At 45.6% G+C, this 72,089-nt stretch overlaps 4 protein-coding genes and 2 long non-coding RNA genes across 6 annotated transcripts; 5 read left to right on the forward strand and 1 right to left on the reverse strand.

The window, feature by feature from the left end:
• The first annotated feature begins 14,743 nt into the window (after positions 1 to 14,743).
• Positions 14,744 to 17,408, forward strand: LOC123451845 (probable flavin-containing monooxygenase 1). The gene is made up of 5 exons (XM_045128388.1): positions 14,744 to 15,394; positions 15,856 to 16,093; positions 16,208 to 16,383; positions 16,484 to 16,842; positions 16,932 to 17,408. Exons 1-5 carry the CDS (start codon positions 14,945 to 14,947, stop codon positions 17,284 to 17,286), a joined length of 1,578 nt encoding a protein of 525 aa, XP_044984323.1. The 5' UTR covers positions 14,744 to 14,944; the 3' UTR covers positions 17,287 to 17,408.
• Positions 17,409 to 18,757: 1,349 nt separating this feature from the next.
• LOC123451846 lies at positions 18,758 to 20,074 on the forward strand. Its single transcript, XR_006632504.1, has 3 exons — positions 18,758 to 19,040; positions 19,113 to 19,262; positions 19,567 to 20,074. It is a non-coding gene; the product is annotated as an uncharacterized LOC123451846 (long non-coding RNA).
• Positions 20,075 to 22,350: 2,276 nt separating this feature from the next.
• On the forward strand, positions 22,351 to 23,011 carry LOC123399354. The gene is made up of 2 exons (XR_006610360.1): positions 22,351 to 22,393; positions 22,748 to 23,011. It is a non-coding gene; the product is annotated as an uncharacterized LOC123399354 (long non-coding RNA).
• Positions 23,012 to 27,707: 4,696 nt separating this feature from the next.
• LOC123397073 lies at positions 27,708 to 28,481 on the forward strand. Its single transcript, XM_045091761.1, has 2 exons — positions 27,708 to 28,039; positions 28,134 to 28,481. Exons 1-2 carry the CDS (start codon positions 27,770 to 27,772, stop codon positions 28,479 to 28,481), a joined length of 618 nt encoding a protein of 205 aa, XP_044947696.1. The 5' UTR covers positions 27,708 to 27,769.
• Positions 28,482 to 33,150: 4,669 nt separating this feature from the next.
• On the reverse strand, positions 33,151 to 33,674 carry LOC123451847 (histone H4). Its single transcript, XM_045128389.1, has one exon. The coding sequence runs from the start codon at positions 33,591 to 33,593 to the stop codon at positions 33,282 to 33,284; it is 312 nt and encodes a 103-aa protein (XP_044984324.1). The 5' UTR covers positions 33,594 to 33,674; the 3' UTR covers positions 33,151 to 33,281.
• Positions 33,675 to 54,200: 20,526 nt separating this feature from the next.
• LOC123451850 (BURP domain-containing protein 9-like) lies at positions 54,201 to 58,230 on the forward strand. The gene is made up of 4 exons (XM_045128393.1): positions 54,201 to 54,360; positions 54,515 to 54,665; positions 56,116 to 57,126; positions 57,226 to 58,230. Exons 1-4 carry the CDS (start codon positions 54,325 to 54,327, stop codon positions 57,990 to 57,992), a joined length of 1,965 nt encoding a protein of 654 aa, XP_044984328.1. The 5' UTR covers positions 54,201 to 54,324; the 3' UTR covers positions 57,993 to 58,230.
• The last annotated feature ends 13,859 nt before the right edge of the window (positions 58,231 to 72,089 follow it).

Below are 72,089 nucleotides of genomic sequence, written 5' to 3' on the forward strand. Positions count from 1 at the left end.
ATGGAGGTGGAGGACACAACTGTCACAAAAAAGTGCCGTGGGACGGGGGCTGTGGAGCAGGGATCAGAGCATACCATAGTGGCAGGGGGTATTACTTCGGGGAGTGAACATTCGCTGTCTATATCGGCCGGGTTGCAAGAGCAACCCCGCCGAGCACAATGAAACTCATAAGTTGGAACTGCCGGGGTTTGGGGAATGGCCCGGCAGTTCAATCTTGTTGGGGAACGTCGCATGGGAAACAAAAAATTTCCAACGCGCACGAAGACCTATCATGGTAATGTCCATCTACGAGAGGGGATGAGTGATCCACGTACCCTCGTAGACCGTACAACAGAAGCGTTAGAGAACGCGGTTGATGTAGTGGAACGTCCTCACGTCCCTCGATCCGCCCCGCGAACAATCCCGCGATCAGTCCCACGATCTAGTATCGAATGGACGGCACCTCCGCGTTCAGCACACGTACAGCTCGACGATGATCTCGGCCTTCTTGATCCAGCAAGAGAGACGGAGAGGTAGAAGTGTTCTCCGGCAGCGTGACGGCGCTCCGGAGGTTGGTGATGACCTTGTCTCAGCAGGGCTCCGCCCGAGCTCCGCAGAAACGCGATCTAGAGGAAAAACCGTGGAGGTATGTGGTCGGGCTGCCGTGAAAAAGTCGTCTCAAATCAGCCCTAAAACCTCCGTATATATAGGTGGGAGGGAGGGGCCTTGCCTTGGGGCTCAAGGAGCCCCAAGGGGGTCGGCCGAGTCCAAGGGGGAGGACTCTCCCCCCCCCAAACCGAGTTGGACTAGGTTTGGTGGGAGGGAGTCCCCCTTCCTTCCCACCTCCTCTTTTTTTTTCTTTCTCTCTTGATTTTCTTCTCCTTGGCGCATAGGGCACTTGTGGGCTGTCCCACCAGCCCACTAAGGGCTGGTGTGTCTCCCACAAGGCCTATGGGCTTCCCCGGGGCGGGTTGCCCCCCCCGGTGAACTCCCGGAACCCATTCGTCATTCCCGGTACATTCCCGGTAACTCCGAAAACCTTCCGGTAATCAAATGAGGTCATCCTATATATCAATCTTCGTTTTCGGACCATTCCGGAAACCCTCGTGACGTCCGTGATCTCATCCGGGACTCCGAACAACATTCGGTAACCAACCATATAACTCAAATACGCATAAAACAACGTCGAACCTTAAGTGTGTAGACCCTGCGGGTTCGAAAACTATGTAGACATGACCCGAGAGACTCCTCGGTCAATATCCAATAGCAGGACCTGGATGCCCATATTGGATCCTACATATTCTACGAAGATCTTATCGTTTGAACCTCAGTGCCAAGGATTCGTATAATCCCGTATGTCATTCCCTTTGTCCTTCGGTATGTTACTTGCCCGAGATTCGATCGTCAGTATCCGCATACCTATTTCAATCTCGTTTACCGGCAAGTCTCTTTACTCGTTCCGTAATACAAGATCCCGCAACTTACACTAAGTTACATTGCTTGCAAGGCTTGTGTGTGATGTTGTATTACCGAGTGGGCCCCGAGATACCTCTCCGTCACACGGAGTGACAAATCCCAGTCTTGATCCATACTAACTCAACCAACACCTTCGGAGATACCTGTAGAGCATCTTTATAGTCACCCAGTTACGTTGCGACGTTTGATACACACAAAGCATTCCTCCGGTGTCAGTGAGTTATATGATCTCATGGTCATAGGAATAAATACTTGACACGCAGAAAACAGTAGCAACAAAATGACACGATCAACATGCTACGTCTATTAGTTTGGGTCTAGTCCATCACGTGATTCTCCCAATGACGTGATCCAGTTATCAAGCAACAACACCTTGTTCATAATCAGAAGACACTGACTATCATCGATCAACTGGCTAGCCAACTAGAGGCATGCTAGGGACGGTGTTTTGTCTATGTATCCACACATGTAAATGAGTCTTCATTCAATACAATTATAGCATGGATAATAAACTATTATCTTGATACAGGAATTATAATAATAACTATATTTATTATTGCCTCTAGGGCATAATTCCAACAGTCTCCCACTTGCACTAGAGTCAATAATCTAGCCCTCACATCACCATCCGAATTACATTGTAATAAATCTAACACCCATACAGTTCTGGTGTCGATCATGTTTTGGCCGTGGAAGAGGTTTAGTCAGCGGGTCTGCTACATTCAGATCCGTGTGCACTTTGCATATATTTACGTCCTCTTCCTCGACGTAGTCGCGGATGAGGTTGAAGCGTCGTTTGATGTGTCTGGTCTTCTTGTGAAACCGTGGTTCCTTTGCTAAGGCAATGGCACCCGTGTTGTCACAGAACAAGCTTATTGGATCCAATGCACTTGGCACCACTCCAAGATCCGTCATGAACTGCTTCATCCAGACACCCTGCTTAGCCGCCTCCGAGGCAGCCATGTACTCTGCTTCACATGTAGAATCTGCTACGACGCTTTGCTTGGAACTGCACCAGCTTACTGCACCCCCATTAAGAATAAATACGTATCCGGTTTGCGACTTAGAGTCGTCCGGATCTGTGTCAAAGCTTGCATCGACGTAACCTTTTACGGCGAGCTCTTCGTCACCTCCATATACGAGAAACATCTCCTTAGTCCTTTTCAGGTATTTCAGGATATTCTTGACCGCTGTCCAGTGATCCACTCCTGGATTACTCTGGAACCTACCTGCCATACTTATGGCCAGGCTAACATCCGGTCTAGTGCACAGCATCGCATACATGATAGAACCTATGGCTGAAGCATAGGGGACGGAGCGCATATGCTCTCTATCTTCATCAGTTGCTGGGCACTGAGTCTTACTCAATCTTGTACCTTGTAAAACTGGCAAGAACCCTTTCTTGGACTGTTCCATTTTGAACCTCTTCAAAACTTTATCAAGGAGGAACCATAGCCGGAAAGCCTCTTCATACATCTGTGAGAGACTCGATCGCGCCATTGCAAACAACGACTGGTGTGAGGCGTTTCCACATGCGTTGGTGCGGCATGGGGACCCAGGACACTCGGATCACCGCCCCATCATAGTCTCCCTGGAGGGGGCGGATCGTGAATGGAGGAGGAGCGACCATAACTTCTGCTTTGAAGCACGGTGGCTGCAGGAGGATGGATGTGAGGAGGTTATCCGGAAAGCCTGGGATCGGGGATTCCATGAGGAGAAACGGGGTGTTGCCCGGGCCCTAATGAGTGTGGCGGGAGACATGACCAATTGGAGTAGAGAAGTTGTAGGGGAGAATCAAGGAGACCCGGGCAAGATTAGACAGATGCATGAAATCTACTACAACTGAAGCGAAGGTGCAGGAGGAAACCCGTCTGCGTATTGCTCTGGCGTCCCTGAAGGAGAAGAAATACATCAAACTGAAACAGCGTGCCCACATGTGGTGGTTGAGAGGAGGGAACAAGAACATAAAATACTTGCAATCAGTAGCATCTGCGAGGAAGAGAGCAAACAAACTGAAGGAGATTTGTCGGGAGGATGGCTCGGTGGTGGAGGAGGGACCAGCCTTAACTAACTATGTCTGCTCGTTTTTCCAGGGACTATTCACTACAGCCAACCCACATCGTCTAACCGAGCTGTTACAGAGGGTGAAACCGCGAGTCTCTCCTGCTATGAATGATGTGCTTACGGCTGAGTACACCAGGGAGGAGGTGAAAGCCGCACTGGACCATATCGGTGACCTAAAATCACCGGGCCCGGATGGTATGTCGGCGATTGTTTTCAAACGACACTGGCATTTCATGGGTGATCATGTGGTACAGGAAGTTCTTAAGGTCCTGAATGGAGATACCTTCCCGGAAGGCTGGAATAACACCACTATTGTGCTCATCCCTAAAGTCAAGAACACGAGGAGGATCAAGGATCTCCGACCAATCAGTCTCTGTAATGTTGTGTATAAACTGGTATCCAAGGTCATTGCTAATAGGCTTAAGATTGTACTCCCAGAGGTGATCTCCGAGAACCAAAGTGCATTCATTCCTGGGAGGCTGATCACTGATAATGTGCAGATAGCCTATGAGGTTTCCCACTATCTGATGAACAAGAGGAACGGGACAAGTGGGGTGGCGGCCGTGAAAGCAGATATGAGCAAGGCGTATGACCGAGTGGAGTGGAGTTTTTTGGAGGCCATGCTTGCCAAGCTGGGTTTCAGCAACGATTGGATCGCACTTGTCATGAAATGTGTCACCACTGTGAGCTATCAGATTAAGGTCAATGGCAACTTCACACAACAATTTTGCCCATCGCCCGGCCTCAGACAGGGGGACCCCCTCTCCCCCTACCTCTTTGTCATCTGTGGGGAAGGGCTATCGGCATTACTCCACCATGCGGAGGAAAGAGGCGTTCTCCATGGCGTGAAAATCTGTCCTAGGGCCCCTTGCGTCTCACACATGTTATTCACCGACGACTCCATGCTCCTGATCCGGGCACAGCAGTAGGAAGCAACAGCCCTCCACAACATCCTGCAGCTATATGAGGCATGTTCGGGATAGTGCATCAACACAGAAAAGTCGGCTATTATGTTTAGCCCCAATACCCAAGACCAGGACAGAATCGCTGTGAAGGATGCGCTGGCGATACAGAGCGAGGACTGGAATGACAAATACCTGGGCCTGCCTGTCCATGTTGGGCGATCACGGAAGCAAGAATTCAGATATCTTAAACGGAACATGTGTGGACGAATCTACGGGTGGCAGGAGAAACTACTTGCCAAGGAAAGTAAGGAAGTCCTGGTGAAAGCGGTTGGACAGGCTATCCCCACATACGCAATGTCATGTTTTGACCTGACTAAATCCTTCTGTACGGAGTTGAATGCCTTGCTTGGGAAATTCTGGTGGAGTCAACAGGACAAGAACAACTCGCTGCATTGGCTGAGCTGGGAGAAACTCACTCTCCCCAAAGCTATGGGGGGTCTTGGATTCAGAGATATGTATACCTTCAACTTGGCGATGCTATCCCGGCAGGGGTGGAGAATCATTCAAAACCCGGACAGCCTGTGTGCCAGAATACTAAAAGCCCGGTATTTCCCTTACTGCTCAGCACTAGAGGCAGTGGCTCACGACGGCATATCATACTCCTGGCGCAGCATTCTCCGAGGAACCGACGTGGTGAAACAAGGCTATATATGGCGGGTTGGGGATGGCACAAGCATAAACATCTGGCGCGACCCATGGATTCCTCGACCATGGTCGAGGCGCATTATAACGCCGAGGGGCGCGAGCCTCCTAACGCAGGTGCAGAAACTGCTATGCCCTATCACAGGAGGCTGGGATGAGCAACTGGTACGGGAGACGTTCTATGCGGATGATGCCTGATACATACTGCAAATACCACTATGGGAGGGCGTGGCAGATTTTATTGCGTGGCACTTTAACTCAAAAGGGGTACACTCCGTCAAGAGCGCATACAAATTACTGGCTCAGCTAAACAATAATCAGCGTGGTGGGTCGCCAGGTTCAAGCGCAACGGGAGCTGGTCGTCTCGATGCATGCCCAGACCAATCGTGGAAGCGAATTTGGAAAATACCATGCCCCGCAAAGCTTCAGATGTTTGTGTGGCGCCTTCGACATGAGTCCCTAGCCCTATGTACTAACCTGGCGCGACGAGGCATGGCGCTGGAAGCTATGCCTTGCTTCGTTTGTGGCAGAGGAGTTGAGGACGGCGACCATCTATTCATCAAATGCAAGGCAGCCAAAAAAGTCTGGAGATTGCTTGGTCTGGAGCAGGAACGGTGTGGGCTCGAACCAATCGAGGGCGTGCATGCAATGTTAGACTCTCTATGGGGGCTAGAAGAGAAGAAACGGGTTCTGATCATCACCTTCTGGTGGCACTGGTGGAACCACAGAAACAGAATCCGTGAAGGGGAACCTTCCGTGCCGGCGGACGAGATTGCGAGGCGGACCCGGAGTGATGCCCTCGAGTATGAGCAGATCCTAGTCACTGGGATGAGTAAGCGTGCATCAAACCGATGGGAGCCACCCCAGGAGGAGTTCATCAAATTCAATATAGATGGAGCCTTCACGCCGGGCAACCTGTTCAGTGGATGGGGAATCGTGGCTCGCGACTGCTCCGGCCGGCTGCTACTCGCGCGGGCTGGGAGACAAGAGCATGTTTCCTGCGTCTTCGGTGCCGAGCTACATGCACTGTCGGCAGCTGTTACGACTGCAACTGAGATGGGCGCGACCAGAGTGGTGTTTGAGACAGATTCACAGCTGCTCGTGGAGGCCATGGACACTTCCCGCGCCGACGCATCACCCTACACAGCAATCATCGAGGACCTCAAGTACCAGCTAAAGCTATGGTTCACCCATTGGAGTGTCAGAACATGTAATCGTAGCTCAAACATGGTAGCTCATGTACTAGCACAAATTGGTAGCACCTGTGCCGCTGAGAGTTGTGTCGAATGGGACTCGGTTGTACCGCCCGATGTGGCGAATCACGTGTTAGGCGAGATGCCTGTACGTAGTTGATTTATAAAGCTATGCTTTCCCTCAAAAAAAATAACACGTGTGCATGGAGACTATAACATGCACACGCACGATCGTAGACTGGGCCGTTGCCCACCCCTCCTCGACGCCTTGATTCTCTCCCGGTGGACTCGGTGCTGTGACCCGTGGCCGTGGGATGGCGCGGTCATCTCGGATCAGAGCATGCCGCCGGGAGTTAGTTAGAGACGACTGTAAAACCGTGGCTTAAGAGGTGGATCGAATAACAGAAAGAAGGTAGAGTTTGAGCTGCTGAAAATACATTCACTATCTAACTACCTCTCACGGAAATCCTCTCGAGTTCTTCATCCTCCTATCATTAGATTAGCAACGACATTTGGCATCAGAGCCTGGGGTGTCTTGATCCTCGGGGCGGCGGCGGCGTGTGATCCATCGAGGTCATGTCTGGTAACAATTCTGACGGGAAGAGCAAGAGCACCGCGGAGCTGACGTCGCAGACGCCCTCGTCCAAGGCGCCACTCGCGCGTATTAGCGGCGGCGGCAGTGGGGTGTACCGCGTGGTGGAACGAGTCGTTCGACAAGAGTCGGGGGCGTCCATGATGCTCACGCGCACGAACTACTAGGAGTGGGCTCTCGTGATGCAAGTCAAGCTGCAGGTTGCGCGTGTCTGGTCCGCGGTGACAGACGATGCCACTGACGACAATGAAGACAGGCGAGTGCTGCAGATCATTCTCACCGGCGTTCCGCCGGAGATACTGCGGGTGCTAGCTGCGAAGGATACGACGAAGACGGTGTGGGAAACCATCCGGACCATGCGGATGGGCAGCGAGCGTGGCCGCGAGGCCAATGCGCAGGTGCGCCGGCGGGAGTTCGAGGATCTCCGTTTAAAGGACGGGGAGTCCATCGAGGACTTCGGGCTGCGCCTCTCTGCCCTCGTCGCTGATCTGGAGCTGTACGGCGACCCCGTCACCGAGCACAAGGCGGTCCAGAAGTTCCTCCGCGTGGTGCCGCGGCGGTACCGCCCGATGGCCATGGCGATCGAGTCTTTGATCGATCTGAAAACCATGTCTATTGAGGAGCTCGTCGGACGTCTCTCGGCCTTTGAGGATCACTATGATCTTGACGACGGCTCACAACTAACCGGCCGCCTACTACTCACCCACGAGGAGTGTTTGGCCCGGGAAAGATTGGACGGAGGCGGGGGATTGTCCGCCGGCAGCGTCGGCAATGGCGGCAAGAACAAGTCTCCAGCGAAGCCCAAACCACAAGGCGGTGGAAAGGGCGCGACCAGGAACGCCGGGGCAGGAGGCTCCGGTGGGTCAGGAGGCAAGAAGAAGAAAGGGAAGTGCCATCACTGCGGCATCTCAGGGCACTGGAAGAAGGAGTGCCGCACGTGGCTCCGCGAGCAGGAGCAGAAGGGCAAACCGGAGCAGGGAAACTTGGCCGTCGCTGACGCAGAGCATGACCATGCCCTCTACATGGTCGTCGCCGCGCAGACGATGCTACACAGCTCGTCGCACCCCAGGAAGTACACCTCAATGAAGAGAAAGTCATGCCCGTCCCCTCGCCGGACGGAGTGTGGTTCTTCGACACCGGGGCGAGCAGTCATATGACTGGCGACCGACGCATGTTCTCGGCGATGGACGAGAGCGTGCGAGGCATGGTGCGATTCGGCGATGGATCTATGGTGGAAATACGCGGGCGCGGCTCTGTGGTATTCTGGTGTCAGGCCAGATCCCAGCGTGTGCTCACGGGGGTGTTTTTCATCCCGAGTCTACGCACAAACATTGTCTCCGTGGGGCAGTTGGATGAGGCGGGTTGCATCATCGACATCAAGGATGGGGTCACGGCGATCCACGACCCGTCGCGTCGCGTTCTGGCGCGTATCAGGCGGTCCACGAACAGGCTGTACATCGGCGCCCTCACTGTGGACGCGCCCGCGTGTCTGATGGTGGTCGAAGACGATGAGGCATGGCGGTGGCACACACGCATGGGCCACCTCCACTTTCGGGCGATGCGTACCATGGCAAGCAAGGAGCTGGTACGGGGCATGCCGGTGATCGATCGCGTAGAAGAGTACTGTGATGGGTGTACCCTGGGGAAGCAGCATCGATCGCCATTCCCACAGGCCTCGGCGCACCGCGCAGTGCATGGGCTGGAGCTCGTCCACACTGACCTCTGCGGCCCCATCGAGCCCACGACACCCGGAGGCAACAAGTACTTCCTGCTGGTCGTCGATGATTTCAGCCGGTACATGTGGGTGGAGCTGCTCAGAACCAAGGACGAGGCATACTGTCGCTTCAAGAAGATACAAGCCATGGCGAAGGCGAACGGGCAGTGCAAGCTGTTAGCTTTCAGATCGGACCGCAGCAGGGAGTTCAGCTCAGCGGAGTTCAGAAGCTACTGCGAGCAGCGCGGCATTCAACACTACACCACCATGCCGTACTCCCCAGAAGGTGGTAGCCATCAGCTCATGTGAAGCAGAATATGTCGCAGCGACGGCAGCAACCTGTCAAGGCCTCTGGTTGAGCAGGCTTCTGAATGAGATGAAGGGAGTGGAGCCAACGAGATTCAAGCTTCTGATTGACAACAAGTCAGCAATTGCATTGGCAAAGAACCCAGTCCACCATGACCGCAGCAAGCATATAGATGTTAAATTCCATTTCATCAGTGAGTGCATTGAGGTGGGTCAGGTGGAGGTGGATCATGTTAGAACGGACTACCATCTTGCAGATGTGATGACCAAGGCGCTCGGGCGTGTGCGATTCGTGGAGATGCGACAACAGCTTGGGGTCAGAGAGATTCACAACGAGAGCTGAGCTTAAGGGGGAGAAGTGTTGGTATAAGCTCGGCAGCTGGTTAGGATAGTCTGAAGGTTTAGTAGCTCATTTATCTTTTCTGTTGATTGTAATAACACGTGTGCATGGAGACTATAACATGCACACGCACGATCGTAGACTGGGCCGTTGCCCACCCCTCCTCGACGCCTTGATTCTCTCCCGGTGGACTCGGTGCCGTGACCCGTGGCCGTGGGATGGCGCGGTCATCTCGGATCAGACAATGCCGCCGGGAGTTAGTTAGAGACGACTGTAAAATCGTGGCTTAAGAGGTGGATCGAATAACAGAAAGAAGGTAGAGTTTGAGCTGCCGAAAATACATCCACTGTCTAACTACCTCTCGCGCAAATCCTCTCGAGTTCTTCCTCCTCCTATCGTTAGATCAGCAACGACAGCCCGATCACTTTCGAATTTTTCTAGTTCCCTCTCCAATCCCTTTATCTCTTTAGGAACAGATCCAAAGTTGTACGTTCCCGAAAGAGACACCAACTTATGTCTCATATCCTTCACTCTTATACATGGTTGGTTTGAGCCCCATGCCTCCACAATAGTCTCTTTCAAATTCTCATAAGATTCCACGTGGTTTCATACTTGAACATAGGAGGTGGTCTAGTAGATCCCGCTGCACCATTAAATTATAGTTGAATTGGCCAATGATCTGAAGTGGCAGAAGTAAGGCGATTCAGACTCGCCAAAGAAAATTTTGCATTCTATTACACTGATCCCAAATCTGTGTCGAGCCTCACTCTATTGTAAGTGTTAGTAAGTACTCACTCCATAAATTAATATAAGAGTGTTTAGATTATTATTTTGGTTATCTAAGCACTCTTATATTAGTTTACAGAGAAAATACCTTCTTCTCAAAAGTCGAGAAACTTTCCTTGAAGCCAATATCTATCAACATGCAAGTGTCTACCATATCTAGGAATCCCTGGATTGGCGCATTGCTCCGTTGACTAATCCCAGCATGTCCTCCTCATGTCATGTGGACGTAAAACTTCATTGAAATCTCCGATGCAGAGCCAAGGGAGATCACTCGAGCCACTTATATCTTTTGAGTATGTTGCATGTGTGATGTCGAAGGTGTGTTTGGACCCTAACATAGACTACTATTATACGCCATGGTTGACTACTCATTTCAGTTACCCTGCAATCCAAATGATACATAGAATAACACAAAATGGGAAGTGCATGGATGAACCCGGGTACATATGAACCCACTTGAAAAAAAACATTTATAAATGCTATTTGTTTTTTGAAAAGTTGTACAAGTACGTCTTCATGTTTTATGTGCGTGCATAAAGTTTCGTGGAAAAATAACATTCTTATGGCCTGTACAATAAAGACAAAAAAATATGTCATAAAACGCTATTTAGAAGCACTGAAATTTGTCTTTTTTGCGGAGACAAAACAAATAGACATTTTTTCACAAAACTTTGTGCCCCACATACACATTTGCAAACATGTATGAGTGGATTTTTCTTTTGAATCTTTTGACATTTAAAACATGCTTAAAGTGCTTTTTTTTTGAAAAGTGGGTGCATATGTCCATGGGTTTAGGGGTGCCATCTAAACGCAAAATGAAAATGTTTATTGCATTATTTCAAAAGTTACCAATATCTTCACTTCTACCATTACTATTTATTGCATAAGCTTTATCATAGCCTATCGAACTAGCCAAACTCTCTAGCCTTCCCTTGCTAATCAAAGTCTCCATGATACAAAGCATGGTAGGGGTAAATTTCTTCCCCATGTCGTGAAGCTCGCGAACTGTCGAGACTTTACCCGCAACCCGACAGTTCTAACATGTAGTATTCATTGTGCCCAACGGGACTCCTTTGGTGAGGCCACCGATAACGTACCTGTAGTATCCTGAACCTCATTGTTGTCTCCCTTCTCCTTCCCAGCTTGTATCCTCCTGAGCCTTTTGTTATCTTTCCTTGCTGACACATAGATAGGAGGCAAGGGAGGGATCCCCGTAGGTAAAACATGTGCCACCACAATAGTACCACTGCTCGCAATCTCAGATGGTCAATCGGCCAGCGTAACACGTACCAGAAGAAGTGGAGTATACAGCAAAAAAACTATCACATTACAGGCGTCGACCACAAGAAACTGCCATTTTTTAATTATTTAAAATGCTACCACAAAATTGATTCGCTGTTCCAAAAAAACCAAATGACGATGTGATTTAGAATTAATCCAGTTTATGACAGGTCAGGCCGGCTTCAAAACAAACCGTGTGTTTGACCGTTAACTTACATGTGGGTCCGACATGTAAGTGTGCTCTCTCTCTCCCCCTTATCTTTCTTCTCTCCCCTCCTTCCCTGCTCTCTCTCTCTCTCTCTCTCTACCAGGGCCGGTGACCACGACGCCCGACGCAGCCAAGGCCAATGCCGCCGGGGCCGGCCACCACGACGCCCGGTGCATCCATCATCGCCTCCATCACGGCCGGCCACCACGAAGATCGATGCAGCCACATCCGTTGACGCCAGAGCCGGACACCACGACGACTGGTGCGGCCACGGTCGCCGATGCCGGGGCCGACCACCACCACGCCCGGCGCAACCACGGTCGTTGTCCTTGGGGCCGGCCACCACCACGCTCAGCGCAGCCACTACCCACAATCGCCCCGACTAGGCACCACCACGCTCAGCGCAGCCACTGCTCGCGGCCGCCGAGGCTGGCCACCACCACGCCCTACACAGCCAGAGCTCGCAACCACGGTCGGGGCCGGCCACCACCATGCCCGACGCAGCCACTGCTCGCGGACGTCGGGGTCAGCCACCACCACGCCCCGCGCAGCCATTGCCGTCTCTGTCGGAGCCGGCCACCACCACGCCTTGCCGCCGGCTTCGGGGACTAGCTCGTCGGCGAGGACCCGACTGCTTTTTATTTTTATTTTTGAGGAACCCAATTGCTTTTTATATTTTTTCAGACGCCAGATTGTATTTCAAAAAATATTTGGACCCACCTGTCATAACCTGTCAATGGTCGACATAACGGTCAACCTGGCGAGTGGACCGAAGTTATCGTAATAAAGATTAAAGTTAATTAACATAGTCATCAATGCAACATGATAGTTTTTGGGAACAGCAAATCAATTTTGTGGTATCATTTTAAAATTTTAAAAAAGTGATAGTTTTTTGTGGTGAACGTCTGTAATGTGGTAGGTTGTTGCTATATACTCGGCAGCCTATCCTATTTGACGCCACAGATGTCCGTTACAGTACAATTGTGCTAACGGGCGCGTGCAGCGACCTGCGCTGGGCCGGCCCATCTAAGCATAGAAAAAAAAACTAGGCACCGCGGGTATTCAAACTCTAAATCTCTAGCTCGTGTTAGCAGGCCGTAACCACTGCGCCATCACATCCGATCTGATTACTGATTTTATTTTGATGTTTTCTTATTTCCTTGTCTAGTTTTCGTTTTTTCCTTCTGTTTTTCTTTTTCTTTTTTTCCTTCTGTTTTTTTTTTTGCTTCTATTTTTTCGTTTCTGTTATTCCTTGTTTTTTCATGACTCGGTGATATTTTTATAGTTCGTCAACTTTTTCTGAAATCTATGAATTTTTTTCAAATACACCAAACTTTTTGACAAAATTGATGAACTTTTTTCAATAAAGAACGTTTTGTAAAAATTTGATTGACGTTTTTCTCAAATTCAATGATTTTTTTATTAATTTGATGAACTTTTTTTAAAATTTGAAAAAAAAAATTCAAATTGGATAATTTTGTTTTTCAAAATTAAAGTTTTTTTTAATTCGGTGAACTTTTTTACAAAATTTATGAACTCTTTTTTAATTCGCTGAACTTTTTAAAAAAAATTATGAACATTTTTTTCAAATTCGATGAACTTTTTATATATTTCGGTGAACTTTTTTCAAATTCATTGAACTTTTTTTGAACACCGATTAACTTTTTTTCAAATTTGATGAATTTTTTTCAAAAACATTGAACTTTTTATAAAAATTAATGAACCTTTTTTTAAACTTGATAAACATTTTCCAATTTTAATTATTATTATATTTAAAATCTATCAACGTTTTTCCCATTTGAAGAACTTTATTTTACAAAATCGGTGTACTTTATTTTCCAAAAAATAATGAACTTTTTCTGGGCCTTCAGGGATGCCGAGCTCTTTGATGGGCCGGCCCAAGGTGGGGCGCTGCAGGCGCCAGTGGGCAAACGGGCGCCTGCAGCGCCGTATAGGAGGTCCCATACTCGGCAGCAGTGCGTTGTCATGCGATGTCCCCTTCATCAGCCCAAGAGTTAAATGTCTTTGTAAGCACCGGTACCTGACCCGTTTATACGGCCCGCTTGTGGGCGCTACGATTCGTTGCTTCCGCGCGCCAGAAAACAAAATAAGTAGTACTCCCAAGATAAAACTGAAGTGGAGTACTAATACGTATCACGCACGTCTGGTTGGTTTGCTATTAAAAAGAAGGTACGTAGTCTGGTAGGTTTGCTATAAAAAACGTACATCTGATAGGCTGCAGATAGTGCTTTATCGCCTCGTAGGCAGCTCGATTCAATCGCCTGGCAAGCGAAGCTTATTTACTTACGACCACAAGTGGCCCCGTTTGATGAATCCTACTAGTAACTAGGAAGAGATGCAATTGTGGAGATGCAACTACGACATGAAGACGGCGGAGGAAGAGGAAGCAGGCGACCTGTGCATGGGCTTGATCTTCGTTTGGTTTGTGGTGGCCTACCTCGGTTTCTTTGTCTTCTCCGCCGTGATTTCCTACACGCACGTGTTCACCCGCGCTACCAGGTTCGACAAGATCTTCTGGGGGGTCGTGGGAGTGCCATGTCTGCTTATTGCCGCCGGTTTCATCTACGCGCTTCTGCGGGAAGACTCGCCCCTCCGCTGCCGGAGAAACAAGCATGCCACCGCCCGAGTCGCCGACCTGCCGCCGTCCGACGTGTGCTAGCCATCTGTGTGTGTTTCTAGTGCACGAATTGATCGCTAATGTTTTATATTCAACTGAGTTTATTTCCACTTTCAGCAATTGATCGATGATCGATATCAGTTCTCAATTGTAATTACGTGTTGCTTAGTCGGTGCCGGGTACAATAGATCTGATGTTGAATCCTTGAAACCTGGTCGCTAGTTGAAGGACCTCGCTCGTGTATGTAAGGAACTTTGATTGCCCTTTATTTAAAAAAAAATACATGTCCTCAATCGTATTGTTTTTCCGTGCCCTGTGAAACCGCTGGCACGTTGGAAGCTTAGATTCACCACGTGTCGATCGAGGCTTTTCTTCCCTCGACGATGCACAATTTTTGTGATCGGCGGCCGTCGCTATCATCTTTTACACATTTCTCCTACATCTTTCTCACAAAGAGATATGATAAGCTAACTAAGCGTGGATTTGATGACCCTGCTCCGTAATCTGCACGAAAATTAGTAGCGCAAAAGGAAGACCAGCTGTAAGCACTCTCCAGATGTTTCTTGCACATCTGACTCGAGTCGAGTGGCAGTGGCACGTACACTGGCAAGCATGTGACCTTCAATGTCCTAGTCCAGCTGAACCCACGCAACCACGCTTCCCTACATCACGCCTCCCCCACTCCTCACAAGCAAGCACCAGCCGATATCACACACTAGCCAAGCCAAGCCAAGCCAGTCGACACGTAGCGCGTCCCATCATGGATGAGAAACAGAAGAGGGTGGCCATTGTGGGCGCCGGCGCGAGCGGCCTGGCGGCGTGCAAGCACGCCCTGGAGCGCGGCCTCCAGCCGGTCGTCTTCGAGTCCTCCGGCGCCATCGGCGGCGTGTGGGCGCGCGCGCTGGCGTCCACGCGGCTGCAGACGCCGCGCACGCTCTACGAATTCTCCGACTTCCCCTGGCCGCCGGAGGTCGCCGAGGTGTTCCCGGACCACGCCCAGGCCGCGGCCTACCTGCGCTCCTACGCGGCGCGGTTTGGCGTGCTGGAGCGCGTCCGGTTCGGCTGCCGCGTGACGGCGATGGAGTACGCTGGCGTCGTCGAGGAGGAGGTCCAGGCGTGGGACCGGTGGGCCGGCGACGGGTCGGCGTTCGGGGATGGCCGCGGCGAGTGGCGGCTCACCGTGCAGCAGCAGGGCGGCGGCGACGTCGAGGTAAGAGCACTAGTACGTACACTGGGAAGGAACCTCATACTGTACGACAGCGAAATTTGTATGGCTCATCTTTCACTCCAGTACAGTGTCATCCTTACCTTTTTTTTTTAGCAAAAAAAAAAGTGTCATCCTTACCTCCTACATAGCCCTTGGAGTAAAAAACGGGCTGAGGCCCATGAGCCCATCACTGTATGTTATGTTGCTGATTCCCAAGTTCTCCAAGAAAACAAAACGTTGCTGGGTCTCAAAGAAATGGAAGTGCACAATGTACTGTAGCAGACAACGATGGCTAACAGTGAGCAAACATGTCTGCATCAACACTTGAACGGATCATACGGGCTATGTATATCCAACGTTAGCATATACACAACCAATTTACTCATCAGTACCGAGTTCACTTCACTTCATGCTAACATTGGCAACAGCTGATTCTTGCCAAACACTTCACTTCATGCTTCCAGACACATGTTGCGGACTTTGTGATCCTGTGCACCGGGAGATTCAGCGGCATCCCAAATATACCCACATTCCCTCCCAACAAAGGGCCGGAGAAGTTCGACGGCACGGTGATCCACTCCATGGACTACTCCGACATGGGCACCGCAAAGGCCACCGAACTCATCAGGGGCAAGCTCGTCACCGTCGTCGGCTACCAGAAGTCCGCTATAGACATCGCTGCAGAGTGCGCAAACGCAAATGGTGAGATCTCTAGCTTTCCTACAACTCTTCATTGCAGAGTGATCACAAGGGAAGAAATGTTCAGAGCACTGAGGTCAGATATATCTTAATTGTCTTAATTGTTGTTGCACTCAGGAGCCAAGTATCCATGCACAATAATATGTCGAACGAAGAGGTGGATCATACCCGACTACTACGCTTGGGGCGTTCCCATTGCGTTCTTCTACCTCAACCGCTTCTCGGAGCTCCTAGTACACAAGCCAGGAGAGGGGCTGCTCCTTAGCCTTCTTGCTACCTTCTTATCACCCTTGGTAAGTTCCTACTTATACCACACCACTCTCCCAAGTAGATACAGATCATAAATTTGTGTCCATGCATGTATTTAACCCGAATATACACCTACCTGGTCAGAGATGGTTGTTCTCAAAGTTTGTCGAGAGCTACTATAGATGGGTGGTGCCCATGGATAAGCACGGCATGGTGCCAGACCACAGTTTCTTCCAGGCTATCAGCTCTTGCTTGGTTGCAATATTGCCAGACAAATTCTATGACATGGTTGATCAAGGAAGCATTGTTCTCAAGAAAGCAAAGAGCTTCAGTTTCTGCAATCAAGGTGTGATTGTCGAAGGTGAATCCATGCCGATAAAGAGCGATGTGGTCATATTCGCCACCGGATACAAGGGAGACCAAAAGCTAAAAGAGATGTTCACATCATCCTTGTTCAGAGACAATGTGACTGGCTCACCATCCAATATTATTCCTCTTTACAGGTTTAACCTCTCCATGCATCTCTTAAACATGCTTGTTTAGCTGTCTGTACATATGCAGAAGCTCACAGTTGTTTTTGTTAACTGAGCAGGCAATGCGTGCATCCTAGGATCCCACAGCTGGCCATCATCGGCTACTCTGAGAGCATAGCAAACCTGCACACCTTCGACATGCGCTCCAAATGGTTGGTGCATTTCCTTGACGGTGTATTTCAGCTGCCTAGCATAAAATCTATGGAGATGGATATAAAGAAATGGGATGAATACATGAAGAGGTATTCTCGTGAATACTTCCGTCGATCTTGTGTTGGAGCTCTCCACATCTGGTACAATGACCAGTTGTGCCAGGACATGGGATGTGAAGCCAGGAGGAAGAAAGGGTTCTTTGCAGATTGGATGTTGCCGTATCTTCCATCAGATTACAAGGATATCAACCTGAAGAAGTGACAAATGACATCTGCCACGCCATCGCTGCTCTTAAATCAGACAGAAAAACTAGCATTCCAGCAATGCTGTGCTGACTATTGTACAAACTAAATGACATGGAATAAGCTCGTCAGTTGAACCTAGAGCTGGTGCCCTGTTCCTAAATATTGTTGCAGCAAGTCTACTATTCTACTTGTTACCGCCCCCCAGGACTGCATCCTACGGGCAAACCATTATCGGTTAGTTTCGAAAAAGATGATGATATGCTTCATGCAAATTTCCTCCTGAACTATGTGCACATCAACCAGACATGCCGTCAAATTAAAAACTGGGCAGACTTGTCGATTGATTCCCACCACTATTCAGAATGAACTTCCTAAAAACAAAAATGGTGCCCACTCTGAACCCCCCATCTTTAGCTACTCTACTGTAACATATGAATTGTCTGTTTCCAAGGGATTACCTCCCTCAACCAAGTGTGCCAATGGGTCCAAAAGACTGCTCCAAAAATATTAGCTGTCCAGCTAGAGCTAGATGATGCTCGCCTCTGAAACCAAACCAACCAATACATACTGAACCATCACCAATAGGCAACTAAGAGCTTCCATTCTGGGTGAGCAGTTTTATGTGGCAGCATGCCATTAAGTCAATAAATTAGGTGCTCATAGTTATGGCTGTAACCTGTACTGGAGCAGTCCTTTTAAGCGACCTGGATATAAAGGATGCAGCATCACCTCAAAGTGCAAAGTTAACTCATTCATCAGATATTTGCCTTTATGTACACGCGTCTCATACTCCCCGCGTCGCTGAAGACAAAAACAATAACTGACAGTTTACATAATACTAGACACCCTTCCCTTCCCTCTCCATCCTCAACTCCTTCCTAGATAGAACTCTGAAGAAGGGCAGCAAAAATGGACAGGGAGAGGGTGGGCATCATAGGTGCTGGTGTGAGAGGCCTAGCCGCCTGCATGCACGCGCTAGACAAGGGGTTCAGGCCAGTGGTATTCGAGGTCGATGACACCATTGGCGAAGTGTGGGCGCATACCTTGGAGTCGACGAGGGCTCAGGTGCCGACAACCTCGTACCGGTTCTTAGATCTGCCATGACCTGCGAGCGTGTACCCAGGCCACCGGGAAGTCATGGAGTACACCAGGTCGTACTTGCACGAATTTGACCTCCTCAGGTGTGTTCAATAGTCAGGTTTTGGGAGCTGAATACCTTGGTGCAACTGAGGAAGAGACCATGGCATGGGAGCACTAGTCAGGTGATAATGGGAAGGCGTTCGCGGCTGGGAAGGTTAGGGGGTGGAGCCTTATAGTCAAGGTCCTGACAATTGGTGATGTGAGGCATGTGCAGTCATGAGCTAGAAAAACACAGTATGAACCAAGTCTGTTTGAACAATATAATGTGTTCACCTTATGCACAGAATCACTTTGTACAATTTACATTATGTTACTATGTACTCCCTCCGTACCTAAATACTCCCCAACAACAATTATACAATTATTTAGGTACAGACGAAGTATAAGTAATTCCTGTTGCAGGTTTTTCAAGTGGATTTTAGGGTACTGTGCATCAGAAGGGATAGTGGGGGACCCCAAACCCAGAATTTCCAGCAGATAAAGGACCTGAGTTGTTCAAGGGAAAAATATTGCACTCTGTGGACTATTCTTACACAGATAATGCGGCTGAATTTGTCGAAGGGAAGAGTGGCATACTTGGATCTGGAAAATAAGCATTTGATATTGCTGCAGAGGTTGCCAAGTTGAATGGTGAGTTCAAGAGAATTAAGACCTCACTAACTAGCAATAGAATAAGTGCCTGACAGTTCGATCCCAATGCAGGTGCAGCTCAGCCGTGCACCAGGATCTGCAGAAAACTAACGGGGACTTTACATTAATTACTTCTACCTTAACCGCATCTCGCAACTACTTGTTCATAAGCCTGGTGGAGGATTTCTGCACTACATATTGGCTTGCGCACTCTCTCCCTTGGTAAATAATTACTCCCAACTCAAACAGAGTTTCCAAAGCAGTATAGAGAAGTAATGTATATAATCTGCACTACTGCGATCTTAGTGAAGTAATGTATATCACGCTATCAAAAAAAAGTAATGTATATCAAAAGCATGCACCCAGTTTTGAAGTTGTTAATTGCTTTTCTAGCTTATGCCTTTGGTCGACAACAAGAACAAGCTTAATAAAATAAATTAGTATTAGTTTAGGTGAAAGTACAATTTACATGTTTAATTTATGTTATGTATACTAATCTCATTTATTATATTGATTGAATCAACAGAGAAAGTATACGCCCTCAAATTGCTCAGTTGGCAACAGTCGGGTACTCAGAAAGCCTTACCGACAATATATGCCTCAAAGAGGATTTGTCAATTGGGTAATCCATTTCCTTTTTGGTGGCTTCCAGTTGCCAGGCATAAGATGCATGGAAGAGAGTGTAGCAGAGTAGGCAAGGTAGAAGGATCTTTAGAACGGAAAGTATTTTCGTCAATCTTGTATAAGCACCGGGGTTTTTTGCTTTAATGATTTGTTGCGCCAAGACATCGGATGCAAGACTAGAAAGAAAAGATTCCTGGCTGAATGGTTACAGCCATATGGACGTGCTGATTATGCAGGCCATTGCTGAAGACAACAGCACATTTTTCACTAGTATATTCAAAGCAAAAGAAGAGATAAGAGCAGATACCTTCAGGGCTATATAGATGATTTCAGCAAGTCTTTGTTTTAGCAAGTTTGTTATTAGATTAACTATAGGAAATAACTCTACAGTTAACCATAATAAATTTCAATTACAGCATCTCCTAGATGTTCTTTGCTCTTTCAAGGTGGTTAGGGAGGTCTAGTTGCTTCCGTTGAGTTCTTTTAATTTGCCTTTTGAGTCCTTTAAACTGTTGTAGAGTTTTCATGTACTGTTCCCTTTCCACACAAAAACTAAGGCGGTGAAAGAAGAGAGAACTAGGCAGTTATTTGCTATGTTATATACTGAAAATCACAAGTAAATTTCATTTGATGTATCTTTACTTACCTCTTGTATGAAATTAGAAAACCTTGTATAACGGTCCAAAGCATAAAAATAAGTCATAGGAATGCTAAGAACATTTTATTTTATTTTAGTTCCTCCGCCGACAGGATAAAAAGATGTTGGGTCAAGTACAACGTACGTACTCCCTCCGTCTCGGTGTATAGGTCATCTTAGGTTGTGCACCGTGACCAAGACGGAGAGGAAAACAAGAAAATTAATGTGATTTTGCTAATTAATACCATTGCATGCAATGAACTGACCACTGCATGTCGTACTAGTTAGTCTCAAGTCATTAAAAACATACACGCCCCACGTCTCTTATTGGTTGATTCCTTTATTCATGTCAAAAAACAAAAAACAAGATGAAAGTTAATGCACCGTGCCTAAGTGTTTTGAGATTATTTGGTTTTCGTAAGATGACTTATACATCGAAACGGACGGAGTATGTTGTCATTTGGATAGTCCAGCTCTTGACATCAAAATGCTACAGAGTATAGCCTACATAAAAAAAAGTTCACACCTCATATCTCAACAAGCATCCCAATCTTACTATGGCAAAAGATCCTTATATTAAAACAAGGAACAGCTGTTCACTTGAAAGAAAACTTATTTTGTGTCATTTAAATGTACAGATATCGCTAGTCAATACAAAATGATAGTGTCATATCTCGTAGATTCAGAAACTGCATTATTATTTAACAGTAAACAGAATGATCGCCGCTTAGGGTGAGGGCGTGAGGCTCAATATAAATGGCAAATAAATGAACCATGATGAAGCCAAAATGTGGGCCTAAAATAGTAAGAAATGATGGGGCGGTTATTGTTAAATGAATCAGTGGTGAACAGTCTGCTGCCCAGCCCAATATGTGATGTAAATGACAAACATGTCACAGGCAGACCAAATGAATGACACAGCAAATCACCATATAATTTGCTGCCGCTATGACCAATATGAGCCTTCCACTGTTTTATTTTGTGAAGGAATAACAGTTTTCAAGCACATCAATAGAGTGACTGGTGAAGTGGATCTATTTTTAAATGACCTTAGTACCTTGTTCGGCAAATCATTAACTGAAAAGCAGTAATAAATCACTGCCGAAAGGAAAGAAAACATTGGCCAACAGAGAAGATTGCAACAGTATGAGGAGTCCAAGACACCAAAATGGAGGAATTTTTGTCCAAAAGGACCCCCTGTCGAGTGAGATTGTCAAAAGAGACCACCTGCGAGTGGAAAGGAGAAAAAAGACCCCCACCCCGGGTGGCGGCAGGCGCGCCAGGCGGCACGTGGCACCTGCCGCCACCACCCCTGGCGGCCGGGGCCTGCCGCCACCGGCAGAGGCGGCCAGCGCCGCAACCCGTTCCCGCCCACTCCTGTCCGTAGCGGACAAAGCCGGGTGGGCCCTGCCGCCTCGGGAGCAGGCGGCCAGGGCACTGTTTCCGCGCGGCCGACACTGTTGCTGATTGCGCTGATTTCCGCGCGGCCAGATTCCCAGGCTTATTTCCCGCTCGCACCGACGAAACAGTGGAAATTTTTCCAGCTCTCCACCGACGAAACAGTGCGAAACTTCTTCTTTATAAGCGAACCGCGTCGCTGCCTCCTCTCTCACTCTCTTCTCCTGCCGTTGCCTCCCGTGTCACTCTCTTCTCTTTCTCACTCTCTTCTCTTTCTCACAAGAGCTACTCCGTATGAATGTTTATGTGGCGATTTAGGACGGTTTAAAGTTAGATTTTGAAGACGTTGTAGTTGAAGAAAAGATAGATCAAGGTAAGAGCTTTCCATATCTGTTGGTTGTGTTTGCATGCATGATGTATTTATTTTGTTTGATTAGTTTCTAAGTATGTGTTTTCTTTTGTCTTAGGCAGCGTATTATCACTTTTGTGGAACTATTTTGAAGACGTTGTAGTTGAAGAAAAGATAGATCAAGGTAAGAGCTTTCCATTTCTGTTGGTCGTGTTTGCATGCATGATGTTTTTATTTTGTTTGATTAGTTTCTAAGTATGTGTTTTCTTTTGTCTTAGGGAGCGTATTATCACTTTTGTGGAACTATTTTGTCATGCGATATGAACTACTAAGTTGAAGATCAAGGTATGAGACTTTGTTCATATTTGTGTTCATGTGATAATAGGTCGACTATGTTCATATATTACCGATGATTTGTTCGTGTTTGCATGCAACTGGTATTTAGAAAGGAGCCGGAAAAATGCCTATGTAACTAGCATTTTTGTAAAAAAACATGTAATAATATGTTAGCTCCATTAGTATTGTTACATGCAAGACGCGTGTGTAATATATTTGTTTATTTGATAATTTGTCAACCCCGTAGAAATATGACTCGTGATATATATATATATATATATATATGCATGCAGTATGTATTTTTAGACTTTTGCTAGCACGGAAATAATTATGTGTGTAATATTTTTGTTCATATGAAAATAGGTGGAATTCGCTGATATTATTCTGGTGATATATTATATTCGGAAGGATATCCTTATTTAAACCGGAGGTATGAATGACATATTGTAATTCATCTTCTATTTATTTTATAGATGTAGTGTCACGATAAATGATACAATATAAATTATTATGCGTAGATGTAATGGATGTTGTTAAATTGTTATATGTAAAAAAGATAAGTAATGGATGTTGTTATTACAATGTAAATCTAAAAATATGATTTTTAATGGACTAACGATGTAAATATGGCTGCTCGTTAGGTACTATGGAAAATTTGTTAGTGTTTTATGGGCACATCGTACGTGAGGGTCCTTCTGGTGTGGATGTGTCTAGATGCCGGATGACTACGGTTGTAGTGAAAGACATGGTTAATGTAGAGTATGCGGCAGTTAGAAGGTGCATCCGATCGGTGTTTGGTTCAGCGATGAATGGAAAAAAAATGACCCTGGAGGCTTTCGTGGTTGAGGGAGGAAATCGTTGGGTTCTGCGACGGGTTACTGGTGAAAGAGCATGGGCGTCGTACATGGGTTTTGCAAGTAATCCCAATAACTCCATGTATGGACAACCCATGGTTTATGTGGAGTTCATTTCTGCCAGTGATGTCGCCGAGTGCAGTAGCGGTGCCGGTGAGGCCGAGTTGGCCATAACTGTAGCCCCCGACGCCGGCCCATCGGAACCAAGCGGTGGCGAACATATGGCCTTAACTGTAGCCCCCGACGCCGGCCCATCGGAACCAAGCGGTGGCGAACATATGGCCTTAACTGTAGCCCCCGACGCCGGCCCAACGGAACCAACAGGTGGCCAACAAGTGTATGACACGGGATATTGGTCTGCGGTCGTTGACATGAGCGAACATGTCGAGGGATTGCCGGAGGCGCTAGATGATGACGATGATGGTCATTCTTCTGCGTCTTCGAAATCAGATGATGATGAAGTTGTTCCTCCTGAGAATGCGGTCGCTGCAGCAATCAACCCAGAGTTTTTACAGGTTATGAGCATCACCAATGAATTTCACTCTGTTGCTGGCCTAGACGCGGGGAGTCTCGCCGTTGGACAGATTTTCCCAGATAAGAAATCTGCTAAACAAGCAATACATAGCTATGCAATTGCTATACACAGGCAACATAGAGTGAAGCAGTCTGATAAAAAGGAGTTGAAGCTCATATGCATCCATCGCGAAGCGGGTTGCCGCGGAAGAGTTATTGCTCGCCAGAAGCTTGGGGTATGTCAGCCATGGCATGTCGCAAAAATAGAGCAACATGGTTGTGAGCAAACCGGCACTCTTTCAGAGCACCGCAACGTGACTGCAGAATATGTGTCACAGGTGATGCAAACTATTGTGCAGCAAAGTCTTAATATTAGTATTAGGGCTTTGCGTGCAACTGCATCTGATCTAATTGGTTTCCCTGTCAGCTATAGCAAGGCTCGTCATGCAAAGGAAAAGATATTTCAGAGGTTGTATGGAACCTATGAGGAGGCGTACTCTTTTGCCCCTAGAATGTTGCATCAGATTTCAGTTGCTAATAGGGGGACTCAAGTTTTCCGGAAAGAACGTCCAAATCCATTGAACCCGGACGAGCAAATCCTGGACCGCTTATTCTGGGCATTCGCCCAGACTATACAAGCATTCAAGCATTGTCGTCCGGTTGTATCAATTGATGGTACATTTCTCACTGGAAAGTACAAGGGCACACTCTTAGTGGCGATGGCAACTGATGCAAACAATCAACTTCTTCCTATTGCCTATGCACTAGTGGAGAGCGAAAACAAACATAGTTGGCTATGGTTCCTGTGTTGACTGAAGATGGGTGTCATCAAAGATCGGGAAGGGGTTTGCATCATCTCTGATCGCAACACCGGACTATTAAGCGCGCTTGAGATAATTAAGGCTTCACAAGATCCAGATTGGGGGTGGCCCGATCTGGAGACAAGGTGGTGCATGAGGCATTTGGCAGCTAATTTTTTTTCGAAATTCAAAAACAAAGATTGATTCAAGCTATTCAAGAGGATGTGCATGCAGAAAACTACAGCAAAAATGAATGCTATCTGGGCAGGTATCAATGGTCAGATCGAGCGCGCATCCCTCCCGGCGAGAGAAGACCGGAGGGGTCGTCGAACAGCAATAAATTTGAGCCAGTGGATTAATGAGAATTGTCCCAATTTGTACAAGTGGGCGCAGTCTCATGACACAGGCGCTAGATACGGTATAATGACAAGCAACTTGTCTGAGGTGTACATTGGTGTTCTTAAAGGGGTGAGGGCACTACCTATCACAGCACTAATTGATGAAACTTGGAACCGGACTGTGTCATACTTTGCAGATAGAGTCACCGTTGCCAAGGCACTAGTTGACTTGAACAAGACCTGGTCTGAGAAGATGCAAAGACATCTTGATGACAAAGCAAAGAAGTCGCAAAGACATGGATGCGGGCAGGTAGATGCACTTAGGAATAAATGGGAAGTTAGTGTGCGAGCAAAGTTTGTGAAGGGTCACCACAGGGGAGAAAAAAAACAAGTTGTGACGCTTGGCGCAACCTCGTGTGAGTGCACTTGCAACAAGCCCAAGCTTCTGGGATATCCTTGCAGTCACGTATTGCGGACAGCTGCAGATCAACAAATTAGTGTCGAGTCATACGTATCACCATACTTCAACATGCACAATTTGTACAACACTTGGAACGGTGAGTTTTGGGCATGGGGCATTGATACGAACTACAAGCAATTATGGCCAGAAGGCACCACATGGGTTCCAGATCCCGCATTGATGCGAACCAGCAAGGGACGGCGTCAGTCTAGGCGTCATCGCAATGACATGGACCACAGCCAGTTGGGAGAACCAAGGCGATGCCGCGTATGTAGGTGTGCTGGTCACCCGCGTAGGGAGTGTTCCTATCATAACAACAACACTGCGTGATATGTAATCACGCTATGTATTCATAATTTAATCGTGATGTAATATTCGGAATATGTATTTTAATTTAATCGTGATGTAATATTCGGAATATGTATTTTAATTTAATCATGATGTAATATTCAGAATATGTATTTTAATTTAATCGTGATGTAATATTCGGAATATTTAATTTTTTTCATCGTGATTGGAGGTTATGGCTGAAATGCCCCAGCTTTTGAATGGTTATCACGACAACCACCACCGTTGCCAGCTTTTCATAAATCCAAATCATGAAAATCCTCCTCAGACCTTCCGGCTTCGAACTGTAAAGACGCCCTGGTCAATATAGAATCGGTTCCTTGAACACCTTGAGGCTTATGGACTCCTACATTTTGCGAACATCGCAGCTCGTCGAGGTAGTTTTACTGCCGACCCATCCCTTTTGACATCCCTCGTTGATAGATGGAGACCGGAGACCCACACATTTCACTTTCGATGTGGAGAGCTTGCACCTACTCTAAAAGATGTGTCAATGATCACAGCTTTATCAATTAGAGGTGTGCCAGTGGTACATCCATGAGTTTCTCCTAATTGGCCAGCAGATGTCTCTGCCCGTCTGAGGCTCGAAATGCCCATATCAGATCGTTCTGGTCCGCCTCGAGGTGTCCCACACAGCTGGCTTCGTATTAACTTCGAAATTTTATCTACCCATGCTGATCCTGAGACAACGAAGAGACACTTGTTTGCATATTTGTTGTGGCTCTTCGGTGTGATGTTTCCTAATTCTCACGGGGATGTAGTTTTGCCTGGTCTCATCTATTTTGCCGCAAAGATAGTAGACGAACCTTTACCCCAAAATCCACCATATAGCTTTGGTTCTGCTTTGCTTTCTCACACATACCGAGGGTTGTGTGATGCCACTCAAAAAACGGCATTCACATCTAAAGCTCCATTACTTTGTGTCTCATACGAGTTTCTACAGTTGTGGTCCTGGGAATACTTACCTGTAGGACGACCGCAGATAGTAGAACCCGCAACCCCGTACAACTATGGTGAGGGTGTTGTAACTATGTCCACTCGGTGGATACTGGGTCGAAAAAAATGGTCTACTAAAATTGCAAAAAATTGTTACCCCATATACCATGATCAGTTTGAGCTTCTTAACGACTCACTAATAACATGGAACCCGTGGACTGAGGCGCACATTGATATGGTATTTGGTTCGCAACACATGCCAGTGGAATGCGTGAGAGATAGTGCCTTTTGGATGACTCGCTGCAATTTACTCTATCTATGGTTTGTAGAACCGTATAATCCTGACCGTGTCATGAGACAGTTCGGTCTATATCAAGATATTCCACCACCGGTTCCAAGATGTATCGACGAAGAAACTCATAAGTAAGTAAGATGTGACCTAGCTAAATAGATATTCCATCAACTATTCTTGAATTTTTTTGTTATCTATAATTACAGGATGAGCAATATGGGCAGATCTGGTGTGGACTGGAATGCAGAAAACGTTGAATGGATAAATCAGTGGAATAATGAAGCTCTACAAAATATAGTGCCTCAGCAACGGTAATTTTACTAATGTTAATTTAATTATGTGCTTATAAAATACAGAATGTGATGTCAATTTAGTAATGTTAATTTATTTATGCAGAGCGTACGATGCAACTATGACAGAAGCGTACTATAATTGGTATCGCATGAGCACGCGTACTAGACTGACGAGTGAACCACCTACGATGCCAACACATCCAACGCATATGGAACAGTTGCAGAGACGGATGGACACATCATCAGCTTACTATCGTGACTCCGCGGTAATAATCAACATCTTGCTATTCAGGTCCATCATTTCATGAACAATTTAACCAACGAACAACGATTTTTTTCAGATTGATATTTGCACCCAAGTACAAGCGATGGCGAGGGAAGGAATGCGAGCCCAGGGAATTGATCCTAAAGGCAGGTCGTGGTTTAAAAAAATTAGCGAATTCGTGAGCACAAGGTTTACGAGATGCGGTATAGAGAACGACGTTGTCACTGCAGCGTACAACATTCCGGAACCGAGGTCAGCTAGACCGAGTGCGGCGCCGTCGTCGTCCATGCGGTGGGGAGAGGGTCGTAATACTACGCCGACACTTCCACGACATGACTCGTCTCTACCAATACATGGGCAGACATCACAGGTAAATGCTCCAGATGTAGGTTCGACACCCGAACAGACTCATTTCGTGGAGCAGGATGCATATACAGCATATGGCGCACACATTCAAGGATCTCAGCCATATCTGCCCACGCGAGGGATTAGGATGCCCGAGGAGAATCGTTGGGCTGAGACAAGCGAGGGAGCACAAAGCTACAACAGCGGTCAGGTATGTACAATTATAATAAGCAATTACATAACTTCTATTTACACATCTTTTTGCTAAACACAATTTATTTTAAAAACATTTTTTCGTGGAGCAGGAAATTAATGATCCATCATGGGGAGATGAACATACCCAGCGTGGCGTACAGAAAGAAATACTCACAGAAACCCATGATACTCAATGCACGCTCCCAGGAATGATAAATGATTTTTTCGGGCAGGATGTTATTGGTCCATCTTACATCAATTCTGAGTCACAACCATTCACCTATAATTTAGAATCATCATCTCAATATGGATTTCAGACTCCACCACCTATGCATGAGTCGCAGACACAGGAACACGAGGGACAGTACGGTCGTGGTCTTCGTGAACACAGACCCCCTGACCGATTGTCACCCTCCGGTCGTCGGGCAAGGCCAGCTGGTCGTCGTCGCATAGGGTGATTCGTCTATGTATGTGTGCGAACAATTGCATCTCTCTATGTCAGTTTCAAACTTTCAGATGTACGTACAAGACATCTATGTAGTTTCATGAAATAAAAGTTCTCGATATATTTGAAGTTGCTTCCATAAAATAAGATACATAAAATAAGATTCATAAAATAACATACATAAAATAAGATACATTAAGATGTAGAGTTCATAAAAAAAACTACATAAAGTCGTCGTCATCCTTCGACGATGTAGAGCTCTCGCCCTTTGACGAAGCGCTACTCTTGGCCTTCGATGATGATGCGCTCTTGGCCTTCGTCGATGACGCGCTCTTGGTACTCGGCATGAAGATATCGTCTTCGTCCTCACTATCGTCAATCCATAAGAAGGGATGTTTTACTCCACCTCCACCGCGTATGTGTTGGCCTTTCTTCTTCCATCTTTCATTCAACCGCAGAAGTTCTTTTCGAATCTCCTTATATGTCCTTGCAGGCCACCCCTTCGTAGCTAATGCGTGGGCAACCTCATTCAGTAGCGTGTCACTACTGATGAGTTCGTCCCATGAAACTATTCTATTATCTATCTTGAAATTGCTATCTAAGCGCAGAAGACACTCGAACATACCACTATGAAAACTACGATCGAAAGGATAATGAGACATTTTCAGCACACTCCTTACCCACCTTGGTCTGGAGGGGGTTTTATAGGTGTAGCAGAGCGAGACGAATAACTAATGGCGGGAAAACGAGGAGGGAAAGCGAGGCGGAAAAGCGAGGGCGGGAAAACAAGGGCGGGAAAGCGAGGCGGGAACAAAATGGTGGCAAAGCTATACGCGGGATAAAATGGCGGGAAAGCGAGGCGGGAAATAAATGACGGGATAAAATGAACATACACGTAGCTGAAATTAAGATACTCATTGCGGAAATTAAGATACACATTACTGAAAATAAGATACAATTTGCCGAAATTAAGATACAACTTGCAGAAATTAAGATACAAGTAACACAACTTAACATACAATAAAATAAATCTACTGAGTCCAACGTGGATATTTTCCTTTTCCATCACCAGCTTCTTCTGCTGCCTTGGCGGCACGAGCCCTTTCTCTCTTTCTCTCCCTCTCAGCTTCACGGGCATGTTCCCGCTGTCTGTAAACCTCCTCTAGCCGAAGTTTCTCTTCTTGATTTTTCCTTATCATCTCATCAAGAAAAGCCCTCTGCTCCACACAGTAATCTTCCCACTCTTTCTTCTGCTCTGCTTTCTCCTCTGCTTCAGCCTTCTCACGACGCTCTTCCAAGTCCAAGCTAGCCCATGCACGGCGACCTCTTTCACGAATCTCGGTCACCGCCCAGTCCGGCATTTTCGTGTCAATCCAACGATAGTACATGCAGAGAGGAGGAGGAGACTAAAGGATGGATCAGATTCAAGTAAACAATAATATCAAATAACAATAATCTGGATGACTTGAGCATACCGGAGGCCTGACGTACGCAGAAATAGATTCGGGTGGATCAGATTCATAATTGGCGCACATGAAAAACTTCATGCCCAACCAATCTGAAAAATCCGTCACCTCCTTCACCTTGCAGACATCTCCGCACCAACATCGAACTGCTTCCACCCCCCGAGGCAAGCTTGCACTCTGCATTTTCCTAGGCCTAATGCTCTGATCCGAACAAGGTAAACTCATACTGACTATGGAGGTGCAGGTGCTTTGAAGTCTGTCTGATGATGAAGAGAGTTTCACTCCCTGCCTCCTTTTATAGGCTCTGCCGGATGTCTACGCGGGAAAAAAGGGCGCGAAAACGAGAAACTGCAGCGGGAAAATAACGCGGGAAAATTAGGCGGGAAACTATTGCACTGCTCGTCCGTCGTTATCGCGTGTACATTCTAAAATAAGTCCATATACATCCATATGTAGTCTTGTAGTACGAACTCTTAAAAGACTCTTGTAGTTACTTTTGTATAAATGATATTTTTTTTCAAACCATGAAAGAGAATTGTGTGTGATCATTATAAAAGATAAAGAAGAAACAAGTACAAAGCTCTTAGCGTCATACAAAAAAAAGACTAACTTTACTAAGAGCATCATTATAGAACCATGAAAGAGAATTGTGTGTGATTATACGAACAAGGATTCAAAATCATTTACTTTCATATAAATTTACTTTCATGTAAATGATAGTTGCATTTTAAGTATTAAGATTACATATTATGGCGACCAACAAGAGCATCATCACCAAGTGATTAGTTAGTAATGTTTTCTACTTTATTCCATGGCAGTGTCACTGCTGCGATAGCAATCAAACATTCACTCCCAAAATATTTGATCGAGAGCTAAACCATACTTTCTCTATAAATAAATATAAGAAACGCTATTGTAAACAATGTCGACCTAGAGATAAAAGCCACACGAAACCACCGTAACAAACAGTGTCGACCAGGAGACAAAGAGTCCCTCTGAAATCGCCGCGGTGAACAATGCTGACCCGAAGATGAGAGCCCCGTGAAACCACGGAAAAAACCGCCCGCCTTCACTGGCGTGGATATCTTGGTTTGGTTCGACGGATGGGGGATAACCACGGCCCAACAAAATATCCATAGTATATGCCTCCCATGCACTTAGCCATCCGTGCAACTTGCACAATATTTTTGTTCAAAAGGATTGCACGGTCCGAACCGGAGCAAGTTGGCAGGAGTAAATTTTGACTGTTTCGTCGGTGGAGAGCGGGAAAAATTCCCACTGTTTCGTCGGTGCGAGCGGGAAATAAGCCTGGGAATCTGGCCGCGCGGAAATCAGCGCAATCAGCAACAGTGTCTGCCGCGCGGAAACAGTGCCCTGGCCGCCTGCTCCCGAGGCGGCAGGGCCCACCCGGCTTTGTCCGTTACGGACAGGAGTGGGCGGGAACGGGTTGCGGCGCTGGCCGCCTCTGCCGGTGGTGGCAGGCCCCGGCCGCCAGGGGTGGTGGCGGCAGGCCCCACGGCCGCCTCGTGCGGTGGCGGCAGGTGCCACGTGCCGCCTGGCGCGCCTTCCGCCATCCGGGGTGGGGGTCTTTTTTCTCCTTTCCACTCGCAGGTGGTCTCTTTTGACAATCTCACTCGACAGGGGGTCCTTTTGGACAAAAATTCCAAAATGGAGTCCATAGAAGATAAAAGCAAGGGCATTGATTGGCTGGCTGGTACTCACAAACTTCGAGAAGAAAACATAAAAGGGTAAAGATGATATTAGGAAAAACTGGGTAAAGGATATTTACTATTAACTTATCTTAGTACTCCGTAGTAACATAAAGAAAAACTTGAATATGGAACACCACTTTCTACAGTTTGTAGAGCAAACAGACATGCTAGAAACAGATAATGACAACTTTCAAGAAGGCAGTAAAGCAGCAGACGTGCTCAATGTGACAAAATCGTTGAAAAATGTAAAGAGGTTTTGAGGTACAGTAGTTCCATTTCCTCCTCCGTCGCCTTCCAAAACCACGGGGCATTCAGAAGTGAACTTTGCTCTGCAACTAGTCACCATGAGAATTCGACTGCTAAGATACCAAAATGCGAAGACAGTTCGAATCGTATTCTGACATGAACATGGTTGGTTTGGGGAACAGAAGGCAGAATACACAAATGTAGATCAACACAGCCTGACAATCACTGCAACCCAATCCAATTCCATTCGAGCGAACAAGCAGTAGCCATGCCAGTTCATCGGACTCCCTCTGTATCAAAATATAAGTCGTTTTTGCAGTTCATTGCGTTTTTGCAGTTCACGACTTATATTTTGGTACAGAGGTGGTACATCTAACACAGTAACATGAATCAAAGACGAGAGCAAACAGCAGAACAAGAAATTGGGATAGGGATTGGAGAATAGGCATTCCTAGTAAACAACTGAAATGTACTACTGCTACCCTATCCATTCGAGCGAGCAAGCAGTACCCTGTTCAGATCAGAGCAGACAGCAGCAAGAGACTGCGTGCGCACTACTCTGGTCTGGAGCTGGGGCATGGCCTTTGCCTAGCCGCTTGTTATTGTAATTAAATAAGTTGGATCAGGTAGTCAAAATCCACTTTCGGCCAAAGAATCAGATCCGTCACAATTCAAATTCGAAGGGTCAGGCGAGCTACTTGTATCTCATGATTTCTAACCTTCAATTACAGTAAAAACACATCACTGTTAAGCCATGGAAGCAGCATTGATCATGAGAAAAATTGGGAAGACAACAGAGGCAGGTAAAGGAGATGGGTACCAAGACATTGCTGGCCGGAGCCACAAAGCAGATCCCAGCGCATTCCAAGGCTCCAGCGCGATCACCTGTCTCCTACTCTGTTATCAACGGCAACGCATCCTGCTCCAGAAGCAGAGGCATCGAACATTAATGAACACCGATGGCTTGAAAAACTAGGTGACCAGGAAAACACAACGAATCTCAGGTGCTCGACGAAATTGCTGAACGGAGATAGGATTGGGGGAGCTCGTACCTCTGCTGCAACGGTGGTGGATCGGTGCCTGCAAGCCATCACTGGATGGATTTGGAACTTGGATAGGCTTGGGAGTGGACATTTGACACTGCAGAGACGAAAAAATTGAGATAGTGGTTCGAATTGCGTGCACCAGAACCAACAAAACAGATTCGAGCACAGAAAGGTTGAGAGCCAGAGATGGGGAATTTAACAGACGCAACAGATTCCAACAACGAACTAGTTAAATTTCCATTGCAGTCCATTCGATTCCACAAAAGACAGCAAACAACAGCGAGATGCTGCGGTTACATCAACGACCAGTCGACCCTAGAACAATCTAAATCTGGTTGACGGCCTAGCCTCCGAATCCGTAGAGGGTGCGTCCCTGGCGCTTGAGTGCGTAGACGACGTCCATGGCAGTGACGGTCTTGCGGCGAGCGTGCTCGGTGTAGGTGACTGCGTCGCGGATGACGTTCTCGAGGAAGATCTTGAGCACGCCCCGGGTCTCCTCGTAGATGAGCCCCGAGATGCGCTTCACGCCGCCCCTGCGCGCGAGACGACGGATGGCCGGCTTGGTGATGCCCTGGATGTTGTCCCGGAGCACCTTCCGGTGGCGCTTGGCGCCGCCCTTGCCGAGCCCCTTGCCTCCCTTGCCGCGGCCCGACATCTTCTCGCTTCTCTCTTCTTCTCTCCGGTGAGGTTGACTTTGTCTTTGTGAGGTGGTTGCTGCGGTGGCTGATGGTTTCGGCTAGCAGGGCGAGGTGAATTTATAGCCGCGCGTCTTGGGGCCAGGGAGCGGCCGCGATCCGCGTGATGCGGTGTCCGAGCCGTCGGATGGGAGATCGATGGTGGGAGGGAGGGAGGAGGGGTCGCGCCGATCGATGACGTGGCGAGGGAGGTGTGTTTCTTTTGTGAGGAGGAGGCGGGGTGGGGGGATGCGCCTCGGGTCTCTATGGCAGGTGGGACTGAGCAGTTCTTGGATGAATTTCCCTGCGCGGAAGACTTTTCTCTTCAGCTCATCCGAAACAGCTACGTAGTACGAGCTGCACGCCCCGAGGTGAGCTCCATTGCCACCAGCTATAGATTCAACCTGTGTTTGGTTTCAGGATAAGGTGGAATCGGATGGGTTGGTTCCATCCCTAGCACCGTTCTCGTGTTTGGTTGTGTTAGGATTCGAAATTGGGTCATCCGCGTGCAGGAAATATTCCCTCCAGATGCTTCACCAAGTGATTCCATCGATTTGGAGGAATCGACTCGTTATTCGTCTGAGAAAAGCAAAGAAAAAAAAAGAAATAACCAAGCAATTCTCACTGCGTTTACCCCCGCACCCGAACAAAAGTTTTCGTGGTTATTTTTTCTCGTTTTTGTGATTATTTTTTTTCGTGGTTATTTTTTCATTTTCGTGATTATTTTTCGTAAATATTTGATATGTACTCAGGATCATATATTTTTATTTGCATGTGTTGAAAATAGAAAGAAAATGTTGCTGAAAATTTAAATTATAGGCTTGTTAAATGCAAATAACTCTATTTGTTCAGATATGTAATCTCACCATTTATATCGAAGAGGTGAGTGGTATCAGATTCTTCTCATTCATCTCTCCAACTAAACACCGGGACGGAACCAACCCATGAATTTTTTTATCATCAACTGAACACAAGGATGGAACCAACCCATGACTTCGGAACGGAACCATGACATTCCATGACTTTCGGTCCTCAAACCAAACACACCCCAAAGGAACTGTCGTGCCGTGCCGGGATAGAGCTTTCGATCAATCAATCAAGACATGAACATCGATTAAACGAGCTTGCTTTGGGGATGCCGGTCCGCAACATTGCCATCAATCAAGTTAAAATCCCGATCGATTCGTTTGATGTGTCGGTCTGTTTTATTTTTTCCGTTAAAAAAAATTCGAAAGAGCGCACGCCTTATTTCCCGCTGGACCGGCCCAGTTACGTTTTATTTTTCGTTAAAAAACAAAATAATAGTGCAATGGCTGGCTCCCTTTTCTTCAGTTTTTTCTTAAATTCGTTAATATTACCTTTTTAAATATTTCATGCAGTGCGGCATGCAAAATATTTCCTAAATATACAATAAACATTTTGGCAACACACAATGAAATTTGTATAATACTGTATAAGAGAAAATAAACAGTAACAAGAAAAAGAATGTACGTTGCATTTGGAAAATGTTCACACATTTCAATAATATTTGGGGCATTTATAAAAATGTATACGATGTATTCAAAAATACATGTAAGGCGTGAAAATTTTTCAATTCGTTTTTTAAAGCGTGAATTTTTTTTCAATTCGTTTTTTTAAGGCGTGAAATTTAAGGTGTGATTTTTTTTAATTCATTTATTTTCTTATTTATTTTGTACATTTTTTATTTAAGGCATGAATTTTTTTCAAATTGTCTTTTTAATCCATGACCCTTTTTACTAAACTTGTGGACTTTTTCGCATCTGTGGACCTTTTTCAAAACTGTAACCATTACCTTTTTCCTTTTAAAAATCTGGTTCACGACATGCATCATCACTGTACGTTGGCGTGTGTACATACGTACGGTGGTGCGCATACGTACATATAGTAGTATGCGTGCATACTACAGCTGCTATTTTGAAAATGAAAAACACAAATAAAAATAAAAAAGAAAAGACATAAAAAAGGAAAAAAAGAAAACGGGAGCAAGTCAACGTTTGCATCGGCCAACAACACGATGTTTGGGGTTCAAGTCACTCTGCGTGCTTATTTTTTGCAGTTTTAAATAAGAAAAAAATTGCACGTTTGAAAGAAGAAAAAAACCAAAGTGGGCCGGCCCAACTAGAAACAGCATGAAATGGCATCAATCCCGGTCATCCTTTGACAATTCATGTTTGTCAAACGACGTCGGGTTTAATTTAGACCGAGATTGCATAGTTCACGATGCAATCGGACAAATGTCTACAAATTCAGGGTTTAAAATGGACTTTTTCTGTTCTCTTCTCAACAAGACTTGGTAGCTACATCCGTAGGACACTAAGAGCATCTCCAGCCGTTCGCCCCCGAGGGACGTGAAATAGCGCCTTGTCGGGGCGCGTCGGCGGAAAAATCGACGTGGGGGGCTCGGGTTCCCAGCCGCCCCCCAAGGTCGCCCCCGAGCCGCCGATTTTGGCCCATTTTCGGCGGAAATTGCCTAGTTTCAGCGCAAAATGAGACCAATTTTGGCCCACATTCGACGTGCTTCGGCACAAATTGAACAGATCCTTTATTTTTTTATCACATAGTTCATCACAGAAAATCAATACAAATCAAAAATAGTTCAACAAATCAATACAAATCAAAATAGTTCAACAAATCAATGCAAATCAAAATAGTTCAACAAATATAAACTCATAATTCATCACACGTCGAGCTAGCCGTTGCCCTTGAGCAGGCCCGGGCCCACAGTGGTGCCACATGTGCAGCCCGCACAGGACCCACGATTTTGGGGGGCCCCAATATATATATATATATATAATATAGCATATACCATATAGTTGTATTAAGAAAAAGTCAAAAAACGATGGACGTCGTGGCCTGGTCGTGGACTCGTGGGCGATGCGCGCCGTGGCGCCTCGAGCAAGCTGGCCGCTGGGCGCTTGGGCCAGTGGGCCGTTTGCCTCGAGCGACCTGGGCCAGTGGGCAGGTGCGTAGCAGCGTAGATCTCCCGTCTCCCAAACGTGATCAGGTGCGTAGCAGCGTAGGTCTCCCGTCTCCCAAACGTGATCGGATCTACACAAGTACTGTCATGCAACACATCTATATATATGTACGTAATTGGTGCGCAGGTCTCCTGGTCTATGTAGACGACGCACGTCGCACGGATCCCATCGATCTGTAGACGAGTAGACGATGCACCATCGCCTGGTCTCTGAAGGATACGCGCCGGCGCCGGCAGGCCATCGGGAAAGCTTGTGATCGGCTCGTCGCCTTCGTCGTTCGCATCATTACTGATCACTTCATCTGTTCATCAGATCGACCCCGCGATCCGATTCAGGCCGCCGCCGACAGTCGTCGGATCGATCCCAGTTCATCCGTGCAGGACCCAAAATTAGGTGAGTTAGACAGTTCGTCTAAGTATCAAACATTGATGCATGATCTCCAATTAATATATGCTACTGTATAACTTCAATTTCATTGTGTTCATCTTTTTAATTTTGTGTTTCAATAATATAGATTTGAGTCATTATGGGGAAACATCAGTCTGGTGCCTATAAGCGCAAGAGAAAAGCGAAAGAACAAAGTTTAATTAATAAATCTTATAAAGGCGGCATGAAGTTCTGTTGACCATTCCTGTGACAGTTGCATCGGCAGAAAGAAGTTTTTCTAAATTGAAACTATTGAAATCATATATGCGTACTACTATGACACAACAAAGACTCAATGATTTAGCCACAATAGCACTTGAGAGTGAAGTCTTGGAGAAGATTGATTACGAGGATATCATTGAAGATTTTATTTCAAAGAATACTGAAAGAATGAGGATGTTCAAATAAATAGCAATCAGGAGTTGCATAGGTATGCCTTTTTTATATGTCCAATTTTATGTAAGAAATTATATTATATACATTATATTTTTTTTACGAGATATATATACATTATAATTGCTTGTTAGTTCATATTTTTATGAGATAGGGCCTCATTTTTCCGTTCCGCACAGGGCCCCAGATTTTGTTGGCCCGGCCCTGCCCTTGAGCCTCCATAGGTGCTCCACCAAATCGTCGTGCAGTTGTTGATGCACCTGTGGATCTCAGATCTCCTGACGCATGTTGAGGATCTGTCGCGACTGGGTCGCGGATCCATTCCCTCCTTCATATGTAGGGGGTCACCCTTGCCCACGGGGCACGGTGGGGCGGGGTGTCCTTTATTTGACGGTGTTCGTGGATTGGGCACGGGCCTAGGGGTTGCTCAGGGGTAAGAAAGGAATGACCTTTTCGCTTGTTCTTTGGTGTGTAGTGGTTGCAGGTTTGGAGTGGGGCGGCATCGGGGCCTCAAGTGCCGGGGTAGCGGCCTCGGGTGGCGGTCTGCATAGTTGGCTCTTCGGCGGGCATCATGATGGCGGTGGTGGCTATGTCCTTTGGTCGCCTGGGCGGCGATGGATGTAGTGATGGAAAGTTCTGGCCGTGCTAGTTTGGAAGTGGCTAAGCCCAACTATGGATATAGAGGTCTGCACTCGTCATGGATGTGCTAGGACCCTCGCGGTGGTATGGGTGAGCTACCGAGCGAAAGCTCCATGCTTCGGCGCTGATGGTGGCGGTGCCTACGGGTGTCACTCTCCTCTTGAGGACGTCATTGGGGTTCTCCTCTCCGTGACAGGGTTCCGGGTGAAAGCCCATGTGTTATAGCATATTTCTCCATATGTGGTTTTGGTAATTGATGGTAATCCCTATAGGCTAATGGTTGCCTTGAGTTATATTCGAAGGATTTTTCCATAAGCACTTCTTGAAGTCCATCTGTTGGTTTCAAGGAGTCTATATGATGACCAAGGTGGTACTGAAGGTTTTATCCATAGATTGGTCATAAAGACACAAGGTTGATCAAGACTAAGTGAAAGAGTGAATCAAGTTGACCAACACACAAAGCGTGCAAGATGTACCGAGAGGGATCAAGTGATCCCATGGTATGGTAAGCTTTGTCCATTACATTTTGTGTACTAACCCATGGTCTTCATGAGAGTTCTATGTGGGATCAGGTGTGTTTCCATGGGCTTGCGTCAAGAGGAAGATCTCATACAACCATGGAGGATGACATCAAGTGGTGATTTTCATCAAGATTGCGGCGTGCAAGTTTAAGTGGAGCATCATGAAGATATCATGCTTGAAGCTTGCCGTCCATTGTGGTGGCAATGAACTTGTGAAAGATGTGCTAAAGAGTGGCTCACCCATAGTGAGTATGGGGGACCAATCAACTAGTCTTCATCGAGACAAGCAATCAAGAAAGGTGGTCCATCTTGAGGAAGTCAACATCATCATCATCTAGCTCAAACGGACTATGTGCAAGGTATAAGTTATTCCTTGATAGGTTTTCTATTTTACCGGTCTCACAGTGGTAGTTGGGTGACTGGTTTATAGGATAAATTGTCGTACTGTCAAGGGGGCTCTCAAGTGAGTAACTTGATCGTATCGTTCGTTGAGAGCTCAAACCAGTTGCATCCTTGCATCATATTTCTTGATTCTTATTTGGTGTCTCTCTTTGTGAGTTGTAGAGATTATGGTCATCTTCATGACAAGCTCGAGTTCATTGAAAAAGGAGTCCATATGCATCTTCTATGATGTTTTCCATGTTGGAGTTTTTGCTGGTTCTTTTCTCGTAGAGGTTTCTCATCTCTATACCATTGGCATTTTTATACTGCTTCTTCTTAAGATAACCTTGAGTATTGTTGGGTAGCTCTCGTCGTCGTGAATCCAACAAGCTTGAGTTTGCTAAATTCAGAGCTCATTTGCACAAGTTATGGTAGTTCTCGTGTTCCTGCGTTCATATGTTTCATGTTCTGGTTTTGGAAGGTTGTAAGCGGTAGTACCGCTCCAGGAAGCGGTAGTACCGCCCTGGCGTAGTTTAACGTTTGGTACTACCGGCTAACCTTCTGTTGCCTCGTTTCAATAGAAGGTTTGTGCGGTAGTAGCGTGATGACCCACAAGTATAGGGGATCAATCGTAGTCCTTTCGATAAGTAAGAGTGTCGAACCCAACGAGGAGCAGAAGGCTCTGATAAACGGATTTCAGCAAGGTAATAACTGCAAGCACTAAAAGTAGTGGTAACAAGTGATTGTGTAGCGAGGTGAAACATAGCGAGCAAAAAGTAACAAGTAACAAGTAGTAGCAATGGTGCAGCAAGTGGCTCAATCCCTTTTGTAGCAAGGGACAAGCCTGAACAAAGTCTTATAGGAGGAAAAACGCTCCCGAGGACACACGGGAATTTCTGGCATGCTAGTTTCATCATGTTCATATGATTCGCGTTCATTACTTTGATAGTTTGATATGTGGGTGGACCGGCGCTTGGGTACTTCCCTTACTTGGACAAGCATCCCACTTATGATTAACCTCTCTCGCAAGCATCCGCGACTACAAAAGAAGAATTAAGACAACGTCTAACCATAGCATTAAACTAGTGGATCCAAATCAGCCCCTTACGAAGCAACGCATAGACTGGGGTTTAAGCTTCTGTCACTCCAGCAACCCATCATCTACTTACTACTCCCCAATGCCTTCCTCTAGGCCCAAATATGGTGAAGTGTTATGTAGTCGACGTTCACATAACACCACTAGAAGAAAAGACAACATACAACATATCAAAATACCGAACGAATATCAAATTCACATGACTATTATCAGCATGACTTATCCCATGTCCTCAGGAACAAAAGTAACTACTCACAAAGCATAATCATAATCATGATCAGAGGTGTAATGAATAGCATCAAGGATCTGAACATAAACTCTTCCACCAAGTAATCCAACTAGCATCAACTACAAAGAGTAATCCACACTACTAGTAACCTTACAAGTACCATTTGGAGTCGCGAGACGAAGATTGGTTACAAGAGATGAACTAGGGATTAGAGAGGAGATGGTGCTGATGAATATGCTGATGAAGATGCCTCCCCTCCGACGAGAGGAGTGTTGGTGATGACGATGACAACGATTTTCCCCTCCGGGAGGGAAGTTTCCCCGACAGGATTGTCCTGTCGGAGCTCTAGATTGGATCTGCTCAAGTTCCGCCTCGTGGCGGCGGAGAAACCACGAAAAAGCTCCCGTCTGATTTTTTCTGGACCAAGACCCTTCATATAGCAAAAGAGGGAGCTAGTGGGCCGTCAGGAAGCCCACAAGCCCCCACTCCGCCACCAAGGGGGTGGCGGTGTGAGGGCTTGTGGCGCCCTGGCAGCCCCCCTCCGGTAGTTCTTTCGCCTAGTATTTTTTTATAAAATCCCAAAAAAAACCACGTAACTTTTCAGGGCATTTGGAGATGTGTAGAATAGTGGACTAAGGTTTGCTCCTTTTCCAGTCCAGAATTCCAGATGCCTGAATTCTCCCTCTTCAAATAAACCTTGCAAAATAAGAGAGAAAAGGCATAAATATGGTACCACAAGTAATATAACAGCCCAAAAAGCAATAAATATCAACATGAAAGCATGATGCAAAATGGACGTATCAACTCCCCCAAGCTTAGACCTCGCTTGTCCTCAAGCGAAAACCAAGTTCCATAAACGTGTCCACATGTTGAGGGACGAAGGTGTCGATAAAACATAATACGGACATGAGGGCATCATGATCACACATAGAACAACAATACATCATAAAGATTCTTATGGGAAAGTAACAATTCCTTCACAAAGCAAAGCATGAAGCAAAAACCTTACCGAGAAGTAACCAACAACAGTCGAAAGTCATTGAAGCAATTGCATTTTATCATAACATCAGAAAGAGTCAAGTGAGAGCTTGTAAAGCAAATCCACATACTCAATCATCTCTTTTGTTTTCCACAATTGTTACAAGTCACGTGGTACTCATGGTGTCAAAGTTTCAGTTGGACACAGAGGAAGATAGGGGCTTATAGTTTTGCCTCCCAAGTATTTACCTCAAGGGTAAAGTCAACAACAATAAAGCATGAGTACTCAACTCCAAGTTGATATATGAATATAGATCTTTCCCAAACATGTGACGGTAGCCAAGACAAAGGCAAAAATAGGGAATTGGTGAAGATCACCATGACTCTTACAAGGGCAAAAAGTAAAGGTACAAGATAGGCCCTTCGCAGAGGGAAGCAGAGGTTGTCATGCGCTTTTGAGGTTTGAATGTGTGTCCTCTTAGTGCGGAGGAACGTCACTTTATATTGCCTCCTGAGACAAAGAACTTTATTATGCAGTCTGTCGCTTTTATGTCTTCCTCATCATAGGTTCGTACAAAGCTTATTTTCCACACACTAATATATCATACACATTAGAGAGCATTTTTTATTGCTTGCACCGATGACAACTTACTTGAGGGATCTTATTCAATCCATAGGTAGGTATGTTGGACTCTAATGGCAAAACTGGGTTGGAGGTTTATGGATGCACAAGTAGTATTTCTACTTGGTGCGGGAGTTTTGGCTAATATGAGGTGGAAGCAATCGTCACATGCTAGGGGATCTCTAATCATATAATATTGTTTGGAACCAAGCAAACACAATTCATTATGTTGTCTTCCTTGTCCAACATCTACTCCTAAGCATGTAATAGTTTGGTGACTGCTCACAATTGTAAAAAGTGTCTAAGATGATATATTTATATGTGAACCTCTCTTTCCTTATTACTTCTTATTAATTGCAACAATGACTAAGGTCTATGTTGTTTTGTTCTCAACAAGTTTCAATCATCATACGTGTCATAAGTGATTCTTGCTAGTTCCTGAGGGAAAATAAAGAGGAGATCTAGATCCACATTTCCACCAATCACTTTCTCCTCTATGTGCGGGGAACTCCTTGGATCTAGATCTTGGAGTTCTTCGTGTTCTTTTTTGTCCTTCCTCTCATTTTCCTGTGTAGCATTAGTCGTTGTGGTGGGATTTGGAAGAGAAGGACTTGGGCACTCTCCTACGACAACAAAAGTCCTTCCCCGACAATGGTGCCAGAGATCCTTCTGTCGTCTCTTGAGCTTGCGTTGGTTTTTCCCTTGAAGAGGAAAGGGTGATGCAGCACAAGAGCAGTAAGTATTTCCCTCAGTTTGAGAACCAAGGTATCAATCCAGTAGGAGAATCTTGTCAAGTCCAGAGTACCTGCGCAAACACAAAAGAGCTTGCACCCAACGCTTTAAAGGGGTTGTCAATCCCTTCAAGATTGATTGCGAAGTGAAATCTGAAGGCGGAAAGTGCAACGAAGTAAAAAGTGTAAGGCTGAAAATATGGTGTGGAGTAGACCCGGGGGCCATAGTGTTCACCACAGGCTTCTATCAAAATAGCAAATATCACGGTGGGTAAACAAATTCCTGTCGAGCAATTGATAAAACCGCGCAAAGTCATGACGATATCTAAGGCAATGATCATACATATAGGCATCACGTCCGAGACAAGTAGACCGATACTTTCTGCATCTACTACTATTACTCCACACATCGACCGCTATCCAACATGCATCTAGTGTATTGAGTTCATGATGAATAGAGTAACGCTTTAAGCAAGATGACATGATGTAGAGGGATAATCTCAAACCAATGATGAAAACCCCATCTTTTTACCCTTGATGGCAACAACCGATGCGTGCCTCGCTACCCCTTCTGTCACTGGGTGAGGTCACCGCACGGTATGAACCCAAAACCAAGCACTTCTCCCATTGCAAGAATCATAGATCTAGTTGGCCAAACAAAACCCACAACTCGAAGAGAATTACAAGGATATGAAATCATGCATAAGAGAGATCAGAAGAAACTCAAATAAGATTCATAGATAATCTGATCATAAATCCACAATTCATCGGATCTCGACAAACACACCAAAAAGAAGATTACATCGGATAGATCTCCATGAAGATCATGGAGAACTTTGTATTGAAGATCCAAGAGAGAGAAGAAGCCATCTAGTTACTAACTATGGACTCGTAGGTCTATGGTGAACTACTCACGCATCATAGGAGAGGTCATGGTGTTGATGAAGAAGCCATCCGTATCCGACCCCCCCCCCTCCGGCAGGGCACCAGAACGTGCCCCAGATGGGATCTTGCGGAGACAAAATCTTGCGGCGGCGGAAAAGTACTTTCGATGATCTCCTGATTTTTTATGGAATTTTAGAGAATATATAGGCGCAAAACCTAGGGCAACGGAGCCTCAGGGAGCCCACAAGCCAGGGGCGCGGGGCCCCCCTGGCCGCGCCATCAGGGCTTGTGGGGTCCCTGGTGGCCCCCTGCCCTGATTCTCCGGCTTCCCGATCTTTTTCTGTTCCGGAAAAAAATTCTTTTTGGCAGTTTCATTCCGTTTGGACTCCGTTCAAAATTCTCCTCTGAAAGGGGTCAAAAACATGGAAAAAACAGGAACTGGCGCTTGGCACTGAGTTAATAAGTTAGTCCCAAAAATTATATAAAAGACATGCAAAACATCAAAGTTTGACAAGATAATAGCATGAAACCATAAAAAATTATAGATACGTTGGAGACGTATCAAGCATCCCCAAGCTTAACTCCTGCTCGTCCTCGAGTAGGGAAGTGATAAAGAATGAATTTTTGATGTGGAATGCTACCTAGCATAGTTGTCCTTTGCAACTTCTTTCACGTGACATGAATGTTCAGATCCGTAAGATTCAAAGCAATAGTTTGATATTGACATGAAAACAATAATACTTCAAGCAAACTAGAAAGGTAATCATGAACTTTCAAAATAACAAGGCCAAGGAAAGTTGTCCCTACAAAATCATATAGTCTGACTATGCTCCATCATCCTCACACAACTAATGTAAATCATGCACAACCCCGGTATTGGCCAAGTAATTATTTTAGCACTCTTACTTTCTCAAACTTTTTATAACTATCACCCAATACATGAGCGTGAGCCATGGATATAGCACTATAGGTGGAATAGAGTGTGATGGTGGTTGTGAGACAAAAAGGAGGAGATGGTCACATTGACTCGGCGTATCAAAGGGCTATGGAGATGTCCATTAATAGATATCAATGTGAATGAGTAGGGATTGCCATACAAGGGATGCACTAGAGCTATAAGTATGTGAAAGCTCAAAAGGAAAAACTAGTGGGTGTGCATCCAACTTGCTTGCTCACGAAGACCTAGGGCAATTTTGAAGAAGCCCATCATTGGAATATACAAGCCAAGTTATATAATGAAGATTCCCACTAGCATATGGTGGTGACAAAGCAAGAAGCTCTCAATCATGAAGAACATGGTGCTATTATGAAGCACAAGTGTGGAAAAAGATAGTAGCATTGTCCCTTCTCTCTTTTTTTTTTTCATTTGGGCTCTTAGGCCTCTTATCTCTTTTTTTCTTTCCTCACATGGGACAATGCTCTAATAACGATGATCATCACACTTTTATTTACTCACAGCTCAAAGCTCAAAATGATGATGACTCTATAGGAAATGCCTCCGGCAGTGTACCGGGATTTGCAACGATCTAGCTTGGCGTATGACATTGAAACATCTCGCTAGCTGTCTTACGATCATGCAATGGCAATATGAGAGTGACGGCACAAGTCATGAGACGGAACGGTGGGAGTTGCATGGCAATATATCTCGGAATGGCTATGAAAATGCCATAGTAGGTAGGTATGGTGGATGTTTTGAGGAAGGCATATGGTGGGTTTGTGTACCGGCGAAAGTTGCGTGGCACTAGAGAGGATAGCAATGGTGAAAGGTGAAAGTGCATCTATACCATGGACTCACATTAGTCATGAAGAACTCGCATACTTGTTGCGAAAGTTTTTATTAGTAATCGAAACAAAGTGCTAAACGCATACTCCTAGGGGAAGGGTTGGTAGGTGTTAACCATCGCGCGATCCCGACCTCAACACAAAGGATGACAATCAATAGATCAATTATGCTACGACTTCCTAACATAGCGGTCCACCATACATGCATGCTACGGGAATCACTAACTTCGACACAAGTATCTCTAGATTCACAACACCCTAATAACATAGCTCTTATTATTACCGAATCCACGTCTCAAAACTAATTGAGAGGAATCAAAACTTCTCTTTCTACTCAATGCACATGAAGATGGAGGTTTTTGTATCCTCTTTGGGTACCTATCACCTTTGGGACTACTTTCATAGCATAAGACAACTACCAAGTCACGCACCGCCGTGCTCTAAAAGATATAAGTGAAGCACACAGAGCAAAAGTATCTAGCTCAAAAGATATAAGTGAAGCACTATGAGCATTCTAGCAAAATCACGATGAGTGCATGTCTCTCTCTCTCAAAAAGGTGTATAGCAAGGATGATTGTGACACAACAAAAAGAAAAGACTCATACGATACAAGACGCTCCAAGAAAAACACATATCATGTGGTGAATAAAAATATAACTCCAGGTAATGTTACCGATGGATTGAAGACGAAAGATGGGATGCCTTTCCGGGGAATCCCCAAGCTTAGGCTTTTTGGTGTCCTTTAATTTGGCTTGGGATGCCTTGGGCATCCCCAAGCTTGAGCTCTTTCCACTCCTTATCTCTTTGTCCATAAGAACGTCACCCAAAACTTGAAAACTTCACAACACAAAACTTAAACAGAAACTCGTGATAACATTAGCACAAGAAAACAAACTACCACCTCTTTTGGTACTATAGCAAACTTGAATTCTATCTATATTGGTGTTGGGCTACTGTATTCTCACTTTTCCATGGCTAGTACCCCCCGATACTAACCATAGTTTCATCAAAACAAGCAACCAACTCAACAAAAACAGAATCTGTCAAAAACAGACCAGTTTGTAGCAATCTGTATACTTCGTATACTTCTGGTACCTCAAAAATTCTGAAAAATTACGACTGCCTGGGCAAAAGGCATACCAACCATCATAAAAAAGAATCAACTCAAAAGCTCTTTATTAATAAAAATGAAAAATCATCTCGTGAGCAAAAAGTTTCTGTCTTTTTCCAGCAGGATCAAACAACCATCACCAAGACGAGTCATAAAGGTTTTGCTTGGCTCAAACACAAAAAGAAACACAAAAAACATAGTCACAACAGAATTATGATGGTGTGGACGCAACAAAACAGAAAGAAAAAGATAAATTCATTGGGTTGCCTCCCAACAAGCGCTATTGTTTAATGCCCTTAGCTAGGCATTGATAATTCAATGATGCTCACATAAAAGATAGCAATCGGACACGAAGAGAGCATCATGAAACATGTGAAGATCACATCGAAGTCTAACATACTTCCTATGAATAGGCATTTCATAGGAAAACAAATTGTCAAGACAACCAATAGTTACCATATGCAAGGAAGAAGAAAGAGACAATAGCAATCTCCACATAACGAGAGGTAAATTGGTAACATGAAAGTTTCTACCACAATTTTTTCCTCTCTCATAGCAATTACATGTGGGATCATATTCAAATTCAACAATATAGCTATCCCATAGGATATTCTTTTCATGATCCACATGCATGCAAAGTTGACGCTCTTCAAAAATAGTGGGATTATCATCAACTAAAAATGTTCTGATATTGTAACTCTTCGTGCTATTTTCTTCGCTAAATCCCGCGTCTGCTGTTTCAGCACCGGTAAGTTGTAAACTGTGTAAAATAAGCCAAAACACTATAAGTACATCATCATAAAGTGAAATATATCAACGAATAGAGACAAATTATGATACAAAATAGTGATGCATTTTGGACGTATTAGCACTCTACTTTTTGATATCCATATTGTTTCTTGTTATATATCTTGCTATCACTTAGTTGTTTATCTTGTTTAGCATAAGTTATTGGTGCACATAGGTGAGCCTAGTTGTTTTAGGTTTTGTGCTTGACTAATTAAACGTTAGTTTTATTCCGCATTTGTTGAAGCCTAAACGATAATTACTTTAAATCGTTTATTCACCCCCTCTAGGCGACATCCATGTCCTTTCACCATGTCCACCTCAGACTCGAAAGCGACGGCGTCGTATTCTTTCCTGAGGGCGTTGTCGTGGAGTTTAGGTATCCTAGTCCATGTTGTGTTGTTCCGTCAGTACAACTTGTATTATCTATCGACATCGTAGGTTTGTTGTCCGGTTATCCCGAGATTTGCTTTTTTGAGGGTCTCCTCAGTACCTTGTATCATCCGGCCATGTGCTTTGATTTGTGATTTATCTATAAAGCGGGACATGAGCCTATAGAGAGAGAGAGAGAGAGAGAGATAGTTCTAGCCATAGCTAGCCTCATTATGAGCTGCTAAAGATGCCTTTACCCTTGTTTTAACCGGTTCACTTGTGATCAACACACATTTTTGAAAAGGACGCTAGACCCTGGCCTCTACATCAATCGATGCATGCAGCCATATTTATTAATTATCTCACAAATGTCTGACAAGAACATACATCAATTCACCCGAAGTCATCTCCCACATCTACAAACTCGATAATGTGGAGTGCTCTCACTCCCCATATCGAAAACTGGTGTCGTCGCCAATCCATCCACATGACGTATCAGGACCAACAGTTAGTGCAGCAGACCTAAAGTGCACATCATATGCACACATTTTAGAAGCCGTCATCATCATAGGACCATTGATCCATCTTCAGGAGAAAGATACGCATCACCTTTGCTAGTCTGTACATCCGTCAACGCCACCACGACGCCCAATGATGCCATCGCCCTACGCTCATCTGTCCAAACGTGAAGACTCTAGATGAAGTGTCGTGGATAGCACCTGCCAAACCGGCATGACTTAGCGTAGCACCTGTCGGCCAGGAATGACTTGACAGCTCCACCAAAGCCCCGTGCAAGACGAAGCCACTCTATCTCCTGCCTCTGTCATCCAGCACTGCTCCACAAATGATGCTCCCAAGAGAAAAATGGCACCACAGTACTGCCATTGTCCGATCTGGAAAACCAGATCCTAGGGTTTCCCCCGAAGCAGTGCCCACCACCAGCAACCGTCAAGGATCCATATAGTGCCCACCACCACTCAATCCTCAAGGCAACACCTTGAGGAAGGTCACGACATCAAGGACGTCGCCTCTACCCACCGGAATTAGGGTTTTCACCCGAGGGCAGGTAGGAGGGAAGTGGAGGAGCAGACGTAGACCGACGTCTCGAAGAAAAGCGGCGCTGTGGGGACCCCGACTTACGAGTCGTGATCACCGAATGAAGGTGTACAGTGATCCCAGAGATCAATCCTCACTGAACATACAGATACTGAATAACAAGTCTTACATCCACGATTAACGTCTGATACAAATAACGACCATTATGGTCAAGTCTTACATAGATACGACCATAAAGGCCAATCACACCAACTCAACTACTAGCGGAAATCTTGGTAGTAAACGTGAACCCATGCCATCGGCCTAACCAACATGCATTCTGACTTGGAAGCGTCCTAGTTAGCGTGCCCGTCTCCGACGATGAATTCTTCTCCATATTCTAGTTCCTCCATGTCTGGTCAATAAAATAACCAGTGGCAAACCAATGAGTACTTTGATTATACTCGCAAATAGCCCATGATGTAGATTATGTAAATGAGTGCAAAATGAAGTATAATGCAGCCTTTGCGGAAAGCAGGTTTTATAAATGTGTAAACATGGTCATGTATCCAGATAGTCATGCATCAATAAGTAATTGGTAACCATAGGGACGGTTACATGTATTGACTTAAGTACACCGAGGACTGAACAACTGATGTTACTTGACTAAGTAATCACTTTCTCATGTGACACCTTAGTACACACGCACACTTGGTTTATGCAGAAACTACTAGACATAGTTTAAGCAGCACCACGCATTTGTCCTTGACCGTGGACACGACTATTCGAATAGTTTTACACTCTGCTGATGTTGCACGCTGTACCCACGAGGTCCGGGAAACTTCTGTTTCATCCACGACTCGCGGTATATAGCATACCCGAGGTAAGTACCCGATCAATGCCTTTCACCCGACGACACTAGACAAAGAGTCCACTCGATTGGTACCCAGCCCACATGATGTATGTCTTACGAGCACTAACTCTAGACCATATCATCCATGCAGAGACCAACGGTGTGCCCGGAACACGTAAAAACAACATAGTCATCCTACCAGGCACGACCCCGTCATGAGAGTGAACATATCACTCCCGTCACTAGTAATGCGGGCTCCTTAATAGCACGACGACACTAATCAACACATCCCCATTCCATAAAGGGGTATCGTGGTCGCACATGTAAGGTTGGGACGGTCGACAAATCTTAAATCTAATCCCATTTCTGAAACCACTCACACAAAAATTTCCAGTACACCACTTCTTTCTCAAGTGGTCATCTGGCTCAACACCATCACCCTCGGACATTAGTGGAACCCGATGGGGTTTTCGTAAAACCTTGTAATCACCTTAGTGTTACCATCATCATGCATATGCTCATCCTATGTGTAGCACTACTATCTACTTGTCAATTCTTATCAACCTGACCTTCATAGATGGTAAGGTCATGCTCAAATGCAAGTGCTCGAGAGGAGACATCAGTAACACCATACAGAGGGTACCGATTAATCATGACTAAATGCATTGGAATAAAGTATTCAACATGGCATGCATAAAACATTTTCTCACACATGGTCAAAGGGCTGCTTGCCTTGATCAGCTAGGTATCCGGGGTCTTCAAGGTCTTCGGGTCCAAGTCCTTCGTCAAACGCGTGATCTATCGTCGTAATAATAATAATAATAATAATAATAATAATAATAAGGACCACAACCAAAAACAGAGTAAAACACTCATAAAAAATGTTAACCTATTCTGTAAAATCCTATTCTTATTTATCAAAAAATTTGTTTCTGGTTTTGGACTGAAAAAGTATTTTTAAAGTCTTTTTAACAGAAATTTAAAATACCTAAACTAGGTTTTAAAATAAACCTGTGCATAAAAGTTTACATAAAAAATTAAATAACAACACTATCAAATACTACACAATTTTACAACAATTATGGTGGAAAAATATTTGAATTTGGATAAATATTTTATCCTATGGATTGATTTTAAAATCAGGAATAAAACTAAAAAGGAAAAATCCAGCTCATCGGCCTGGCTCGGCCAGTGGCTGGGCCAGCCCAGCTGGCCAGCCAACCAACCAACCCAAGCGCGCGCGCCGTTAGGTTTAAACCTAACGCGCGGGGCCATGTGGCTAGCGACTGCGAAGAGAGAGAGAGAGAGACGACCACCAACAGGTGGGGTCCCCCTGTCGGGGTCGTCTTCTACCTGAGGCCATAGAGGAGGGAGAGCTCACGGGCGACAGCTCCGGGGCTCTCGAGGTCACGCGAATGCGGGAACGGACTCGTGGCTCCTTCGCCTACCTGATGATGGTTGAAGGGACGACGAAGGTGACCTGTGTCGCCGACGACGATGGGGCCGCGGTGGAGACCCTCCCGGAAGGTGTCGAAATCGGTGCTACAGGCTGGGAAATGAACGGGGGAGTGGTGGAGAAGGTTCAGGAGGTCCGTGTGGTCACGGGGAAGGAGAAATGAGTTATGGAGCGTGCATGTAGCTCGAGATCGATGGAGCTCCGACGCGGCGGCGCCTCGCTCGATCTCGAATACCGGGGCTCTCTTAGCTCGATTGGGGCATGGAGGAGGTCGATTGGTGATAGGAGGGAGTGGCTTGGGGTGCTGGAAGAGTCGAGGGTGGCCTATTTATAGGCTGGCGACGAGCCACCGAGCGGTGGAGCGCCGGTGGTTTTGCTGCGGCTGCAGGAGAGGGAAAGAGGGCTCGAGCACGAAACAGTGGTTTGCAGACGTGGTTTGGGACTGCGCGGCATCTCTAAGAGGAGCGGTGGCAGCTCCTTGGCGCGTCGAGGTGGCGAGGTCCTTCTGGCCGATTCGGCCACGAGCGGGCACGCGCCGCCAATGGCAGAGGAGAGGGGGGGGGGGGAAGGAGGTGCCCGACGTTGCCCTGCATGTGGTCGACGGTGTGGTCAAAGAGGGGCAACAGGGGGAGGCAAGAACCGGCCGGTGCTGTTCCCCTGGGACTCGGGTGTGCGGTGTAGCGCGCCGAGAGAGCAGTTTTGGCATGCCACGGCATGCTAGCGCGCTCTGGCGCGTCTTGGTCGTGTCTAGCGTGTCTCGGAGATGGGGTAGATGCTCTTTGGGCGCTAGGAACCGGGGACGATCAAGCTAGCCAAAGGGAGAGGGCCAAAGTGGTTCTGCCAGCCTTGGTCCAAGAGCTAAAATGAAGGTTTTGGCCTCCTCTGTTTGAACCAGAGCTGGGCCTCTCGTTTGAAGTTGAGGAGGGGCACATGCCATCTGTGACACGAATTTGGAATGAAGGGAGTGAGTGTGGTGCTTGCTAGATGCCGTTTTACAATTCTGGCAGAAGGTGTTTGATGGATGTTTGGGGAAGTTAACTTCTTCCAAATGCAGTGAAAGTTAACAAGATCTGGTTTGAGACATAATTAGGAGACTCTATCAAATTTGAGCTCCATTGGGCAAGTTTGACAATGTAAACTTGAAAATACCCTCAAATGGGTTTATGTGCATTTTTGTGAGAAGATGTGAGTAAATCAATCCCCACAAATCCCATTTTTGGCATGATCTCCTTATTTGAGGTATTGAGCACTCCTGCAAAATTTGAGAACAAAAGGACAAACTTCACAATATAGAGTTGTTCCAACTTAATTCTGGACAGGGAGGGTTTCTGAATTATTTGGGATTCAAATAACCTTGGATGGAGATGGAACTTGGCATGATCACCAAATATGGCATGTGGGACATGCTAGAATTTTCTGGGAATTTATTGAGAATATTTCCCTTGGAAATATTTCAAGAGATCAAAACAGACAGAACTGGTTTTTAAAGGTTTGCTCAAATATTTTGAACAAGACTAGGGGTTGAAATTCTTATGTATGAAAAATATATGTCCTTCGAGTATTCCCATATCTTCTCAGATTTTCTAAGGTTGAAAATTAATTTTTCATCCAGAAATACTCTGGCCTTAGAAAAGAACATATAAATAAAATAGAAGAATAACTTTAAAAATAATTATTTAATGGTTTTGAGGAGTTGTAATCATCTCAGAATCAAAATACAATCCTTGAATTCAAGGACTTGCAGTGCAATCCTCAAAGCAAGGTTTTGATTTACCAAAATAACTAAAAATGATTTTTATGAAAAATATATTTTGAAAACTGTTTTTTAAAAGATCAACTTACAAACACACATACTACAATCACAACAAGGCACTCATGGCATTCGCTTAAAAAGTTTTAATTCATACCAAATTTGAAAGAGGGGGCAAAGTGATGTGAAAACCGGGTGTGACATGCACCCTTGAGCGTCATCGTCGGTGCGGCCGAGCGGGGCCGTCCAAGAGTTTCCTTCAATCTAGATCTCCTTCACCAGCTTCACCCGCAGCCACCGGCCAAGGTCCCGGTAAGCCACGCTAGCACCGCCACGAACCTCCACCCCCGCGCCCTGCCGTCGAGTCCAATTGTCGTGCCATGACCAAACCGACAACCAGCGCCACCACCATAAGCTGCCCCACCGCAAAGGCCAACCATAAGCAACATGGAGCCAGCTGGAGGTAACAGTCGCCAATCGAGGGACGCCCCAGCCTGGGCCAGCCACATCCGTCGGGGGACAGCCCCGCGCCACCCGGGTCAGTGGCGACCAGATCTGGCCTCACCAGATCGGGGCCGCGGACACCACGGGCATGCCCAAACAGCCATCCGCGCAATCACCAGGGCTACGATAGTCATGGAGCATGCACATGAGCCCGCCGTCGTGCCCCGCCACCAGCGCGCCGCCCCCCGCCAAGAAGACGACCCGTGCCGTTCCCGTCAGCAAAGGGGAGAAGAAGTGCCGCCGCCGCCGACGCCAGCCGGCCTTTGCCCGGCGGTGGCGAGGAGGAGAGGATGGAGGGGGTGCGGGGCCGGCGGCGCTAGGGTTCCCCCTCGATCGCGACGGGAGCGACACGAGGGGGTGATCAACATACCTCTACATGGAATAACTAAGGGTCTGCAAGTTATCAGATCATCATCACACTCTGGGTGTGCAAGTCTGTGTGTATGAGATTAAATAACCAAGGCAAGTTCCACATGGTGTGTTTGTTTAGAGACTATCGTTTCATCAGACAACGGCCTGTATGCATACACAATTGAACAGAAAATTGTGTTCAGAATAGGACTTCCGGAAAACAGAGTTCTTTCAACAGCAAAATAAAATAGCCCCAGTTGATGATGAAATCATCATGCACGACGGATGTGTTATCACCTCCTTGCTCATGGATAAAACCAGTTCTGTTATGCTTGTACTGTTGCTCATGAATCTTATATTCAGCTACCAAAGTGCCCCGTCCATCCGGAAATACAAGACGACACTCCCTCTGGTCGGAATTACAGGGCGTTTTTTGTTTGGTTAAGTCAAGATTTTCACCAGCAGTTGCTATACTGGGAAGAAATTTACTGTCCCCGGTCATGCATGCCACAACTCTAATACACAGTAAAGAAAGACACACGAGGAACGCATGGTGTACTTCTTAACTACAAGGTGTTTATATATGTGAATGGCCGAGGGGTCAGTGTCCAATGGCATCACACGTTGGCCTTTGGGTCATATGTATAGCTAGGCCTGTCAGTTCGGCACATGAATCTTGGACTCACGAGCATCTACAAAATTGTTAGGCATTAGTCTTATGCACCCATCTGGGCTATAAATAGGACCGCGATTGAACCTGTTTGCTCCACCACTGCTTGCTATAGCAAGTACACCAGACAACAACATACACCATGGATCTACTTCTGCCACTCATCTCCCTTCTTTTGGTGAGTGCAGAAATCATGTTCTAATCGGATATATAGTTCCTGTCTGTGCAGCGCATCCGCACACAGACTCAGCTTACATATGTACTCCCTATGTTGTTCTTGTCTGGGTGCGCGTCTGTTTGCCACGAATTGCTTACCTATGTTGCTCACGCAGGTCACTGGGGGAGGGGGAGGCTGGCTTGTGAGTTTAGCCGATGCGGCCACGGCAAACGCAGAGGAGATACCGAAGGCGTACTGGGAGGCGGTCCTTCCTGGAATCCCAATGCCTCCAGCTATCATCAACCTGCTGTTAGCCCAGCAAAAAGGTCTCTCTTTCTCTCTCTGCTCTCGTCAAAACAGTCTACAATCCCACCCTGGTGACCTCATTTTAGTATTTTTGATTGATAATTGGTGGCACAACTTTCCCTCTTTGATACCTATATTTTTGTAATAATGATTCTTAGTTATAGATACATCCATTTTTATCCATTTATGTGACAAGTAATTCCGGACGGAGGGAGTATACAATATTGCATATACAATCAATATTTTCATACTATATATACCATAAAGGATAAACAAACCTTTTCTTCTCTACCACGTGAACTTAGAACTTACCGAGGCTAATTTGATAAGGAGAATAGTACTTGTATCATGTGGAAAACGGCCATTCTGAACCGTTACGGGTCATATAAAATAGAAAATTCGCATCATGATATATATATGGGTGTCACTGATTGAATGGTATGGCCAGTCAAAATTTGCATTCCAACATACTAACAGAAACTTTCTATACGTCAAAAGCTCGTACGGACATAACTTATCTTTGATCGACGGGCGATGATGACTGAATTGAATACTACTCTTATTTTGTAAGAGGAAAGTGGGTGCATCATAAAAGTGCTTCTAAATTTAAACTATTTCAAAGCTAGATGTGTAAATTAAATCCTGCAATTGCTCACGAGTATGTCAACATCTTTTGGAGGTATTATTGTCTAGATGCAAATGCAATTTTCGTTCACATGGATATCAGTTATTATTTTCGCCAAGTTAACCCATGTATACAACAAATGTGAGTGACTAGACACAATGTATGTATTTCTATATCTATACCACTATATAGCGTACGAATAACTTTGGATAACAACCGTCGGATGAAGCAAATCCAACGGTAGAGACGTGGCAAATCCGAGTGTTCCTGACCGTTCGATTTTCTCATTACTACGCTAGATTCTACCACATGTACTATATAGAAGATTCTATGGTTGAGCTTAAGCCATATGGACATCTTGCACAAAACTTAAGGCACACTTCTACTTTATTCTAGACTCTTCCATACTCAGTTTGTCCTAAATTCTTTTTCTATCCAAATTATCATTCATTTTTTACTTCATATTCAAGGCTAGGTACCTTCATAAATCATATTTATCCTTGCGGATAGTATATTAACTTTGAGATAGCTGAAAAAAGACACTTACACAAAGCACGTTCGATATATTTTACGTGATTTGTGCATCTCATACTTCATGCATATGCCTCGTAATTTCACTAGCCTGTTATATTTTAAACAGTAACATTATGTCTATCTTTGGTTGTAATTTGACTATCACGTGGGATGCACACGTATAACTTACTGGTAGCATAATGTGCTGATGTCTTTTTAATTCGATGTCTTATCATGCATGCATTGATTGTCTCATTGATTTTACGCAACATGTCCTCATCACTATTAACCTACTGATAAGTCTATGCGCACCATGTGTGTCATACCTGCAGTGCGCACCTCTCTTGACGACGTTACTATCAATCCCAATAACCTCAAATTTCTCAAAGGAGCACGAAAAATTGGATCAAACTATGAGAAACACAAGTCAGAACCCGATCACGAGGATAAACATGTTCATATTTCATCACAAGTTGAAGATAGCTTAAAAGAAATTTCCATGTCACATGGGTCCCAAGGCAAAGAAGATATAGAGAAGAGCACAAGTGTACATAAGTCAAGAGTCCATGGAGATTTGAAAGGACCGTCAATGTTACATGGGTCACAAATTGAAGAAGAAGTAGGCAAAGTCTTTGCAACACATAGAGCAAACATGGAAGAAAATCTGAAGGAAATCTCAGTGTCATACGGGTTAGAAGGCAAAAAGGACTCAAACAAAGTTTTATCAAATTTAAATAAGATCTTTGCAGCATATAGACCATGGAAACAAGAAAATCTAAAGGAAATATCTGTATCATATGGATCAAAAGGTGGAAAGGATAAAACAGAAGTCTCAAGGGCATATAGGTTAGAAGGTGAAAAGGAGTTGAAAGAAATATCTTTGTCTTATGGGGTAGAAGGCGATGATGTTTTAAAGGAAATCTCTGTGTCATATGGAGCAGAAGGAAGGAAGAGTCTAAAGGAAGGATCGGTTTCATCTGAGACAAAACAAGAAGGAAAGCTGAGGGAAATCTCTGTATCATATGGGTTGGATGAAGGAAAAGATGAAGATAATAAGTTTTTGGACAAAGATGAAGAAGATCCACATAAAGCTACAATGTCATATGGTTCTGAACATGAAGATGGTCCACACAAAGCTACAATGTCATATGGATCGGAACAAGAAGAGGATCCACACAAGGCTACAATGTCATATGGATCGGAACAAGAAGAGGATCCATATAAAGCTACAATGTCATACGGGTCAGAACATGAAGATGATCCACATAAAGTCACCATGTCATATGTGCCACGACATGAAAAGGATCTAAAGACATTTTCAACAAGACATGCAACACTAAAAGGTAACTTTTACAGTTTTTATATTCCCATCTACATATCAATCAATTGTTTGACTATATGAATTATCATAAATGTATTTTTTACTAATTTTCATGTTGTAGTAAAAGGAGAGGGGAGTCACCATGCTCACTCACACAATCACGGGAACAAAAAACAGGCAGACGTTTTCTTCTTCCACGACATGTTGCGGCCCGGTTATGTGATAACTCCAACTATCCCACCGACAACCTCCTTGCCGGCGCTTCTTCCCCGCGGTGTCGCTGAATCCATCCCGTTCTCCATGGAACGTATCTCCGACATCACGGCGATATTTGCACCGGCGTCGCTCGCGATGGCTAGAGAGATACGATGGACGTTGGATACATGCGACCACCCGCGGACGCTTTCCGGCCAAAAAGCAGGTTGCGCCACCTCCCTCGAGTCCCTCGCCGACCTTGCAGCGTCCCTCCATGGGACGCACAACGTCCATGCGTTCTCCGCGGCCAATCTGCCCATCGATGCTGCGGCAACGCCGGCGCTGCGAGGGATGTACAACGTGACGGCCATGCGGAAGCTCTCCGAGTCGTTGGAGATCGTGACCTGCCATGATCTGACATACCCATACGCGGTGTACTATTGCCACACCGCCAACCCTACCGCCGCATACTCGGTGACCCTCGCGAGCATGGATGGCGTCGCGGCGCCGGCAGTGATGGAGGCTCTGGCCGTGTGTCACCTTGATACGTCGCAGTGGAGCCCGAAGAACCCGTTCTTTGAGCTGCATAACCTCAAGCCTGGGGACGTGTCAGTGTGCCACTTCCTCACTAAGCTCAGCATCATCTGGGTGCGTGGCGGCGAGCAGGGAGATGTGCATGTGGCGACCCGTTAGAAGAGGACTCATGTGCACCTATGTGGTCTGTTTTGTGTGAGCCGTGACACGTACATCGCTACCATTGTATGGGTGGATCTTGGTAAAGTGCATGAAAGTGCATGATGGTGTTATGAAATAAATGGTGTGTGGAAGTTGTCGTATGAATTTCATAATATGTGAGTAAAATGTGTGTGGCGTGTCGCAGTTGTTGACTTGTTGTGATCTATTTATGTCCTATATTGTGTCTACTAGCAAATTGAGTAATCTATGAAGTGTCTTTCCCTACAGTATATAAAGATGACCAATGGTTTAAAAAATCGGTTTTTTTAATTTCCAAGCGTTCGGTTTTTTTGCAAAAGATACGAACGGATTAGATGCCGTCCAATACAGATCACACGTCTCGATGTAGGTTCAAAGTTTCCTTCGACTCAAACGATCCCATAGTACCCACACGATCCAAAAAACCGGTCTCTTCCGTTCCTCTGCACCCAACAAAACCAACCTCCTCCCGCATGCCCTGAAAATGAATAAAATCAGAAAAAAGTAGCACTTCGAACCTTGGTCCTCGCTGCTTAACCGTAGCTCACTAACCACCTCACCTAGGCGTACTAAGTGTTCAAATTGGGCAAATAAAGTTTTATAATAGAAAAAGTTGCACATTGTATAAGTATGACTTTACAAAAACTATTTTGTCATGGTATATTTTCTTCCTGCGTTTCTCTAGTGTATCATCACTGTGGCAATTCATATGGCAAGGATAGGTTAGTGTACCACACAACACTTCGATGGTAGTTTGAAGTGACAAAAAAAAGTTGACGGTTGCGTCGGTGATTTCATCATTTCTTTTTCGCACGTCCAAACTAGTTTACATAGCAGACCGAATAACTTACCTAGAGATATCATGATAACTTTGATCATGAATAGGGAGTTGTTAAAATATATACCGATACTACGCAAGTATCATGATAATTTACGCACTGAAACATGATAATTTACATCCGAACATTGTGGTAATGTTTGACCTGGGAACAAAGTTGTTGAAAACATATGCCCAGTAACTTCCATGTAAATAGTATGGTAAATTACGAATCGCGGAGCTAATGACTTGTAAATTTTGAGCTTGATAACTTATGTGTAAATTGCATGATAACTTACGTACCACAAGCGTGATAATTTATGTACCAAAGAGCATGGGAGTGGGGTTGTTTAAAAACATACATCCGATTAATTCAATGTAAACAACATGGTACTATACGTAAATATCATGGCAACATCACACGAGGGATTTTTTTGGGTTGAAACATACCCCGGTAACTTCTGTGCAAATCGCATGGTAATTGGTGCACCGGGACCAGATAACTTATGTATAAATGTCATGGTAACTTTGACCGGGGTGAAAAAATTATTAAAACATTCCCCGGTAATTTATGTGTAAACAACATGGTAACTTATGCATGGCAACCCTCATAACTTAGGCACAAACACTGTGACAACTTTGACCTGAAGGAAAAAAGTGTTGAAAATATGTCCTAGAGGCAATAATAAATTAGTTATTATCATATTTCCTTGTTCATGATAATCGTTTATTATCCATGCTATAATTATATTGACTGGAAACTCAAGTATATATGTGGATACATAGACAACACTTTGTCCCCAGTGAGCCTCTACTGAACTAGCTCATTGATCAAAGATGGCGAAGGTTTCCTAGCCATAGACATGAGTTGTCATTTGGTAACGGAATCACATCATTAGGAGGTTAATGTGTGATGGTCAAGACGCAAACCTTAAGCATAGCGTTTGATCGCATCGAATTTACTGCTATTGCTTTATGCATGTCAATGTATCTGTTCCTATCATCATGAGATAATGTAACTCACCGACACCGGAGGAACGCCTTGTGTGTATCAAACGTCACAACATAACTGAGTGACTATAAAGATGTTCTACAGGTATCTTCGAGGGTGTGTGTGGAGTTGGCATGGATCAAGACTGAAATTTATCACTCCATATGACAAAGAGGTATCTTGAGGCCCACTCGGTAATACAACATCATAATAGGATTCCAAGCAATGTGGCTAAGGAGTTAGTCACGTGATCTTGTATTACAGAACGAGTAAAGAGACTTGCCGGTAACGAGATTGAACTAGGTATGGAGATACTTACGATCGAATCTCGAACAAGTAATATACTGATGGACAAAGGGAACTGCATACGGGATTAACTGAATCCTTGACATCATTGGTTCGACCGATATAGTTCTTCGTAGAATGTGTGGGAACAAATATGGGCATCCAGGTTCCGTTATTGGTTATTGACCGTAGAGGTGTCTCGGTCATGTGTGCATAGTTTTCGAACACGCAGAGTGTGAACATTTAACGTTCGGTGATGATATAGACATAGTTGTTGTTTATTAACTACATGAGAAAACTTAATTTTTTTTGTCTATTTACTATATTTTTTCCATGAAAAATTTCACCAAGCATGATTTTTTCTTAATTATACCGGGTTGGCGTGGTGGTTAGTGCTCCTGGTTCGTCGTATCGAATGAAAACGTCTGATGTGGGGAAACGGCCATCATGACTCCTATTTGCGCGATCCAAGTAGCTACGTACAAGAGATTCCCTATTTTGATTTTTGACTCTACATGAGATTCATAGTTGCATTACCTATAGCTTCCTTATTCGTAGTCAAAACGTATTTGAAATTGTTTATCTTTTTTTAATGATAACTTGCATCCATGTGCTTGAGATTATCTAGAACAATTTTGCTAAGTCTCAGTCGACTCGGACTTCGTTCTGTCTGAGTCGATGCTATATGCCTTTGATCCTGCATCGTGATCCATACATTTTTTCCTTTTTTTTTCTTTTTTCCTTTTTGTTCTTATATACTATATAATTTGACTGAGATTTAGCTAAATCTCAGTCAACTGAGACCTAGCCACACCCTATCTAGAACCTTCCCAAAACCAGTTTTTTCTTTGTTTTTTCTTTTTTTCCTTTTGTTTTTTCTTTCTTGTTTCTTTATTTTTTCTTTTTCTTTTCATTTTTTTCATGTTTGTTTTCAATTTCTTTTTTATTTTCACTTTTCATTTTGTGACCGTCTTCCAAATTCTTGAACCTTTTTTGAAATCATGTTCATTTTCAATTTCATGAACACTATAATAATTTGCATACAATTTTTTAAATTCATATTTTTTGAAAACTTGAGCATTTTCTAAATTTGTGAACATTTTTAAATTTTGCAATTGGGGAACATTTACTATTTTTTTTGTTTTGATGAGGATTTTTTGAATTCATGACATATTTTTTAGGAAATTGGGGAACATTTTTTTGAAATTTGTGAACATTTTCAGAAATTTCATGTTTTCAAATTTATGAACATTTGTTAAAATTAATGAGTTTTTTAATACTCGGTCATTTTTCGAAATCATGAACATTTCTTATTTTCTGAACCCTTTTTCAAAATGATGGACATTTTTTTGATAGTTTTTGAAATTGGCGAACAGTTTTTGAATCAGCAACTTTTTTATGAGTTCCTGAACAATTTTCAAAATCCACATTTTTTTCAGAAGTGAAAGATTTTTCAAATTCCGAAATATTGTAAAGAAAAAAAAGGAAAAGAGAAACTAAAAGCAAAATGTAAAAAAGGGGGCAGCCGGCCCCGCACATGGGCCAACCAAAAAATGTGGATAGGTGGGTGCCTGGTGCGCTTTTCCTCCCTGTTCAGCGCGTAATAGGAGCTCCCAACAACCATAGCAAACTTTTTCATTCCCTGCCATACCAGTTTTCCTGAGATATCTGGGTTCAAATTTTTTCTCTCACGATGAAGTTATTACATATAGTTTTTTCTTGGTCCTGATATTGTTCACACGTATGGGCGTTAGGGGAGTCTTGTCGCACGTCTCGTATGGTGTGTAAAAGGAACAGCCCACACGCCTACGTGTGTGAGCAAAACAGCTAACGCACACAGCGGTCTATCACCCGCACATTCGGTCTCCGGTCTTCTGCCTCACGACCCGCACATTTGGTCTATCACCCCGCGGTCCCGCGTGCCTCCGCGTGACAGCTGTCATGGTTGCTGAACCGTGGAAACTGTTTGTTTAACTGCAGTTGTCATGTCTGGACAACTACACTTGTCATGGTCGCTCAACTGTAGTCGTCATGTCTGAACAACTGCATTGTCATGTAACACTAAAAAGACATGACAACTGACAGGCGTGCGGATATGTGGACATGCGACGACAATTCCACCCAGTTGCCATGTAACACTGGAAAATACATGACAACTGAGAGGCGTGTAGGCGCGCGACGGCAGTTTCACTCAGTTGTAATGTAACACTAGAAAGACATGACAACTGGCAGCCATACGCGCACGGCAGTTCCACTCAGTTGCCATGTAACACTAGGAAGACATGAGAACCGACAGGCATGCGGCCGTGGCAGTTCCACTCAGTTGCCATGTAACACTGAAAAGACATGACAACTGCCAGACATGCGGGCGTGTGGGCGCGACGCCAGTTCCACCACACATCGGGTTGGCAGCCGTGATTTCTGCGTGCGCGAAACAAGCATGTGGGCAAATTGATAAACGCCCACACACCAGCCCCTTCCTACATGGCACAAAAAAATTGTAAAAAATTGCCAAGATTCGTGCAACCATAAACGGACGGCAATCCATGCGTGCGGGTGTTTTCCCACACGTGTGGGTGTTATCTTTTCGTTTTTTTCTACAATATATTTTATAAACTTTTTAAATGTTTAATGATGATTTACCAACATATATAATACTAGTAAACATTAAATATATATATAAAAATAACAACTTTCCAAATCTAGCCAATTTTGCTCTCACGATACCGGGGTCGCAATGATGATATCAAATCATTCTCCACATCCATGTCAATTAAGTACCCAATAAATTCCTACGGATCCTAAGAAAACTGAAAACAGAGAAAGAGTAAGTTCCAGCCGGGCCATTAGGCATCTTAGAACCTACGTGAAGGCATCCACAGTTAAAGACTCGAAACATTAAATCTACACGAAGAGATCCTTGGAGATCTGATCTCTGCGTGTATGGAAATCATTGAATCTACATGGAGAGATCACCTGAGATCTGACCTCTGCAAGTATAGAAAACATTGACTGTGCATGGACGAGTCCAGAGAAGAGAGAGAGAGAATAGGGACGGGGCAAGAATAGATTACTACGAATTAAGGCCGTGATCTTGACCATATTAACCACGGATCTCACGCAATCTTCAAATTTGGCAAGCGAACTTGCATTGCTCCCAGATCATCTCCGGCCTTGCATAAGTGTTTTTGAATGATTGCCTTGTAGTATAAGTAGGCACGCACAGATCCCATCCGAGAACCACCCAACTCGTGTGCCAAGGAAAACCAAAACCAAACGTCCAAACCGCGTCCATGGACGTGGTGCAAGTGGACAATGACAATGAGGAGGTGCAGCCGATCAATGAGGAGCCATCGGCGCCAGCCCTCGAGCTAAACCTCCTCGGCACTCTCGGCGTTGCGGCGAGCGCCGTGGCCGAGGCCGAGAAAGGAAAGGCCATGTCGAGCCAGGGGGCGGGGCCGTCGGTGGCGGCAGCCGGAGGCGGCGAGCAGCGCCGCATGTTCAACTGCAAGTACTGCCCACGCAAGTTCTACACGTCGCAGGCGCTGGGCGGCCACCAGAACGCACACAAGCGCGAGCGCTTCATCACCAAGGGCGTTGCCGCGGGGCGGGGTACCGGCCATGGCGCCCCCCTCGTGCCGCACCACCTCCGCTTCCCCAGCGTCTGGCCCTATTATTCCGCCGCCGGCAGGTCGTTCCTCGGCACGGCGACGCCGTTCTACGGGATGCACATGCACCACAACCGCCCTGGGTGGGGGCCGGTGGCCCAGCCGTCCCTGGCCGGGCTCACCCATCACGCCGGCGCCGACCGCCCGATCTACCGAGCGGAGGCCTACGGCTATGGCTCGTCTCTAAGGGCTCCCATCCCGGCCTTCCCTGACGCCGCGCCCGCGATGACCGCGATACAGTGGGCTGGTGATAGCGGCAGTGTCAACGGTGGCGATCATAGCGTTAGTGAAGTGAAGCCAGAGGAGGAGATCGCCAGCAAGATAGACTTGACTCTCAAGCTCTAGCTAACTCCGTAGTCTTATCATTACAACGCTAGAGCATTAAGCTTCGATCTTGTCCCATCAAGCAAGAACTCTATCATGAAGGGTGAGGAATGAACAGACTTGGCCAAAAGAAGATATAAGCAATGGCCAATAAAATGCATCATATACCCAGCATCATCCTATCATAAGTAGTATGCTACTGAAAGAGTATGTCATAATCATAAGTAGTTACATCTTCCATTTTTACTGTAATAGAGGTCAAGTAGTTGATAGTGCCAGTCTATGTAGTTATCTCTGTTCTCTTCAGGAGATGTATTATGAAAGGTTCATTGATAAGAAAAGAATACTTGATCTTGCCAAGTACGCAGTCAATGTTATGTTATATTGAAAGAAGCAAGTTAAAGAGTAAAGGCTCGACCCTTCAATATAGCGCACTCTTCCAATCCAAATTCATACGAGATTTACGTTCGAAGAATTTTTATGATCTGATAGAAACTTTAAGTGGGTATCAAATAAACAAGAATGAATGGTATCAACTTTTTCTTTTCTATAATAAATCAGCTTCGGTATCTCTTTATTCACCCCCTTCTATAAACCAATAAGTGACTAGCCTCTCGCGTTCACTTTACAAAGCACCCATTGACATGCTTTCAGAACAACCCTAATAAGTTATACCTCAAGTACCACGTGTGAGGGAGTCCGGAACTAAGGGGTCCTTGGACCGCCAGTCTATCTCTATGGGCCGGGAAGGTGGACCGCTCTGTAACTACCCCTGAAATGTCAAACTATAAGACGACACCATGTCCAGGAAGGAAACCTCCGAAGCCTTGGTGTGTGCTCCAAGTCAAGATGATAGAATCAACATATTTATTCCCTGATGGTAACCAGCCATATGTAATCCTAGATACCCCTGGCGTCTATGTAAACACCAGAGGGTTTTAGTTCATAGAGGACACAACCATCACCTAGGGTTTAGTTCATCTGATATCGTGGTAGATCGACTCTGTAATCGTCATACACTCATCAATATAATCAAGCAGGACGTAGGGTTTTACCTCTTCGAGAGGGTCCGAACCTGGGTAAATACTGTCCCTGCGTTTTTCTGTTCCCCGTTGATCGAAGATCCACAGCCCGAGACCCCCTACCCAAGATCCGCCGGTTTTGACAGCGACATTGCTGCTTTCATTGAGAGTTCCGCTGTAGGGTCGCCAAAGGATCGATGGCTCGCCAGATCATCAACAGCGACAGTCGGTGTCAAAACCGGCTAATCTCGGGTAGGGGGAACCGAACTGTGGATCTTGGATTGATGGTTAACAGGAGACAAGGAAGACAATGTTTACCCAGGTTCGGGCCCTCTTGATAGAGGTAAAACCCTACGTCCTACTTTTGTTTATATAGATGGTGGAGTATCGAATACAGAGTTGATCTACCTTGAGATCGTATATCATGATCTAAAGCCCTAGGAGTAATGATCTTAACTTGCCCTACGGACTAAAAGCCTCTAGTTTATATAGATACCAGGGGCACTAGGGTTACACAATGTCGATTGCACCAAGGAGAAAATATGTCGACCATCATCTTGCCTTGGAGTGCACACCAAGTCTTCGAAAGAATCCGTTATGGATACAACATCGTCTAATAAGTTGGCCTTTAGTGATAATCATAGGGCGGCCCATGAGTTCGGCCCATGAGAATAGGTCAGCAGCCCGAGGAACCCTTAGTTGCGGACGCCCTCAGCGACGTGTGCAACAAGGACGTTTTCGTCCGTGGACAGATCTTCGCATTCGTCAATATCGTGTTGCACGCCGATCCACCGGCCACCTTGGCCAGGTGAGAAACCTCACCCGGATCAGGTGATTAGGTTTGGGAACCTAGAGTTCGTCGCTGACTCCCGGGGAGATCTTATTCTAATGAAGGTTTCGACTCCCTTCAAAGAGTTCATGAGTCCCGAAGCCTTAATGATGGGAGTGGACCACGCCGATGGGGCAACCTCCACTCTGGGTTAGGCCTTAGAGCCCGAACTAGTCAATATGCCTGGATCATCTTCGACCGAAGAATGCCGAGGAGCAATTTTATGCGCCCCCAGAACAGCGATACTATGGATCGACCCTGCGCACTCCAAAAGCATGGACTCCGCAAATATCTCGGCATTAAATGAGTTACTCGGCCGGATCCAAGCTATGGGGATAACAAACGGCCAACCCTTGGTCCATGATTAGATTGGGCTTAAATCAGATGACGTGAAAATTTATGTCCCACCTATCATCCACTTGGTCGCCACCATCGAGGACCCGACCAAGGATTCGCTCTCTCCACCGACCGAGCTGAGAATGGTTTACGTTCAGGTTTCCGATCACCGGGATCATTCATCTAGCTCGGAATCCGGACTTCCCTCAAAAAATTTCAGGATCGAACCCCGATTCAATGCACGATGTGGATAATGTACGGTGGTGTCGAGTTAATAATCTGGATCCCAAGCCCAGGACGATCGACTACGCGATGGTACAAGACATGACCACCAAAGCTTCACACTCACATCCTATTGGGACGCAATGTTTTTTCCTACCCCCCGCCCCCAAGTCAAATACTCTCTAAGTAATTCGGGGAAGCCTGATATACGGACCTATCGCTCGTGAAACAACAACACTTCAAAGCTAGATTCCTCCTTACCAAAAACAGGATGGCGGACTGTAGCGTCCAGGAAATCATAACAACCTTCCGACATAACTGCCGTCGCGAAGGAATCCTAAACGCCCTCGCCCATCGCTACGTACAGAAATTCACCGAGTTATCGGCTCTGGTATGCAAATACTACGCCATGGAAATCACTTGGCAGACTCAACAGATGCGCATAAAGTCAATCCATGTCAAGAAGCCGAGAGGAGCTCGTACCCCCACGACGGTTGGTCAAACACGAGCCCGCAAAGGAAAAGAATGAACCCCTTGTAGGATCGAGAACTTTCCTTGAAGAACCGTTGGACAAACCATGCCCCATACACTCCGCCCCGCTGAACACGAACCTGCCTTACAACCTTCAAGCTTGCTGGGTCGTTAGGCAAGTTGCAAAATGCGAAGAGGCCATCCTCAGGGTCCCACCCTCAAGCAGACGCTCACCAACACACTGGATAACAATGTCGAGATCCTAAAAATCTAGGATACGTTACCCTCAAAAATTATAGGAAGAGAGATGTCCGAGAACTCGACCAAATACATCAGGTGGGAGTGATGAATTCATGGACAAACACTCTCATTACCTTTGACGAGACAAACTAGCCAAGAACCCGCCCCGAATGAACACCTGCCTCCCTGGTACTCAACCCCATAGTAAACGGCTTCAGGCTCCCTAAGGTGTTAATGGACGATGACAACAGTTTAAGCCTCATTTATGAGGATAGCCTAGAAAAAATGCAACTCGATATATCTCGCATCGAACAAAGCCACTCCATCTTTTGAGGGAACATCCCCGGAAAAGAGTCACGTTGCACAGGACGAGTTTCTCTTGATGTAGTATTCGACACCCGTGAAATATACATGTCCAAAGGACTTCTCTTCCATATTGTGTCCTTCCGCAGCGGATATCACGCCCTCTTGGGGCGTGACGCTTCACAAGATTTCAGGCCATACCACAGTACAGGTATATGAAGCTTAAATGCGAGGGCCCAATGGCGCGATCACAATTATAAGTGACCCGGATAGAGCTCTCGGGCCAAAAAACAACATCACTCGCCCTCGAGGCACTATCCGAGACTCTCATGGCACATGAATTAACCACACTCCACTCAATGGTAGATAAAGATGATGTCATCCTCAACAAGAGGCCCAATTCCACATCTTTCAAACCAGCAAATGAAATCGTCAAATTTCAGGTGCATCCAACGGACCTGAGCAAAATAGGATCCATTGGTGCTCAGTCGGACCCCGCGGTTGACGAAGCACATCACACATTCTTGCAAGGAATTCGGGACATCTTCGCTTGGAACCCCTGAGATATGCGAGGAATCCCACGCAGACTGGTGGAGTATAGCCCAAACATAATCGCAGGCTTCAAGCCAGTCAAACAGGCGCGACGCTGATTTTCAAAACCCAAGCGTCAAGCCATGAGTGAAGAACTAGCAAAACTACTCAAAGTTGGATTCATCTGAGAAATCAAACACCCCGAGTGTTGGCAAATCTGGCCATGGTGTCAAAGAAAGACAAATCCTGACAGCTGTGTCTCGATTTCAAAGACCTAAGTAAACAATGTCCTATGGATCCCTTTCCCTTACCCCGCATAGACTAGATCATTGACGTCACCGCCATACATGACCTATTGTGCTTCCTCGACGCCTACTTTGGATACCATCAAATCAAAATGAAGGAGTCCGACCAAGCTGCAACCGCGTGCATCACTCCCTACGGGCCATTCTGTTGGAATTATGCCCTAGAGGCAATAATAAATATAGTTATTATTATAATTCCTGTATCAAGATAATCGTTTATTATCCATGCTATAATTGTATTGAATGAAGACTTATATACATGTGTGGATACATAGACAAAACACTGTCCCTAGCAAGCCTCTAGTTGGCTAGCCAGTTGATCAACGATAGTCAGTGTCTTCTGGTTATGAACAAGGTGTTGTTGCTTGATAACTGGATCACGTCATTAGGAGAATCATGTGATGGACTAGACCCAAACTAATAGACGTAGCATGTTGATCGTGTCATTTTATTGCTACTGTTTTCTGTGTGTCAAGTATTTATTCCTATGACCATGAGATCATATAACTCACTAACACTGGAGGAATACTTTGTGCGTATCAAACATCGCAACGTAACTGGGTGACTATAAAGATGCTCTACAGGTATCTCCGAAGGTGTTCGTTGAGTTAGTATGGATCGAGACTGGGATTTGTCACTCCGTGTGACGGAGAGGTATCTCGGGGCCCACTCGGTAATACAACATCACACACAAGCCTTGCAAGCAATGTGACTTAGTGTAAGTTGCGGGATCTTGTATTACGGAACGAGTAAAGAGACTTGCCGGTAAACGAGATTGAAATAGGTATGCGGATACTGACGATCGAATCTCGGGCAAGTAACATACCGAAGGACAAAGGGAATGACATACGGGATTATATGAATCCTTGGCACTAAGGTTCAAACGATAAGATCTTCGTAGAATATGTAGGATCCAATATGGGCATCCAGGTCCCGCTATTGGATATTGATCGAGGAGTCTCTCGGGTCATGTCTACATAGTTCTCGAACCCGTAGGGTCTGCACACTTAAGGTTCGACGTTGTTTTATGCGTATTTGAGTTATATGGTTGGTTACCGAATGTTGTTCGGAGTCCCGGATGAGATCACGGACGTCACGAGGGTTTCCGGAATGGTCCGGAAACGAAGATTGATATATAGGATTACCTCATTTGATTACCGGAAGGTTTTCGGAGTTACCGGGAATGTACCGAGAATGACGAATGGGTTTCGGGAGTTCACCGGGGGGGGGGGGGGGGGCAACCCACCCCGGGGAAGCCCATAGGCATTGGGGGTGCCGCACCAGCCCTTAGTGGGCTGGTGGGACAGTCCAAAGGAGCCCTATGCGCATTGGAAGAAAAATCAAAGAAAAAAAATAAGGAGGTGGGAAAGGGAAGAAGGACTCCACCTTCCAAACCAAGTAGGACTCGGTTTGGGGGGGGGGGACCTTCCCCCCTTGGCTCGGCCGACCCCTTGGGAGTCCTTGGACCCCAAGGCAAGGCTCCCCCCTCTCCCTCCTATATGTAGTGGGGTTTTGGGGCTGATTTGAGACAACTTTGCCACGGCAGCCCGACCACATATCTCCACGGTTTTACCTCTAGATCGCGTTTCTGCGGAGCTCGGGCGGAGCCCTGCTGAGATGAGATCATCACCAACCTCCGGAGCACCGTCACGCTGCCGGAGAACTCTTCTACCTCTCCGTCTCTCTTGCTGGATCAAGAAGGCCGAGATCATCGTCGAGCTGTACGTGTGCTGAACGCGGAGGTGCCGTCCGTTCGGCACTAGATCGTGGGACTGATCGCGGGATAGTTCGCGGGGCGGATCGAGGGACGTGAGGACGTTCCACTACATCAACCGCGTTCACTAACGCTTCTGCTGTACGGTCTACAAGGGTGCGTAGATCACACATCCCCTCTCGTAGATGGACATCACCATGATAGGTCTTCGTGCGCGTAGGAAATTTTTTGTTTCCCATGCGACGTTCCCGAATAGTGGCATCATGAGCTAGGTTCATGCGTAGATGTCTTCTCGAGTAGAACACAAACGTTTTTGTGGGCGGTGATGTGCGTTTTTCTGCCCTCCTTAGTCTTTTCTTGATTCCGCGGTATTGTTGGATCGAAGCGGCTCGGACCGACATTACTCGTACGCTTACGAGAGACTGGTTTCATCGCTACGATTAACTCCGTTGCTCAAAGATGACTCGCGGGTGTCAGTTTCTCCAACTTTAGTTGAATCGGAATTGACCGAGGAGGTCCTTGGATGAGGTTAAATAGAAACTCATATATCTCCGTTGTGGTGTTTGCGTAAGTAAGATGCGATCCTACTAGATACCCATGGTCACCACGTAAAACATGCAACAACAAAATTAGAGGACGTCTAACTTGTTTTTGCAGGGTATGCTTGTGATGTGATATGGCCAACGATGTGATGTGATATATTGGATGTATGAGATGATCATGTTGTAATAGATAATATCGACTTGCACGTCGATGGTACGACAACAGGCAGGAGCCATAGGATTGTCTTTATAACTAACGTTTGTGCTTGCAGATGCGTTTACTATTTTGCTAGGATGTAGCTTTAGTAGTAATAGCATGAGTAGCACGACAACCCCGATGGCGACACATTGATGGAGATCATGGTGTGGCACCGGTGACAAGAAGATCGTGTCGGTGCTTTGGTGATGGAGATCAAGGAGCACGTGATGATGGCCATATCATGTCACTTATGAATTGCATGTGATGTTAATCCTTTTATGCACCTTGTTTTGCTTAGAACGACGGTAGCATTATGAGGTGATCTCTCACTAAAATTTCAAGACGAAATTGTGTTCTCCCCGACTGTGCACCGTTGCCACAGTTCGTCGTTTCGAGACACCACGTGATGATCGGGTGTGATAGACTCAACGTTCACATACAACGGGTGCAAAACAGTTGCGCACGCGGAACACTCGGGTTAAGCTTGACGAGCCTAGCATGTGCAGACATGGCCTCGGAACACATGAGACCGAAAGGTCGATCATGAATCATATAGATGATATGATTAGCATAGGGATGCTTACCACTGAAACTATACTCAACTCACGTGATGATCGGACTTGAGCTAGTGTAAGTGGATCATGAACCACTCAAATGACTAGAGAGATGTACTTTTTGAGTGGGAGTTTAGCGAGTAATTTGATTAAGTTAAACTCTAATTATCTTGAACATAGTCTAAGTCCACTTTGAATATATTTGTGTTGTAGATCATGGCTCACGCGACAGTCACCCTGAATTTTAATACGTTCCTAGAGAAAGCTAAGTTGAAAGATGATGGAAGCAACTTTGTAGACTAGGCTCGTAATCTTAAGCTAATCTTACAAGCTGGGAAGAAGGATTATGTCCTTAATGCTGCGCTAGGAGATGAACCACCCGCTACGGCTGATCAGGATGTTAAGAACGCTTGGTTAGCACGTAAGGAGGACTACTCAGTAGTTCAATGTGCAGTCTTGTATGACTTAGGACCGGGACTTCAACGTCGCTTTGAGCGTCATGGAGCATTTGAGATGTTCCAAGAGTTGAAGTTTATCTTTCAGAAGAACGCCCGGATCGAGAGGTATGAGACCTCCGATAAATTCTATGCTTGCAAGATGGAGGAAAACTCGTGTGTCAGTGAACATGTGCTCAAAATGTATGGGTACTCAAACCGTCTAGCTGAGCTGGGGATTGAACTCCCGCAAGAAGCTATCACTGACAGAATCCTTCAATCACTGCCG

The sequence above is a fragment of the Hordeum vulgare genome, chromosome 5H, assembly GCF_904849725.1.
Source record: "Hordeum vulgare subsp. vulgare chromosome 5H, MorexV3_pseudomolecules_assembly, whole genome shotgun sequence".
NCBI lineage: Eukaryota > Viridiplantae > Streptophyta > Magnoliopsida > Poales > Poaceae > Hordeum > Hordeum vulgare.

Coding starts and splice junctions, on each gene's coding strand:
- LOC123451845 (XM_045128388.1), top strand. CDS start 14,945: ATGGATGAGAAACAGAAGAGGGTGGCCATTGTGGGCGCCGGCGCGAGC. Junction 15,395..15,855: donor AGGGCGGCGGCGACGTCGAG/GTAAGAGCACTA, acceptor TCATGCTTCCAG/ACACATGTTGCGGACTTTGT. Junction 16,384..16,483: donor CTACCTTCTTATCACCCTTG/GTAAGTTCCTAC, acceptor CTACCTGGTCAG/AGATGGTTGTTCTCAAAGTT.
- LOC123397073 (XM_045091761.1), top strand. CDS start 27,770: ATGCGGTGGGGAGAGGGTCGTAATACTACGCCGACACTTCCACGACAT. Junction 28,040..28,133: donor AAAGCTACAACAGCGGTCAG/GTATGTACAATT, acceptor TTCGTGGAGCAG/GAAATTAATGATCCATCATG.
- LOC123451847 (XM_045128389.1), bottom strand. CDS start 33,593: ATGTCGGGCCGCGGCAAGGGAGGCAAGGGGCTCGGCAAGGGCGGCGCC.
- LOC123451850 (XM_045128393.1), top strand. CDS start 54,325: ATGGATCTACTTCTGCCACTCATCTCCCTTCTTTTG. Junction 54,666..56,115: donor GCTGTTAGCCCAGCAAAAAG/GTCTCTCTTTCT, acceptor TCATACCTGCAG/TGCGCACCTCTCTTGACGAC. Junction 57,127..57,225: donor AAGACATGCAACACTAAAAG/GTAACTTTTACA, acceptor TTCATGTTGTAG/TAAAAGGAGAGGGGAGTCAC.